The sequence below is a fragment of the Athene noctua genome, chromosome 2 (assembly GCF_965140245.1).
Source record: "Athene noctua chromosome 2, bAthNoc1.hap1.1, whole genome shotgun sequence".
Taxonomy (NCBI): domain Eukaryota; kingdom Metazoa; phylum Chordata; class Aves; order Strigiformes; family Strigidae; genus Athene; species Athene noctua.
The window spans coordinates 109,762,048-109,834,136 of record NC_134038.1 but is presented as its reverse complement, the minus strand read 5'-3'; positions in this window follow the sequence as shown (position 1 = coordinate 109,834,136).

Here is a 72,089-nt window from a genome sequence, read left to right as displayed (position 1 = left end):
TCTAGTGGTGGGTAAAACAATAAAGGGGGGGCTGGAAAAAAATGTAAATGCCAGTCAGAACTAGGACAGGGTGTATTTGCCTCTGCACCGGGGAAGAAGGTATTGGGGAGGGCCTTTCTCAACCCCCTTTGCTCTGGACCTGGAGAGACCCCATCTTACAGCCCCAAGTTGAGATTTGAAGTAATTCTAGGACAAAGCCAAGGCTCAGTTAATAATGTAGGACAATTCAGGGAGTGGGGGTAGGGGATAGCCTGCTGTTCCTTGTATTGATCAGGAATTAATGTCTAACCTTTAAAAATGCAGTGGAGAAGCTCAGTGTGATTGCGAAACTCTACTTTGTGCTGTGATCAGTTACCTCTGGGGACCTGTGCAGCTCAGGCTGCTGATCACACATGTATTTGGAAAAACCTGAATTTTCAATTTTTCACATGAATCTCATAAAGCGAAACGGACTCCTGCTGGGATTTATGAAAACTGGTTTACTCTCCACTGCACTCAATACATCTACTCCTTAGCTAGGTTGGGAGAGTGGTCCGACCAGAAAGGCACTGCAAGAATTATTCCATCCTCAGCAAGTTAATTGCTGCATCGTCAAGTAGCATAGTTATCCATCCTGTCCCTTCTGCTTTCTCTCTCTTTTTACCCCCTCTTCCTCTCTAAGAGCTGACGTGTGATGTCTTTTATTTTTTTTCTCCTCCTTGCCATCTGTTTCATGTTTGTAACTTGGGGAGGGTGGGTGTGTGGTAGTGGAGCTTGTGATGAAGTTTGCTGGTGGAGGCATTTCTTTCACTCTGTTAATTAGATTTGTGTTTTCGTTACTCCCAGTTCTAAGGGCCATGCAAATAAGACTAAATTATGCATTAGCTATATGCCCCAGTGTTTAAAACATTCCTATTATTGGGGGACACTGGCTCCATTCTGTATTCCTCCCTTTCATGGAATTCAATTATATTTAAACTATTAACAGGGAAAGTCTAAAAATTCTATTAAAATGTCAGTTTAATAAATCTTCCTAGGTTTAATCTTTCATTTCTGGACTGGGGAAAGGGGAGGATGAATTATGACAGTTTTAAGTTTTCCCAGAGCTGCCCCTGCGTGTTAAATTGTCTGTGACTCTCAAAGTGTTTCTGAACTTATCTCTATTTGTAAAACAATTTGAGGCAATAGGAGGGTGCCTGGGGTATTTACTGGAATCAGGCACTTCAGGTCTGGATCTGAAACATGTCACAGCTCGAGGAATTTGGACCCAGTCTTTTGGTTCAAACCATTACAGGTTCAACCTGAGCAGGCAAATGGCATGCTTCATGCCCAGTCTCCACTCCCCTCTTCAGGCTCTCAAAGATGGGGTTATCTGGCTTTAGACCTGTGGTTTGGACCCACACTAATTAAAACCAATTCGGTTGTTGTTGCTTTTCATTTCTCTCTTCCTCCATGTGCCACTTCAGGAATATCAAGAGACCTGCAGTCATCCCTGTTGGTATCCTGTTGTCCTAAGCACCATGTGAACATCTCATGTAAGTGATTCTCTCTTTTCCCCCTTGCTCTGTGCACTGTACTTCAACTCTTCAGTAAATGCCAAAATCGTGTCTTCCCTGTTTGCTTCAGCTAACTCCTGATTTGAGGCTGTTCCAGTGTCTAACACACAGGGAATTTTCTGCTATCTCCTCTCAGCATTCCTGTGCTTGAAATCAGGACTCACATATGACCATATAAAGAGATTGCAATGTTTTAGCCCAAATAAAGAAAATCCAGCTCTTGGTCCTGCATCCTTATGACTGTGACACAGAGGATGCAGGTGCGGTCGTTGTTTTGAGACCTGGGACACGAATGGAGCATCCAGTAGTGACTTGTGACAGGGCTGCTCCTATCAGGAGAAGGTTCAAGAGCTAAACATTTCTTTGTGTGGGGTTTTGTGGACACCGTCTTGGTGGGCAAAGAATATCCATATGGTGATTTGACCCAAGTGGGTCTATTTGTACCTAAAGTCCTCCTGGGCCTGTGTGGAGATAATGGTGAGGGCAGTGTTGTGGGTGATGTTCTTATGGAGAAATTGGTAGTCCTGCTCTGCCTGTCCCATAAAAATATGGAACTTTGCTAGTCTTTAGATGGTGATGGTTGCAGAGAGCTATGAGTGGCAGGTCTGACCTTGCTTGAAGAGGCTCAGCTGGGGTTTCTCTGGAGTTGCCTGTGAACAGCAATGGATTGTGATATGTGCTGGCTCTGCAGGTGTTGCTCATGTGTTAGGGGCAGATCCAGGTCTGGGAGCAAATCTAACAAATGTGGGTTCTTCAGAGGATGGACTCTGAGAAGAAAAATCCAGCTGCCCCGCTATGGTGTGGGCTGATGCCGGAGTTGATGCACATGTGGATCTATATTGAGATGGAAATGATTTTCATTAGTTCCTTGGCTTTGCTGGAGAATACCTGTGTGCTCTCAGCGAACTGCCTGCACATCAGGGAAATGTGGTTGGCACAGGCTCTGCCACAAGCAATGAAGTCTCTCTGGGAGGAGATACTTCTGTGTGGGAAATGCTGCGGTGAGTGTTGGTGACATGGCACTGAATGAGAAATGAGTCCCCCCAACAGCCCTGCTGATCAGTGACCAATGCGATGACCTATAGAGACCAGCATTTTGTAGGGTGCCCGGCTCCACCAGAGCCGGCACCATTCTTGCTCTTCTAGAATGGAAATGGTGCAGTCTGGCACAGCCTACCCAAAAAGTCAAACTCCTTTTCCTGCCTCCCTCTTGCAACGACATTTTCAACTCCTCCCAAATGTTTTGGCTCAGTAGAATTCAACTGCCCTATTCTGACCCTGGAAATGGAGAAAGCCAGTGACCAGCAAGAAGGGTCAAAAAGTTCTTAGTAGCTTCTGGGGAGAAAGAGGTGATAAATGATACTGTGCTAATGCCTTGATCAGCCGGGCTGCGGCGAGTAGCTAATGCCAGGCTGCAGGGAGAGCGTGTAGGGTGCAGTGCTTTGTTTGGGTGAATAAACCATGCATGTTCATGGAATATTAATTAATAATAAATGAACATGCATGAATTATTCATGCTCATAAAAGCAAATTTACCCTGAAGGCATAACACAAGATAGGTTTTAAGAAGGTTTTTTTATTTTTTTTTAACTAAAGGACAGATTTGTATAGGGCATAACTGATTGGTTGTAATTTGAATCCAAACGTAGTGTGACTGCCATGGCCACGATCGAGCCAGTGTATCTCAGCATACTGAACAGGCTCTCCTGCTTCCATTAATGCTATTTTAGTCATTCATTTGTCTTCCAGGATGCATATAGGGACCTACTTGCTCTGAATCCCATTTGACTCTAGCAGGCCAAAAATGGTCCCCTGGGTTAACACCACTGCTGTTGCAACAGGGATGGATTTGTCCCTGCACGTTCATTCTGCTGACAGATTTGTTCCACCAGCGTGTAGTGCAGATGTCTCATACATGATGCAGGATGTCAGGTAAGATTTGAAGCAATGAGCCGATGTAGGAAATGCTGCTTCTGTGTTTTAACTCTAGATTATGCTAAACAGGCCAGCAGAACCTTTTGCTGTGCCAGTGTCCCTTCTTCTGGTCAAGAAAATAAATCCCTGTAAGATGAATTGTTATAAAGTAATGCCTTTGTGTCTTGGTGATGTGCCATCATGCCACCAGAGGCTGAAAATTGTCCATAACTTAGGATGTATCTTGACTTAGCTTCCGGTTTGACTTTGCCAAGGAAAAATGGGTTGTTGCAAGAGCTACATCTAGGACAGGTGTCACTGTGGGAATGTCATGTTGTTCACTGTGCTCTGTAAATGCTGACCTTGCAGGGACCAGGGGTCTAATGTGTGGTAGCCATGCAAAGACATACGGGCAAGTATCTTGCCAAGTGCCCTGTTCTATCACTGGTCTACGAAGTGAAATGCAAAGGGTTTATTACTAATTTGAGGCTATTAAAGATTCTCAGGCTGCTGTCACCCACAGTTAGATGCTGAAACATGGCCTCCACTTATCCACCTCTCTGTATGAGTTTCATGTCAAGATACTCCTGGCCTCTCCTGGACAGACGTGGGAAAAATGTGTAAGCTGGATGTTCCTGCACTTGGCCAGAAGCTGTCTACTCATGGTGGGCAATTTGTAGCTCTCCCTGGGTGCTAAAACCTCTCCAAAATATCACCCCGTTCCTCCCAGGAAAGCTCTCGGGGTGGTGTATGTGTGTGACATTGTGACTGAAACACCTATTCACCCTCCCCAGCCTCCTTGCATATTCCCAGTCTTCTCCCATTTTTCACATCTGGTCAAAAATTCCAAGGTGGGCTTTGTGTCCCTTCTCCACCCCTGCTCCATGAAGACACTGCAGTTCAGCCAAAGTGTTGTCTCTGGTCAGGGAAATGTGGCTTGTAAGAATAGCCACTGTGTGTCATCTACTGCTGCAGTGACCAGCTTGAGAAAGGGCTGTCCACATCTCTGGAAAGTTGATCAGGACCTGAGAAAGTGGAGGATGGTTTGGACACTTGCCAAGTGCTGCTGGAGGGGTCTTGTGAGCTGGCATGGTGATGGATGCACGGCAAAGGATGTAGAGCAGCATGAGAGAAACATGGTGCTCATCAGCCTTGAAGCCATCATTTAATGGGAAAACATCAGGGAACGTTAGAAATAGAGGTGAGATCCCCAGACACAACTCAGGTCCTCTATGAATCTGGCCTCAAACCATTAAAATGAACTTAAGCTCCTTTTTATTTGCTTTCCTTTTTATTCACCCCCCACCCCCCCGAAGCTTGTGTTGACTTCCTCGGCTAATAAAGAGTGGGACCATAAACTCTGCTGCCTTTCCCCAGCAAGGCCATTCCCTTTAGTAAGCTGCTTCCTCCTGTCTTCATCTTCCCATTATTACATTTTTAGTTTCTGCTTTTCCAGCAATCCTTCACTGCTGAGCTGCTGCTGTTTGATCCCTTCTTTTTCTGATTCCATAACAAACATGTTTTAAAGCCTTTGCTGCTGGTCTGCAGACAGTTTTTCCAGAAAAAGTGCTTCATGTATTACAGCTTAAAACATGAGTGGATTTATTAGGATTTAATGTATTGGAAGCTAAGCCTTTGGTCTCTTCTTTCATATGGCCATGGAGGCAGACAGATGGAAGCAATTTGAGTAATTTATATGTTAAGAAGTAATAATCTTTGCAACCATTTTATCCATCCAAATGCTTTTAACTTTGATCTTTCTGTTTTCTAGCAACTCCTTGTGTATTTTTCAGACTTCTTCACCTTTCAGAGGTAACCCCTGATGACTCCTTTGAGCACTTCCCTCAGCTAAAGAGAAGTAACATCTGATTGCCACTACACCATCCAAATATCTCCACAATTAGCTGCAATAGCTTTTGGTGTTTGGGAGTAGGGAACCAAAGGGAAAATGCTCTCTAGACCTTGAAAGCTGCTTTGTCCTTGCATAATGGTAATCTGAAGCCCTAGGTCTTACTGTGTTTAGAAGTCAGTAGATTTACTAATTAACGTTCTTCACTCAATTAAAAAGCCCTTGATCTGAGCCCGTCAATAGATTTTCAGTATCTATAGAAATCTTCCCCTTGTGTTGAAAGATTTAGCGATTTCCTTCTTTTCCTTCAGTCCAAGGCTCAGTAGGGATGAGACACCTTTTGGCAAAATGAGCTTGATTGCTCTGCTGGGCTGTGTCAAGGTGGTAGGAGCCCAGTCGGGAGCCTGTCCTCGGCTGCAGCTGGGAACTGGGTTTAATTGCAGTAATTTACTGGGCTTGGTAATTATTGGATTAAGGGTCAGTGTTCTAGCACTGAGGCGTGGCATTGACAGAAGATAGGGTCTTGTCAGAAGAAACTGTCAGGGCTGGTGCAAAAGTGGCAAAGGCATCTGTGATACCTCTTTTTGAAAGGTCCCACAGCTTAGGGAACAAGGCAGCGACAGGCTGGCATTTACTTTATTTAGGCTATATCCAAGGAGGGTAAGAAGAGGAATATTTTTATTTCACCTTGTAACAGGGTAGAGACAGTCAGTGCTACGTTGTAACTCTTTCACCTCTTGCTATAAATACCTGCTTGTGAGAAGGATCTTCTCAGCCCACTTGGTTTGCATTTTAATTATTTTCTCTGTCTAGCACTTTTCATCTGTTGAGTTGTCTATTGTTGTTGGTTTTTTTTCAATGGTAAATTCAAGCTGAGCATCACCATGAACTGGACATCCCTGTTTATTTAGAAAAATGCATATTAAAGTTTTCTCCATAAAGTGAAAAACTGGAGGAAGACAGTTTTTCCTTAGACCATTAGCACAGCATGATGCACTGATGTCTTGAATCGGCCCAAGTCCAGTTCTTTACAGTATTAGGGGCTATTTCAGTGACTTTCTTCACAGGTTTAGGCACACATATCCTCCAGTTAAAAGTCTTTGTTCTCTTGCAGGATTCACTATCTTGCTGAAGTCGTGAGCCTTAATAAAGTCTCTCATCATGCTCCTTTTTTAGAAACACTGTCATCATCAGTTGTCTCATTAGACCACCTTCCTTTCTTCTTTGCAGCACAGAAACCCCTTATTAGTCTTGTGTGTGCAGTGTGTCTAAGGTTTGGATGCATTGGGTGGTGGCAGTAGTAAGGTATGGGTGATTGGTAGGTGTCATGAAGATGTCAGTTCCTAAAGCCTGTCCGTACTTGGCAGTGCTGTGACAGAGCTCACTGGATAACCTGCCATGTACTTGCAACTGTCTCAGCTTGGGGTAGGCAGGAGCTTGAGGTGAAGGGCCAGACAGGGTCAGGGAATGAGCCTCTATGGCTTGAAGGGAAGGCAAAGCTCATGATCTGTCATCTCTCAGCTCTCGCATTGAAAGTGAAGGGGTAGGCGAGGTGCAAGTGGCACAAGTCTCTGCAACATGCTCCCCCTTCTGCTCTCCTCTTCACAGCCGAGCTCTAAAGCCAGAGAAGTCATCAGCCCTGGGAGGCTACTTGGGTTTCACATCCAAAAATGCAGTTCAGTTATGATTTGCTTTTGCTTGCCATGTGGTTGTCTGCTTTTCCTAAACCCTCAAGTCTCTCGGTTGGAGCGGATGGGACTTGTCTCATCAAATTGGCATCCGCAGTGTAGATGCTGACTTCAGCAGTAGTCACCCAGGGCTCCCAAAGGGTCTGTGGAGATCGAGCCAAGGCAGTTGAAGGAGTCCAGGGCATGATTCATCTCTTCTTAAACTAGACATCTAAAATAGGTCTGGAAAGTTGTGCTCAGGAAGTGCCGCTTTCTCTTGACGGGCTGTGAAAAGAGCTGACGGTGATTAACTTAATGTCCCTGTGTGAATGTCTGCATCTAGTCGGACGAATCATACCCAGATGGCTTTTGGATGTGTTTGTATGCAGAGCTCGGCACAGGGGGGCCATATCCTCAGTTGCTGTAGATGTTACTGTAATATAAATGCCACTAGGACAACTGAGGACACTTACTGTATGTCCCTCGTTGTTCCAGCTTCACAGACATATGTCTTACCATCTACCATGGTTTGATATGTATTTGTTAATGTAATAAGAATGGGGGTGGGCGTGGGTGGGTGAGCAAGTGTACAGTGTCCAGTATGAATAGGTTGAAATAGGCTGATATCATTGGACAGCATTTCTGCATCCTGATTGATTGAGGTGCTCTGTTTCCACATTAACTTGCAATAAAGTGCTCTCTGATGCCGATACACATTCATCATGTGCAATTGTGGAGACTGTTTATAACTTAATTTGCTCCAAGGTAATGATGATTATATCTAAATATTTATGGAGAGGTCAGTGCAAGTAAATTTCTCAGTAATTTTGTTTTGCTTTTCTTTTCTTTCTCTTTTCTTCAGCCAGCCAAATTATCTCAATGCTCCCTACAGACCTTCTGCTAATTCCTTTGTTTGCAGTGACAGTTAGTGGAGAAAGAAGGCTGATTAACTGCAGGCTGCCTCTGCGCCAAGCCAGCCAACAGTCTAACCAGAGGTGCACGCCACGTCTCTGCCTTTTATTTTAATTCTGACCTGCAGGAATGTCATAGGCCAGAGCTGTCTATTAGAATATATCTAAATTGTGCATGTGTTTTTGTGAGTTAGCAACACAAGCTTCCCACTAATGCTGTTAAAATTGATACTCTCTGCAGATGTGAGAGCGGGTGGCATCAGTGTAGCACTGGTCATTTCCTTCATCTGATGATGATTTGTTCAGCACAGACTGTGGCTGATCATTTTTAGGGGGTGCTCAGTCAGAAAATCAAGTTATTTTTGGTGCCTTGGGGTCCTTGTTAAATTTGGCATGTAGGCATATTTCTCGATTTCTTCTGTTTGCTCTTTCTCTGTGCTCTTTATCTCATGCGACACACTCCACTGGGGGGGATACCATCTCTTCTAACAGGATTTAGCCCAGTGGAGCTGTGGTCTGTAGACGCTTCACATGTTGGCTTCTGCCAATATTTAGGACTGGCTGGAGCTGGAATTTTTCACTCAGGAATTTTCTGAGGCAGAGTGGAAAATGGACCATTTTGTTATCTCTGAAGGAATAGGAATTTCATGATATTGATACGAAACAGCTGAGAGGATGTTTCATTTTGATGTCTGATGAAAAATATTTGTGGATCTCTGCAATGCTTGGCTCTCCCTGCTCCATAGGCAGAACTCCAGTACATCATCTACTCTCTTCCTTCTTCTCCTCCATTAGCTATGTTATTGTACTTATGTGACCCTGAGTGCTGTGCTCTGTGCTGGAATTGTTGCCTTTTGCATGCATTAGGCGGGTACCGAACAAGCAATGTATCCCTCAGGGGACTTGGGCAATAGGATGCCTTGTTCCTGGATGGGTGATGAACTTCAGAGGGAGACAGATGCTTATATCCTCAATTCCACATAGGTGGCAGTGGGTAAGATGGGTCTGTAGGATCTGATTGTAGCTGGCTGTCTCTTGCTCTCTTGGACATTAGCATCAACAGAGGACAATCCACCTCTGCTTAAGAAGTGCAACTGCAAGACATGAACCAACCATTTGTGAATAGCACAGGTTTTTTTCAGCTTTGGGGGCTAGAAGAAGTTGAGACATGTGACAGCTTTGGACCTAAATGGTGTGCAGAAAGATGTCTGGTGACTGCAATCTTTCCTTGAGTTTGGCCTCCACCAGTACTCTTATTACTGCTTTCTATCTCAATTGTCCATGTTGCCTTTAGAACTTACCCTACCTTAAATGCTGATTAACTTCCATCACTGACACTAACTCTTCAAAGTTTCTGCTTTTCCCTTTCCCAGTTATATTTTGCCTGGAGGAGCAGTAGAAGCCCAGTAGCTGTATCTTCCTGTGTGAGGTCACTGCCTCTTGTCCTCACCCTGTGCTATGCCATGGCAGAAGATGCCAAAACTCTCTCTGATTAAACCACTGATAGGTGGTTGCTCCATGTATCTATGTATCAGTGATTTGGTGGTGAGGAGAATGTATTTTTAGATGTTCCTCAAAACATTTGTGTATCCAGCTGTGGCCCTCAGCTGCCTGGATCCAGCTGGAAAAGGGACCAGTGCTGTCTTGCAGTTCAGTCTTTATGGCGTGGAGAAAGGCAATAGTATAAATCCACTGTCAGCCTGAATCTGATACTGGAAGAGAGAAAAGATATTGAAGTATATTGAACCACAGAGGGAAAAATTATAAGTACAATCTGCTCCATTAAAAATTTCATAGGCCATTACTTTTACAGTACAATTAACTTTGTGATTTCGATGCTATTGGAAGCCCAGCACAGTGGATAATCAGAGGCAGAAATGCCCGTGCAGGTACATTTGCAGAAAATCTTTAGATTTTAGATGCTTTTCACATGTTCCTGAGCGCACTTGTAAGTCAATGACTGTTGATCCCTTCCCTTCAGCTTCACATTTCTCTTTTTCTTGTGTTTCCTTCCACAACTTCAGCAAGCCCCAGCCCCTGCGCCTTGATGTCTTTGTTCATTGTGCAGCTGCTTTGGGAGGGAGGCACAATTTTGTCAGCAGTGGGGAGCGGGATGGTAGTGGGCGAGGGGCTGCTGGAGGGAGGCAGGGGAGGCTTTTGTCAGGAGGGAGTGTTTGCTACCTTTGATGCCAATCAGTTTGGAAGAGTTAATGCTGACATGGAAAGCAGCGAGAGAGTTTTTCATATGAATTCTGATGAAAAGAAAGGGATCCCAAGAGCCACATAAGCACGTTTCTGTGGCTGAATGCTTCATATGAAATCTGTGATTTCTTTTTAATGCAAACTGATAGCCATTTTTTTACTGCAAGACTTGGGAAAAACTGCCCATTTCTTTGATAAGGGGCCTGATTCTGGTCTAGCTTGCACCAGATGTGCAGGAGTTGGCATCAGGGAATAGGCTCTGCCTGACACCAGAACTACAGTGGGGCATTTCTTCAGCAGAGAAATGTTTTGGGTTTAGTTTTTGCATGACCCAATGCATTTCATTGTGAGGACTCTCAGCCATGACACTTGCATCAAAGCAATAAGAAGGATTTTACCACCTAGTGTTTGAAACCGTTGAGCACCCTGGTTCGGTGCTCATGTCCAAAGGCTTAGGTCTGCCAAACCTTAATAGAAATTTGCAGTGGGCAGGAATGTAACCTTGTTTAACGAAAGCTGCAGACAAATAGGAAGGCATACCCTGATTTTTCACCTGTGCTCTGTGTGTGCTAGCAGCTGAGTGGATGCTTTTGGCTCATGTAGCCACTCAGTATGGGAGGTGAACTCTGTGAGTGGAAATGTACACATGGTGGGAGCATGAGTCAAGTGTGCATTTATGTGTGTGCCAATGGCCAGCCATTTCACTGATTAATTTGTCAGTTAGCCCTGTGAAAGTCATTGGGAGCTTTCTTCCCCCATCCCAAAGCATGGAGTTTAGTGTCGTGCAACTGCACAACACTAATGAGAAAAAAAAAAAAAATAGTTCTTACTCCTTCTGGTTGAAAAATATAAATTTCCTTAAGAACCCCAATCCTGACATTTCAGAGAACTAGAGCTGAACACAAAAAAATGTGTATTGTTTCTAAACAGATTAAAAAAAAAAAAAAAGAAAAAATTCTTCTGCTTTTCAAACCAATCTCATGATTTCCAAACCTGGCTCATGGTTTTTCTCATGCTTCATGGTGACAGTGCCAAGCCTCTGTTGTCAGACTGCTAAAAAAGCTCATTCGGATTCATCCAAATACCGAAAAAATGATCAAAATCGGACAGGTCTCCAAAGTTTGGACAGAGGTTATGTCTTCTGTTATGATTCTGTGCCTTAGAAGAAGAAATAGATGCAGGAGGCTGAGTTATAACACCAAGAAGACCTCCCACTGTCTCACTTCTGTGGCCGTCTAGAGAGCTTTGTTATCTTCCCTCTCTCCTAAATTGTCTCCTCCCAACCTACTGCTTACAAAAAAATTTCTTAATTCAACATAATTCATTTTTCAGTGTGAAGCTGCATTGCAAAGTACAGACTGCCATGCTGTTACTCGTTCTGCATAACAGCCCTATCCTGAGTTTTTCTGGTACGACCCATCACTGCTGGAGTTTCTGTTCCCTGGACACTTCCACACAATTCCAAAAATGAAGTTCCTCTCCTTTCACCCAGGAAGGGAGACCTTCAGCAACCAGTTCCATTTCTAGCTCTCTTGTGTGAAAGATGCCTTAGGTAAATTTTGGACTCTCTTGTGGAAACGTGCTGGACTCCCCAGAATATAAAAGATGCATTTTCTTTCTAGGCTATTTCAACATCTCAGCTCACAAATCCTTGTCTGTTTGGGTATCCTTTGCTGTGTGGAATCAGACAACCAACCAGGGCTCCCAGAAACAGCCTGGACAGAGCCTGGGGTGAAAGCAGGACTCCACATCCCATACTGGAAGGGAGCCAGTAACCCTGCTAAGTTGTCAGCACTCAAGGAAGTGTTGGAAGAAGGAAAATTCAGTGTACCTCCTTCCCAGGTCAGTGGTTTATTGCATTGCAGTCAGGGTATGATTGGGAAATCTAGGCATGTGCACCTGGTAGGTGGGATGGGGATAAACTCCTGCAGTCTCCTGCAGCTTGAGATCCTGACTTGCACAGAATACTCATTGTGGGGGTGTATTCCCCTACATACAGACACTGTTGTGCTCCCTGCATGCTGTTTAGAGAGGATTCTGGTAACCAGGGGTTTAGGATAAATCAGGTTTTTTGTTGTTGTTGCTATCACCATGGGCAACCTGGTACTGCTGAACTGCCGCCAGGGTCTCCAGCCCAGCACATGCATATTCTGCTGCCTTCTCCAGCTCTGCTAGAAATCATCTCGCTAGCCTGTCAGGCCAGATGTTTAGCAACCAGCTTTTCCTAGTAGAAATTAGTTCCCATCAGGTAGCAGGTGGCATTTTCTCTCCTCGCTGTACAGTCAAAGGCTTTGGGGACCGAATATCCTCAGCCTCTCCCACCTGAAGCTATTACCAATGAGCAGCAGTATGGAACTGGCACCAGCAAAGCCTATTACTTGGAAGAAGAGAGGAAATGAGGGTAAGAAAAATAAGTGTCTCTAATGGACCCAGACCAACAGTAGAACATCCATGTAATTGTAATTTGCAGAGATTTTGACTGTTATAAATACAGTCTCAAACAATGAAGGGTATCTATTTTCTGTTGAAGGCACCCAAGTGTGTTTCTTTAATGTTAGCAAGAGCTATGCACACCTGGAGAGAGGGATGGAAGGGCAAATGTGTCAGACAGGCAATGCAGCTTTGCTTGCCCAGCTGCTGTTGCAGAGATGGCATGGGCAGGGGGGCTACATTTTGTGAAGGGGTTTGGTTGCGGCTGCAGTGAGCAGCGGTGCACACATGTGAGATCTCAAGGTGTGACTCCCCAGTGATGTGCACCTGACATCTGCTCTACCTGTGCCAAGTGTGGGGCTGCCGAATCGAAAGCTGCCCACTCCCCCTGCTAGGGCTGGCTTGCCACGCAGGAGTGTCACCAAGCAGTGACTAAAGCTGCCGCGTTCAGCAGATTTAGTGGGTGGCATGAGGGAGAAGAAAAGATGCTTTGAAGACTCCCCAGGGAGCAGGCTTAGTGGCTGAGGTCTCTGGGGGATGCTAGATCCTATATACCTATTTATCCATAGGCATCTTTGTGTATGGGGATTTACAGTTTTCCCTGGAGATTAGCAACTTTTGCTGGTTTCCTCAGCATATAATATTGGCTTGACAACTGTAGCTAACTTCTGGTTCCACTTACTTTTCTTATTAGCTGAGAGTGTTGTGTATGAAGAGGAGCAGATTACGTTTATGCCTGCAGATCTGAGGGAGGACAAAGGCAAACCAGAAACGGCCCCAGTTTCCACTTGGAGCTGGAGGATTTTGGGGGAAAACTCTGTGTGAATAACCCCCAGTTGGAGAGTGCTGTGGGGGTGTACATATGCACGTGAAACATGTATATGTACATTTATGCATACAGTTGCTGTGTTTGCATGGTGAGAGTGTGGACACAAGTACGTTATTTCATCTGCCTGCAGGCACCCAGCATGTCAGCCTGTTAGCTCACTTATCAGTTATATCTTTTGGGGGCTAAATACTTCTCATATTGGGTCAGTCTGTGCAGAAGTGGGCACTGTCAGAGGGTTTTGGGATAGACCAAAAGGTTCAGATACTGTGGTAGCAGAGGCTGTGGTGTCTGGAGGGACAAGCCTGGAGCCTTATCCCTTGTGTACCTAAAGGTCAGGCCCCTTGCAGGAGGTTGGACTCTCCAGGCACTGCTCCAGCTTTATGCCAGATATCTCATCCCTTTCCTGCAGGATCAGGACTCTGTGTGATCCTTGGCTCCGCTGCAGAGAGTACCTGCAGGTCAGTGGGTGACCTCTGAGGCTGCTGGCAGCGTATGCTCCTGGGCACACTGGGAACACTGGTATATCTTGTGAGGCAGAACAAGGAGACACCTTGGCCCTCACTTGAACTTCAAGGGATCTGGTTTACAGGAAGATGCAGAGCCAGATCTTCAAAAGGCATCAATCAGGATATTTCTGTTCTCTGACTGTGACCGCGTGGCTTGTGCCAGCTCTGGTCATAACTCTCCTTAAATCTCTTTTGGAGCCCTGAGACCAAATGTGGGTTCCCAGGGACCACTGACTGCAACCAACGTGCAGCATTTTGGCAGGGCAATGACAGGTAAATAATACAGAACAAGCAAAAAACCCATCCAAATCCTCACCTGGTGCCAGAAGCATCCTGACGTCAGCCGGGGCTGGCCCCGCGCCGGTGCCTGTCCTTGCAGGCTTTGCCTGCATGGGAGGAAAGCAGGCGGCTGCGGAGGGGGAGCGGCATTGGGAGGCAGAGCTGCTTCTCTCTCTCCTTCCTCCCCATCCTTCCCAGCCCCCTTCTTTACAGGGTTAATTTTATTTTTTCCTCCAGGGGTTTATGAACAGCTAGCCGAAATGCGCAGGCCAGCTGCCTGCCGGTGGCAGCAGGAAAACAGGCAGACAAAGCAGATGGACCCAGCAGGGGTGAAGGAGCACTGTCTTCAGCGGCCGTAGGCACTACTAAAGAGTAAACAGCTCTCAAAGGGAGCCGGGAGCTAACCCCAAACCCAGTCCTCTCCAAAGTACTCCATCACAGCACATTAACAAGAGCACCCGGACTGCTGGGGAGAGTAAACAATAAGAGGCCTTGCTGGCGGGAGAGTGGGAAAAGCAATGCCCCCTCCAGCTAATATTTATTGTAAAAGGGTGTAAAAAGTGGCTTGTGGCTCAGTGTATTGACAGCAAGCTGTGGTCCGTGTCACTGTTCGTCCCCTTTCGGGACAACTGCTCTTTCCCTTCCAGGGAGAGTGGCCGCCTGCGTCTGCACATGCATTTGAGAGACCTGTCGCAAGGAAGGAACAAAGGAAATCCAGAAGTCGGAGAGAAATCACCTCCCTCTCCTCCTGGACCAGCTGTGGTGCAATGGATGCACCCTTGCTGCCCAAACCCGGGCAGGGATGGGCATTTAGGGGCTCGACTCTCCTCCATCACCAGAGGCACTTGGCTGTGCCACCACCCAAGCGAGCTGCTCCTATGTGGGAGGGGGAATTGCGTTTGGGGGCCCAGGGCTATTGTTTGGGAGCAGGAGGGGGTGATTCTCCCCCCCGCTTGTGCCAGCGTGACTTCCTTGATTTTGCTGGAGCGGCTCCTGATTTATGCCTAAGAACTGGATCCTGCTTGCTGGGCGTTGCTCTTTCATGTGCAACACTGCAGTGAAGTTTGTTTACAAAGGTTTTGGCATGGCCACAAATTCCTTCTCCCCTTCCCCCCTTCCTCCTAATCAGCTGCAGTTTTCCCTCTCCTTTGGCTCCTGCTGCAAAACTGATTGACCTTTCTGAGCTGTGTCTGACACATGAACCATGCAAAATCCTTTCTACTGCCCCAGCCCCGTGCTTATTTGCTTGGGAACTCATCCGCCTGGACCAGCCCAAATGGGTGGCTTCCGGCAATTGAGTTTGCTGCCTTTTGTGAGCTGCTTTGCTTTTAATTTTGGGCATCCTTGACATTGGGTGAATGTGTGTTTTGTGGTTGAGTCTCCCCGGTGCTCTTTAAGAACAATGATGCCATCAGTAAAAATTTGCCTGTGACATGCTCTCAGTCCCAGGTTGCCTTTAAAATGGACCCATTTAAGCAAAACTGAACTTCAAGCCAGAATATGAAAACTGGCTCAGTGTTTCCCTCCATCCCAGCAGGGTATTTCCACATGGAAAGGACACAAAGGCAATTTATTTCTTCTTGGGACCAGACACTCAGCAGAACTCTTTGCATGAAAAGCTAGTCTTGTGGCATGCAAGGAGATAGGTCTCACCTGTGGTGGCTTTGTTTTAGCCAGGAGTAAGAGTTGCCTGTGCTTAGTGTGTTGGGCTGCTAAAGATCTCACAAGAGCCATGAATTTGCCCTAAAGACAGTTAAACTGTTTTTTGTTTCTGTATCTCTTGAGGGTAAAGAAGCATGGGGGAAGAGGTGGTGGGCTGGCTTAAATTATTTTTGCAGCCATTTCTATGGCCTCCTAGCAGTCTAGTGACATTGGAGCCAAAACACTCTTTTATCCCTTCTTGAGCACATGTTGGACCTTGTTCCTTTTACCATATTTTGGTGCTGGTTCAGCTTACTGTTGTTACTCGTCATATTGCAAGAGTGAGATTCAGAAGCAGCTTTCTGCTGGCACCAGGTGGAAATGGAGTTGTTTTCGAGGCAGGCCGGCAACTGCTAAAGGTTATGTTTTGCTGTCTGCCTCATGTTTTAAAAGCTGGAGTTTGAGGCAGGTGAAAATATACAGGTGTTTTCTTGCTCTTGTCTAAAGCAGTATGTTTCTTGCACTAACTAGACTAACTGTGTTATATACCTTGGTGAAGCCTGAGTGTTATCCACCTCAACCATCACATATCAGAGGAAATAATACAAACAGTAGCACACACAAGGTTGGAGCGCTGAGAAAAAAGTGCCAAGGTGACCGGGGTTGTGTCAAAGAGTGGATGCTTCTCTGGCTCTAGGAGTGAGACAAGAAGGTTCCATTTCCACCGAGAGACAAAAAAATTATCCAAAATAACTTCACAGTAACCGCGCAGGCTGAGCCTCCCACAGACTTGAAATGTAAAGCACAAGAGTCCCATGGGGCACCTAAACCTGTCTGGCACATATCTGGCAAGGGAAGCTCTCCTTGGCTGTGACATACACCAAATGACCTATACTGAAGGTCACAGATGGTGGCAGGAGGCTTTCACGGGACTTGAGGAGAGCACTGATGTAACTTAACATGGGATCTCCCTCCCTTTTTCAGGAAAAGGCATGTCTTCTAATCAAGTAAAAAGTAAAAGCGTTTTCTTCACTTAGCCCTCCTATGATCAAATTCCTCTGGTGCTGGTGGTGGGCTCCTGTTTTCCCTGGGCAATCTGTCAATTTGATTTTCTCCTTCAGGATTATTCACTGAAAGATACTACCACCTTCTTCCCCCCAACTTTTTGGCTGCCTCCGGGTGATAGGGGAATACCTGTGAAAGGAGCTCTGCTTTGCTTCAGTCCTGTGCACGCTCATTTTATTTCTTACGCTTTCTTCCTCTCTCATCATTCTTTTTTTTCTCCCCAAAACATCCTCCTCTCTGCCAAGAATTAGTGCTGCTGAGGCTGTGCCTGCAGCAGCTGAGCATGCCCCAGTGTCTGTCCCGGGCAGCTGCCTGTCCCTGCCTTTCTCCTGCCATGCTGATTCCTGCATTTTTGCATCATTTGCAGAATAAAATTATTGATAACAGCAACAGAGTCCAAACATGTAGACCCTGCTGGAGGGCAGTTGCAGAGCTATACACTAGGTGTAAGTGCAGAATAATTCGACATCTACAACTGATGGTGGTAGAGTCTTGACACAGTGTATAGGACCAGTCAGCAATGGGCAGCTTTTCTCAAAGGGTGATAAATATTCAGCAGCCCCCCATTTCCCGGGACACGGCAACAGTTCACTCTGGTGGCTGACAGTGAATGAGGTGGGCTACAAAAGCACCCTGATGCTTTCAGTACACTGTACCGGTTTTCACATGGTTCCACTCCGTCTCAGCCTGGGGTTTAGCCCCTACAATGCTGGTATCTCTCTTTCCCCATCACCCCTGTATTTTGGGATGTTGCATGGTTTTATCACAGACTCATGTGAAACGTGTTGCTCCTTCCCTGCAGGTGGGCAGAAGAGGAGAGGATTCATTTTGGGGACACCTCAAACTTGCTTTTCTTTTCCTCGCTACTTGATAACTTGGCTGGAAAATTCAAGTGGAACAAAGACCTCAGCCTGCTGCAGCTCTGATAGTAGTCCACAGTCCCCTGCTATAGCTGTGCTCTTGGGGAACAGATTCACCCCAACCCAAGGGCTGAAGGGTGCCTTCTGCATTGCTGACCCTGGGGCCTGGGGATGCTGATGCAGATCCCAGCAGAGGTAAAGAGCCACTGGGGCCTGTAGAAGTGAACTGGGGATTAGGCAGCTCTCCCCTCCTGGATGCTGCACAGTGCTGCTGCAGGGGGTTCAGCTGGGGTGTCCCCAGCCTGGCATAGTAAGATCCATCTGGGACAGTGGGGTCCCTTTGAGTGGCATCAGGGGGGCTTTAGATTTGGCCTTAGTCATTTAAGAATGCCTGTCCCTCTCTCCACAGCTCTTAATTCCATGACATTGCATCTTTTAGGGATCTTTAATATTTTGAATGCTCAGTTTCCTAAAGCAACTGAAGATGCTGCCTTCTCCCTGCCCTTCAGAGGGTCCGCCAGGAGGCACCAAAGACAGCCCTTGCTTTTGGGAATGAGTCTGCCCCCTTCCCTGGGATACAGCCAGTTCTGGCTGCCACAGTGGCCCCCAAATCTGGAAGGCAATTCTGGGATGGAAAACAGGGGCTGAGGAACACACTGTGTCCATGGTTGCTCAGGGGTGGTCTGTCAGCCCAGTACAGGTATGATGTCATTTTAAGGACAAGAGCTTTCTAGCCAGTGTCTAGGGATGTTGTGAAGTTTCCTTAATTAAAGACTGTGGAGGGCTTTGAGGTTTTTGGAAGAGGGATTCTGTCTGTGAGTCCCACATCCCAATGTAATTCCCAAAAGCTGTTTTCTAACAAATTGCCTGGATTTGAAATTCAGGTGAGTTGTCAGATGAAAAAATATTCTTCCCCACATTGCTCTGACCTCTGAAGTGGCTGGTTTATTTTTTAAAGACATTACTGCTCCCCTTGGGAATGGTGTCTTCCTCTGTTTTATGCTCTAAGGAGGTAACTCTTTTCATGTTTATCTTTGATTCAGCATTGTAAGGAGCAATCCCTTGCACTTATGCGCTTCATTGTATTCTGGCCATGAGAGATTCTCCCCTACTGTTTGTAGCTCTCTTTTCAGTGCAGCTAGTAAAATATTTGAACAGAAAAAAAAAAAGGACACTAAAGAGCCTCTAGCATTTAGAGGATAAAATGAGATGTAAGCAGAGGGATGGCTGTGGTTAATGCACAGGGATGGGAGGCCTTAGATGGACCATGGCCTCTCTTAGCTGCTCTTCTCCTGACTTTCTCTGTGACTGTCTAATTTATTCGACCTCCTCCTGCTACAGTTCTGGGGTCTTTAACACACCCCATGTTTTCCATCTGGAAAACCTATGCAAAAGCAAAGCCACAAGCAGAGTTGCAAGGTCTGGGAGGGAGAGATGATGCTGTTTATTAGTCCAAATCATGACAGATTAAGTCTTGGTGGAAATGCTCAGACAGTGCTGAGATGGTGGAGCATTTGAGGGGCTGTGCACAAGCAGCCTCCAAGGCCAAATGAGTCAGGAATTTACCCCACTCCAGTTTTTTTCACCCTTGCTGGCCAAATTAAGACTTGGGAAGCAGTTAGGCTACAGGCAGCAAGACATTTTGGAGCATCAGCTGTTGTCTTATGTCAGGATTCAATGTTTGCAATGTTGTTGCATGGCCACATAGCTGCTGCAGCCCCACTAGGCTGAGATCTTTTCCTCTGCTGACTGTCTGGGGCAAAGGCAGTTTTCAAGCGATCTCTCTGCCAGGTCTAATGCTGCAGAGAAGCTGTTTTGTACAAGGTGGTTGCAAGGCAATGCTCATCCACTGAAAAATAAATTAAATCTCAATGGGCTATAGCAGGCAAACTTGTGTCAGGGATCCTAAGGCTGGTTTCTGCCTTTGGAAACCTGCTGTGAATTCAAAACTGAGACAAATTGGCTTGAAGGGGCATCACAGGGTTAAATGTTTGAAAATGTAGAAACTCATGGTGATGGTGATCATGGGGTAGTTGAGGGGAGGCCTCCAGCAGGATCAGGTGCTGTCCAGGTAATTACCAAGTAAGTCTCCACATTTTGGAGGGTTTTCTTAAACTTCTGTGGCATAATGGCACATTTGAGGATGGAACACAAAGTGAGTATTTGACATAAATAAGCCAATGTTCCTCTATGGGAGAGGGGTAGAGTGAGCCTGTGAATTAATGATCAGCTTTTAATTTGTCCTTTCATTGGGATCAATGAAAATGTCAGAATGATTGAGGTTTATGTGCTCACGGGAAAGATGTGAGCCCAAGAGAAAGAGATCAGACCTATTTTTTAATATATTTTTTCACTGAAAAAGATGCTTCCCTTCATCTCTAATACCAGAAAAGGGATAAGAGAAAGCAAAAGGGCAGCCTGAAATTTACCCCTCTATGGGAGCTGGTCTGAAGGCGCTGAAACCTGACAGTGACTGCAATCACCTGGAGTCAAGTTATCCATCCTGTGCTGCCAGATTTGCTATAAGTGAATTTCTGACGAAGCCTAGACAATGCTCAGGTCCCAGCAGAGTCTTCAAGCCCACCATGCTCGGGATGGTGGCTGCCCTTGGCACAGGATTCAGCCTGGCTGGTGTTGGCAGATGCAGTTTTGCTGGCTGCAGACACATGCTGTTTGCTCTCCCCAGGGCTGGAAGGTTCAGGACTGGATGCATTTCAGGATGGCAGGAGGACAATGAGAGACTCATGTTTCTGAAGATCCTGGTTTGAATATGCTGGATGATGCTGACGGATGTGAAAAGCTGGCATTAATGTGTTGGAGGCAAAACCAGCCACTGTGGCCAGATTTGGATTCTGATTACTGGGAGTTTGGATGTTTGATCCCCACAGCCATATCTAGAACTGCAGGACAATGTTAACCTTGGCTCTCTACAGGGTGGCACCTTCCCCAGTGTAGGACCACAAGGTCTAAAGAAGTTTTAGGAGTAATGAAGCTTCCCGAGGGCTGTCTGCAAGAGCAATCAGTCTCCCAAACTTCACACTTGCAGACATACGTTCACAGAGGCCTTTCACACCTAAAATGGGCATTTACATCCTTGTTTCAGCCAAAGAAAAGGTATTTATTGGCAATACTCAGGCATAAGGAAGCTCCTGTTTTGGCTACTCACTTGGTGCCTGTAACATTTCTGACCAGTAAGTCAAGTATTCAAGTGGATGGTTAAGGGTTTAGCTGCCTACAGGAGGGATCTAGAGTGGCCTGAGGTTGTAGACTACTTTGTGCATCCCACCTGTCTCGATGGAGGCTCTCAAGCAGGCCCATGGCAGGGGAAACATGTCTGCAAACCAGCAGGCACACTTTGGCCTAATTAAATATTCATTGTGACAAAATGCCACAAACACAAGGGAGTTTTCAGTGATTGCTTCACTCCAGATAACGAACTGATGCCTGATTGCTCCAGCAGGGCTCCCACGATGCATTTCCTTCCTGCCTCCACACTCACCTGCTCACCTTGGTAAGCCTCTTGTTCCTAGTAATGAGAAAGGAAAGGGTGAGCTGAGCTCTTTTATCTCATGGCTGTTTTGTCTCAGTGCATCAATCCCTGCAAATGCTTCTTTTTTGTCATATGGGAGCCTGATCATCACATCCCACACTCTGCTCTGTGGACTCTGGCATTGAGTTGAGGTCTTCTCCAGTTGGGTCAACTGCCAGACTGGACATATCGCCCCTCTCTTGCTTCTGCACATTGGCTCAGGCTGGGTTTTCCTTGCAGAAAATTTGTCATTCCCAGCACTCCAGGACATGAGCAATGCAACCGTGCTGCTGCCAGCAAACACAGCCCTCAACAGGAGCTTTTATGATTATATCAGCTCTGCTACTGCCACTTCTTTTCCAGCTCCGTGGCTGCCATCTCAGGAACTGATCTCATCATTTCCTGATTTTGAGCTCAAAATATGGGGGCATGGGGAACGTGCGTGTATAGAACTGGTTGTTGTAAGACCTGAGCAGCCTGGTGAGCACATCCTGCGTGAAACCTCCCATGAGCCTGTCCCTGCATGCCCAAATCAATGCCTTGTGTCAGGGACTGCTGAGCTTTCCTGGTGGTCTCAGCAGACACAGGGTTTAGACAAAATAGTTGTCAATGCTCACATGTACTTGGAAATAAAAGCAGAAGGACTGAGAGTCAGGCTCTTGGCTTCCAGCCACACTTTTTCTCTTTTGGGATGAATATGCATTTCTTGTGGAAGACAGCAAACTGGATGGCTGATCTATCCTCCAGTCCAGCTTAATACCCATCCTGTACCTTGACCGGTCCATTCTGATTCAGGGCAGATGCTAAAAACCCTGATGTTATGGAATAACTTATTCAGAGATAAACTTTTCTACAAAATCCTTGTTTTGCTTTCTTCTCCTTCCCTCATCCTTCCAAGCAAGGGGTTTTATATCCCTGCTGAACTGCTAGGGTTTTTTTAACTCCTTGCTTTTATTGCTCTTGCTGTTCTTATTATTGAAATGTCCAACCTTGCCTTGGACATGTGGCTTGTAGAGATGTACCAGTGCAGTGAACTGCATAGATAAATTGTATTTTGTGTCGAATCCAGGGCCTCAGAAATCCTTCAGTGGGCTGAGTTTTAGTGGCTTTAGTTTCCCAGCTGATTATTTAGCCATCTTCACCAAAAAGTTGTCTCAGTGAAATGAGAGCTCGCCCACATTTAGGATAAACTCATGGTTTAGTTTTGTGGTTGTTTTTTTTTTTTAGGTTTGGAAAATGTCGGGTTGTCTTTGGTGGAGGATGTGTGTGTGTGTTTTATTTTGTGTGTGTGGCATCCCTGCATATGTCTTGGATTGGTTCAGAAGCTGAAATAGCAAGATAAGCTTTTCTTTATTCAAAAATGGAAATGAAATGATCAAACAGCTCAGACAAGAGCTATGTGTAATGCTGTATTTTTTACTGATTATTTAGTAGATATCAATAACAGTAATTATTATTACTATGACTCTCTATGCTGTTGCTTTCCTCATCATTCCTGAGTCTTTCTATATTTGCAAAATATTTTGATAGCCCATTCCTGTTTGTTTTCTAGTCATTGAGGATGTTTTAAATTCTGTTGCAATCTGCCTAGAGGCTGTGATAAGCCAAAGACAGTGGTTTGTGCAGTGCAGTGGCAGACCACAAATCCAGATCTGTGCACACAGGCGGTACTGAGGATGCTACAGCAGCAAGGCACTGAGCTTGCTCTTACCCTGCCTCAGTGAACATGTGCATTTGGCTCATGCTCCAGGGAGCATCCTTATGTCCATTAGGTGAATATCTCTGGTCACAGGGGTGCTCTGATTTTTGGGCTAGGGACACTAGGACTCACAAATACAACACAGTATGGCTGTCAGGCTTTAGCAGGGGGAACTTGGCACCTAAGGGGTAGTCACTGACAACAGAGGGCAGCTTCAGAGGAAATCCTGCAGGAAAGAAAGTGTGGATAAGTAAAGGAGGGGATCTGCATAAATCCATGTCCTTTTGTAAATCTTAAACATTAGAAGATGTGGAAATGCAGGGAATAATTTTAGGGAACTGGTTTCGTTACAACTACACAGCTATGTGAGTTAAGAAACAGAGAAAAAAAAAAAGCCAAATCAAAAGTTTTCAGGCTCTGTATTTTTGGATGGTGCTTTGCTGAGCTTTTTAGTGGATTTTTTTTCCCCCCTGAATTTGGCACAGTTAGCACGACAGAAGCTAAGATGATACATATGTTTTATAACAGTAGTGCACATTGTGAGTTTAAAATCAGTTTATCAATGTCTCTTCTTTCTCTCTTTTCTCATTCTCTGTATTTCTGTTCTTCTTCATGAAGTTCTGCAGCCTTAGTTGAAGAACTGGATGTCATTTTGTTGAGGGAACAGCAATGACATTTTTTTGGGGTGGGACTGACATTCTTGCATTTCTGGTGTCCAGGAGAAAATGACAGCCAGACAGGTTTTTCTTCTGCACATCATTTCTCAAATCCTGGCCATGACCATAAAAGCATTCATTTAGAAGACAGTTGCCTTTCAGAGAGGAATTACCACAGCTAAGTCTAATTATGAGGAGCAGAATGCCTAGCACATCTCATGGCACATTTGGCTGTAATGGAGACTCTCTGAAGAACAATAGCTTCAGCTCCCCTAGAGGTGTTGGCCACTGCAGATGTGTTGACTGGGTGTATCATAAGGAAGACTACCTATGTGCATTCAAATCTTGTAATAACCCATAGCTAGAAGGTTCACAGTATCCTATATTTCTACATTGGACAAGACCCATGCAGCCTACAACTGGGTATATCAGGGGAAGTTCTAACACTGCAGATGTGGGAAGGCTGTCCCACATGTAGGTCTTACTTTAGCTTCTTAAAAGTGAACATTGTCCCAATGAATCCAATGTCTGTGCATGAGGCATGAACCTGGGCGTGGAGCACTCTGGCTTGGCTTGTGGGCAGGCTCTGGGATAGGATTAAAAGGATACAGCACTGGTTCAGGTTGTTGGCTGTTGCTCACTTGGTGTTGTTCTACTGACTTTCACGAAGCTAAGCTGAATTACATCTACTGAAACCAAATCCGTCTATTTTTTATCCCTTGCTTCTTATGTTCAGGCTTGATATATTATGTCTGGAAGCAAACAGTTAGAATAAGATGCATTTGTTAGATTGTGTCTTTTCATTATCCAGACAGAAGGAAGAGGCAGTTGACAAAGTTTCAGCAGACGGTGCATAGTTGTTGTTTATGTTAAACAAAACGAGAATGTGCAGCATTCGGGTGTATAAACAGCATGACAGCAATAAGCATAAAACATAAGATTGGAAGCAGATTTCACTTTCAGGCCTTGGGGAGCAGATGGATCTGAGATCATTGTGCATTTGTGTACAACTCCAAGACCTATAGAAACTCATTTATTCCCCATGTCGTGTGTTTTACAGGAGTCAAATGTAGCACGGCTGCAAATGGATGCAGCTCCATTGAGCATAATGGGCTGGACCCAAGCACCTAGATCTGTCTCTTAAACTGCTCCAGCAACACTAAAAGGATGGAGATCTGCTTTAGTCTTGCAATCAGAGATTGCCTTGTCATCTTAATGTTCAGGTGGCATAAAAATGAGGCAGTCCCTATTTGCATCTTCTCTGTGCACAGGCTGGAGGGAGCTGAATGCGAGAGTAGTCACAGCTGGTGGAGGTTACTCTTGCTGAACTTGCATAGAAGATGGTTTCCTCCCCATATATATGATGTATAGGTAAATAGGAAGGCTTAAACTTTTCTCTTGATTGCTCTTTTCTTACCTCCTCAACCCAAAAAGTCCCATCCCAGATTTTACACCAGGGTGGGCACAGCTGGAAGTGGAGATGTGGCTCAATCAGTGGAGTTGCATCTGTTTGTACCTGTGTGGTTCAGGTCTGATGCTGTAGGGGCGGGGAGAAATAGGGGAGAAATCAAGCCCACCCTCTATACAACGATGGAGACAAAGCCATCATTTCTCACTTTCAGTGGGCCAAGTGGATCAGTTCAAAGGCTGCAATGATTTGGTACTTGCAGAGGCAGGACCACACGGGTTGCCTATTATTTATGGCCCCGATTCCCCGGCAGATCTGTGTCATTGAAGTGAAGGACATAATGAGGGATTTCAGTCCCAAGCAGAGACTATCCAAGCAGGTGGGAAAGTGATGGGCCAGCATCCAGCCTTCAGAGCACAGACCAAAGCGAAGCTGTTTTAAATAGCAACAATGGCACTAATCCCCCGGCAGGATGGAGAGATGCAGATTGGTAAAGGGAAGAAAGGGCACAAAATAGTAACCACAGAATGTGTGTGCATGTGAGAATCTCTTTCAGGATGCATTAATGGGATGCAGTGAATAGGAAGAAGAGACCCTGGAGTGTGTTTAAAACTGATTCCTGGTATAATATGAACCACTGTAAATGAAGCGCTGTACAAAAGAAATAATAAAAATACATCACTGTAGTCAGTATTGCTGGCTGTGTCAGTGTTTAACTGCATCGGAACTCATCATTAACTAAGAGGCAGAATAATGAGAGCAAACAAGACAGCAACTGGGAGGAATAACATAAGGACCACGACGGGGCCCCAGTGAGGTTCCTCCCGCTGCTGCACCAAAAAGTGGGGGCCCAGGAGGGAGAGAAAACTCACCCGCCGTGCACAGCTCAGCAGACACCTCCAACGATGGCGTGGGTATGCGCTCACCTCCTCCGTCGCCAGCTCTCCTGCAACAATTCGTCTGGAACAGCCACTCGCCTCCGACTGAAGAGTTTTAATAAATGATCATCATGCGCAAGCCATGCATGTATGTGAGAGAGGATGGGGACGTGTATTTTTAAACGCAAAAACTCCCACCAGCCGCAGTTTGAACACGGGCTGTATGATCTTCAAGGGAAGGAGAAAAATATGCTGGTTTCCTCTAGAATTGTATCATTTTCTTCAAAGTGGGCAGCTGATCCAAGAAGAGTTATGGAAAATGTAGTCAACAGTGGTTAGTAATTTCAGGGTAGTGTTAATTTTAGGATGGCCTGTTAGAGGCCCTGTTCCAGGAGAGGTGCTTGGCACTTTATGGGGATCAAACCATCTCTAGATGCCTCAGGCTGGATTGCCCCTAGTCTGTCAGCTGAAAATCTAAGTCTATATGATGGGGTTTCCAATTGTAGATTGTGGATAATATGTGCAACCTGTAGGAGAAGAAGGGTGAAATCCTACCTCCACTAACATTAATGGCAGATGTGCCACTGGCTTCAGGGGGCTGAGGACTTCCCTGGACTGCCTGACTCTGCCCCTCAGCTGACTGTGGTCTCCAGATAGGATCTGAAGCTGTGCCAGGTTTGGAACAGCATACCTACTATCTCAGTGTAACTCAGGCCAGATTTACCTAATCTTTGTATCCTGGGTGTTTTAATACTTTTCAGTGTTGAATACCTTGCTTGATGTAAGCTTCAGTCATGCCGAAGAAAGCAGGTTTATTGAATTTGGCTTTATGTTAGCATTGACTGGACAGACTGTATCAATTCAGAACAGGCTATTACTATCCCTTTTACTAGTTATCCAGAGCTCAAATACCCTAAATAATGCACTCTGATGATGTCAGTGTCTCAGTGTCAATAAACTGTCATCAATATAAGATCTGTTGTCTCTTTCTTCTCTTCTTTTTTAGCATGGGAGAACATACACATGGTTGTATGACCTTTATGTTGAAGGACATGATCTGCTTGCACAGACATCAGTGAGGGTGCACTACAGCAGCCATGAGCTGGACTATTGGTCTGCAGGTCTGGGCTTTGGTCACCCAACAGCCTTCGCCATAAGGCGGCTGCCTTTGGCTCAGCAGTGTTACTACAAGGGCAACTTGAGCTGCATTTGGGGTTCTTGGTCTCCGACTCTTTCAGGCAGTTGGGAAAGTAGGAGGGGAGATGAAGAAATACATACTATAGCCTCTTGAGCCTCTCCAGTGAGCCCAGTAGGACGGAGGATGATGAGAGCAGGAGGAAGGTTATGGAAAAGAAAGGATGGAAGTACAGACTTTATGAAAACATGCGGTATAGTTTTAACCTAAATACCCACCTGCTGCCCTGGCCTCTCATGGCCTCTGGGGACTTATTACCACAGCTAGAGGGTGGTTGTGCGTGACAAAAGATTTTTAAAATGAGCTATGGAGAAAGCCTTCCCCCGGCCCTCAGCTTGACCTGCCATCCCCCAGCGCACATGGCTCATGATACCCTACATTTCTGCACGTCTCACCAGAATACCTGCATACCTCCAGCTGCAGACAGAGCCCCGGGCTGGTGAGGCAGGTTTTAAGACAGCTTCTCAAATCTACTTGGCTGCTGTGTGTTAGAGTGGCATTTCATCCCAGTGCTTGAGGGCTGTGTGGAGCTCCTGGATGACCAGCATTTCCAGCTCTAAGCCTTTCCAAGTCCAGCCAAATAAAAAGGAAGGGGCGAAATTGGTTCTGCCTCATTTCTGCCGAGGAGTACTTCATGACAAGTGCAAAAACAGAAGTTGCTTTGACTCCTGGACGGATAAACTTTGGAATCTAAAGGATGTTTGAGGACAAATTTTCAGAGGTTGGCATGTACATAACTGACTGTAAAATTACCTCATGGAGCCTGGCTGTGCATGTTAAATCCATATTTGCCTGTGCAAACAAGGTGCTTATGCATGCAGTTGGATGTTTTGCAGACACAGAGGTGAAGGCGAGTTCAAACCCTGGCTTTCTCCATCTTTATGACTGTGCTTAGTGGTACTGTCCCTTGGCCAGGAATGCTTCCCTGGAACCTATGTTTGCGAGAAAAACTCATGCTGTGGCCCCAGACGGAAAGGCTTCAAGCTCATAGCTTAGTTTCAGATAAGCCATTTTAATTGGGATGGTTCCCAAAGCAGAGAATAATCAGTTTTGAGTTTTAAATTACCCTGGAGGGAAGTCTCTTCAGTGCATAGTGGGAAGGTGCCTGCAGCACTAATTCTTACTCCCCACTTGATGCTGTAACTTCACCTCCTGATGTCAGCAGGTAAAAGCTCAGGGTGGCTCTTAGAAAATGCTCAAAATGACCCTCACTTTTTCTGCAGAGCAAATCTCAGGGCTGCTGTCTGCACTGTGAGGTTATGCTCAGACCCATGGGCAGCTACAAGCTGTGACAATACTCCCAACTCTTCCAACTTCAGTCCATATCACAAGCAGTAGGTGGCTTAAGTTCAACATCTCACAGTGCTTAGGGAGAGCTGAGCTTGGGTTTCCTTTCCCCAGCCTGTGTGGATGGGGTTTTGTGTCCATGATCTTCACCTGCCCCTACAGAGCAGAGCTTGGGTACAGAACTGCATGCAAACCGGTCTGGTGCTGGATAGACCTGGACTAAGAGGGTGGGCTCAGAGGTGGTGGAGATGGACCAGCTGTCCATGAAGAAAACTGAGTTATATCAGTGCCGAGTGCTGCAGAATATCATTCCTGTTTCAGCACTTGAAAACTGCCTGTGCTTTCTGTGTATGGGGAAAGCAAAAGCAGCTGGTTGCACCTTGGTGTCTAAAGGCAGAGAGAAACTGTGTTGCTCTTAGAGGGATAATAAAGGTCTAAATGTCCACAGGCTTTGAAAATAATTCTCTGAGTAAAGCATGCTCCTAATCCTGCCTCTCCTGTGACATTCCTACCTCCCTGAAGATCTTTGTCTCCTGCTTGGCTATCTGATGCAGCTCAGTGAGAAAACTCATGTTAGTTAATAATAGCGGCTTGGGGATAGAGATTACAACCAGGGCAACGTAAATAAGACATTTATTTTCAACAAATGGGATAGGGTGTCTGATCTGTCACATTTGCACTTGGCATCCATGGAAATTTAAGGCCTGGTATTTAGTGTCCAGAGCGTCCATAACAATGTGGATTCATCACAGCCCTAATTATAGCTCTTGGGCAGCTCACATGGGGTAGCATGAGGCTTATTTATAGGTAGTATTTATAAACAGACCCACAATCTTCTCAGGAAAAGGGCTCTTAAAGTGAGACACGTTATGGCGATTACTCTGAGAGCCATCACGGGGAACGTTGCTGCACGAATCCTTTCTCCGTCCCAGGCAGGGACTGTGCAGCTTTGCTCCCCTGCAGCAGGTGAGTGTCAGTGTCCTCATCCCGCCCCAAACCCTGTATGCAATTCCTGCAAACTTGTTCGCTGCACTTTCTGGTTTCTTGCAGGGGAAAGGGGATGTCTGAAAATAGTGATTTCCCGACAACACCGAGGGCATGTGACAAGCATGCAGTTGTATCTCAATAGGCCACTGCAGTGTTCAGCTGCAATCATGTGGCTTAATTACCTGACTGTATAAATGAGTTTCCCTTGACAGGATTCGATCCTTTTGGGCCCCTTGACTAATTACCTGCTATTGTGAGAGGCCCTGCTTGTTGGGAAAAGCAACTCTTGTCCCCCAGCAATATCAAAATAGAGAAATAAACACAAAAGTCTGGAGATCAGAGGGTGCTCATTTACTCACCATATTTAGTGCCACATAAAGGGCCATTAATTATGTTCCTCTTTCATGACAAAAGTAGCTTTTGCAAACAGTTTTGCTTGTTTGTTCTCTTTTTTCAACAAAGGTACCTGTACTTTTGTCTTCCTAATCACTCTGTAGCACACAACAGCCTTGCAAGGAGGAACTGAGGAGAGACCATGTCACCCAGGTCTGTACGGTTTGGGTTTCTTGGTGCCCTGCAAAACAGGGGACAGAGCTCCCTGTCCCTTGTAGATCCTGCAAATCAGAGATGCAAATTGCTACAAACATAGAAGAGCTGCCTGGCAACTTTCCTGTGCCTGCACGGAGGTAAGGGCTGGCTGGAGAGTGCAAGGCAGGTAGGTTTCAGGCCAAAGAAATGATGCAGTGCCTGAGCCCTGGAGGGAAAGTCTTTTAGTGACCTCTCCTAACTGCTCATGCTTGTACACATAAATTTCCATGCATATGGGTAGCAACGATGTACAAAAAGCATTTGAGAAAGTAACTTTGTTGCCCCAAGAAGAGAGTTGCCATCTCTTCAGAAGCAGCCACCAAGTCTGTGGTGGAGAACTTCCATTTGTTCTGCCAGGCTTTCCCCATTCATTTTGGGGTATGTGAACCTGGAAATGGAAGGTGACTGAGCATATGGCTTTTTGATCCTGCTGAGTGGTGGAGAGGGCATTGAGATGCCAGTGCTTTCCCTGCGTTGCACTTGGGTGCTGGGTGATTTACAGTCCCCTCCCAGAACAGAGCTACCTATAAACTTTAACAGGCCAGGATCAACCCCTCTTTTATTTTTAATTTTTGATTTTCTGAATGTGCAGAAAACAGCCCCAAATTGTCCTAAATTAGCCTCTGCTCTGACGTGCTGTCTCACACCTCTTTGGTGTCAAATTCTTTTTTAGGTAGTGCTAGAAATTACAAAGATGAAAAGAGGGGAGTTGTCTGACCTATGCCTTTTCTTAGAGCATCACACGACTGTGGCTCACAAGCTGGTATAAGCCAGCTCCATGGGCGTCAGTCACCCTGTACCAGCACATTTCTGCCCTGGGATGAGCAGAAGGTCTTCTCCTGCCCTTCTTGGGGAGAAGAGGCCTCTTTGGTATTTCCTAGTAGGGATGTTCTATTTATTACTGATAATCCCCTGAGAAAATGATCAGGAGCAACCTAAGGTCATTTTCTATTCTTACATTTTTTTTCTGTTTTAAGCTCCACATAGGGTAATGAAGCTGCTATAGGCTTAAGCAGCAAAGCTGACATACAGCTGAAATGTGGCCTTAGTAACATGCAGTGGTGCACTGGTCCAAGGTTTTTGTCCTGACTCACTTTGTGTAGCAAAAATCCAGGAGAAAGATGCATCTTCAGGGGTTCTCTTTGAAGGCACACAGTGGATCTATGCTTTATGTTGAAGAAAAATGCAGTTTCTTCTCCACTTCTGCTATGATTTGCTTTTAATGGGAATCTTCCAAAGAAATTACCACTCAGGAAACATCTGTCTTACACAAGCAAGTTTTTCCCAGAAACAAATATACCTCAGTGAGGCTTTTGAACGGTGAGCTTCTCAAGGTAAAAGTGATAGAAAATAAGAAAAGGACATGTGGATGCTGGCTCCTGCCAACTAAGAAATAATATGTGTAATAAGAAATAATAACTTGGCTTGGAAGTGCAAGGATTACATTCAAGACCCTGCTCTTGGTTGTGAGGTGTCATGAGCCCAGCTTCCTAACCTCTGCCTTTTTCAGTGGTTTGATGAAGAAGAGCAAGTCAGTCAGCATTTCTTTGGTCTGTCTGACTTTTAAACAACCACCTGCCCCATCATTCAAGGCAGACAATTCTTTCCCATGTTAAATGTTTATATTTCCATCAGCCTGCTTCCCCTGAGCAGGGGGCTTTCACTGTATCTGTTCATCAGTGAGTTGCACTTGACGAGACTCATATCTTGACCAACTTGCTGCAGCTCTACTTCCAAACTTGAATAACCCCACTCTGGGAGAGAGATTTATCCTCCACAGATACTGCTGCATATCTTGGCAAGATCAGTTTGCGAACAGCCTTGACCCATGGTGTCCAAATAAGCAATGCACACCTGGTCCAAACTATGGGACAGGACTGCCTTCCCCTGGTTCCTAATCTGCAGGTTCATTTCCAAGAGCTGCAGCAGTCTGCATGTCTGCAGGGTGAGAGGGTGTGCACCCGCAGTGAGGGCATGCACCTTGTTATTCCACATAATGGAGACCTTCCCTGTCCTTGACTTCTCACACTCCTGCAGCCAGGGTGAACAGTACCAGCATCTCTCTTAGAGTCTTTTTGACTGACTTCAAGGACTATTTCTGTGTATGTTTAATTTCTTGCTGCCCAAATTAATTTCCCCACTTACCATTTTTTCTACTGACTTTAACAAAGCTTTCCCAAGACTTCTAATCTTGATGACCTTTCTAAGAAGAAATACAAGTCAGTTTGTTTCCCCAGGCAGTTCCTCCTAATTTCTTACATCTCTGTTGATAACACATTCCCACCTTCCTCTAATTTCCTCTGGATATGATGACTCCTATCCTAGCTCTAGAGAGAGTAATAAATATCAGGAGGAAAACCAGCCTTTTTGGCTGCTTGCTGGGGAAGCAGTTTGTCCTGTTTAAGGAAATTTTGGAGACGGTCTGTTTGTTAGACACAAACCAGAGTGAATTACCACCTCTCATGAGCTGACAACTCATATGTCTACTGTTTTCCTTATGCTGATGCTTTCAAAGTCTGCATCAGTTACTAGCTTCCCCACTGGGGTTGCTTTTCACCTGACTGCTGAGATTCCTGTTGAGAACCATCATATGACTTTTTTTTTTTTTGTACTGTGATGTAATTGTGCTTTTTGCAGCCTAAGAAAGTAGGAGGCATTTGGAGAGGACCAACCAAGGCATCAGCTAAAGCTCAGGTCTTCAGACATATTCTCCTGTTGAAATCAGCCTTAAAGAGCCAGTGTAAATGACTTGTCAAGGGTCACCCATGACATCTGTGGCAGTGACAACTGAACTCTGGTCTTCCAAGTCCCACGGTAGTGCCTAAACAGAGGATTACTGGTAGTCTCTTCTGTAGGAACTGGAGAGAGCAGAGGTAGGGATTTCCAAGAACAAAACCTCACTTCTTCAAACCTCTTTAACGGCTGTGGATCTAAATCTTTCTTATGCAATGGGACCAATATAAGCAGGGCAAAAATAACAGTAACCTTCAACTCAGGTTGGTCTGCAATCAGAACAGCCTTTCCCTGGCCCCCCCTTTCTTTTCCACTTCCATACTGAGGACATTTAAAGAACAACAAACACTCAAGACTATTCACAGGGTCTGGATTTCTGGCATATATTGAGCTACTGCATAGGAGCAACATCTCTGTATTCAGATGACTCACTGACTCTGTCATAGCCCTGGTAAAACACCATTAAAAATAGTTATTTCTAATGACATATTCCAATGCAATGGAGATTCCTGTGTACACTAATTTGCTTTGAGGATTGCGTCATCCTGAAGGAAGTGTAGCCAGAGAGATTTAAAACAAAAGTGGTCTGTCTCCAGGCTGAGCTGTGGTACTTGGCAGCGATACTACTCTCCGCTGAGCCCAACATGCTGTTTTAACATACTGCTCCCCTCCCTGTAATGTCACGCTGCAAGGATGGCATTTCTTGTCTCTTGATCCGTAAAAGATACTGGATGAGCTATTCAAGCTACCAGTGTCCTTGAATGAGGTTATTAGTCCACGTGGGACCTTGTACTGTGAGCATTACCAGGATTTCAGGGGGGTTGTTCAGGAAGCAAAATATTGAAATAGAATCTCTCGTTATTGAATCAAAAGCCACTGAAAACTACTGAGAAACTGGTTATAGGACTGACATATTTATCCCTGTTACTGTCCCAGTATTATATTAGGCAGGGTCATAAGTTAAGAGGTGAACTGAGACGGTTGGATGTCCAGGAGCGGGGAAGGATTTCTTTGCCCACTTCCAGGATTCACACAGAGGAAACAATCCTAAGGCACACATTTTCAACCCTGAAAGCTGACATATGTCCTTCACTACCTGGAGGGAACACCCCTGGATATTGGCTTTTCAATGGGTAGAGCTGGTGAAAGGGCAGAAGATATGTTCTTGGTGTCTGTGGAAGAGCAGGTACCTGGAGAGTCAGCCCTAGTAATGCTCACAAAAAAATATGGATAAACAACACTGGTAAATTCCTACCCATTGTTGAAGGTCCTGAGAGACTTGTGCTGAAGGCTTGGAGCGCTGGTACTTCATCTGCTTCTTCTTCCACTGTAAGGCCCCAAAATGCCAAAGTTAGGAGCATCTAGCTCTTTCCTCCATCCGTTTATAACAGCACCTTGATGGATACTTGTCTCTTAGGTGAAGGCTGAACACATCAACTCTACTGTAGGAAATGTGAAGTGTGGCTGCATGCAGGTTGCAGCCAGATGAAGAGCTGATTTTCCTTTGCTGTTGGTGTGAGTGTCTGGAGGAGCAGGAAAAGAGATACCTTGGGCTAAATGACATAAAGATTTTTTTTCTTTTGAAAACATTGCCTGTCGAAGTTCAATAAGCATCTGAATGACACAGTCATATTGTTTAGTTTTAGGTAGTCCTGCAAGGAGTAGGGACTTGGACTCAATGATCCTTATGGATCCCTTCCAGCTAGAGATATTCTATGATTCCATGATTGTCTTAAAAAAAAAAAAAAAAAAAAAAGTCATTGAGGAAATCAAACAGCTGTCAAAAAAGAAAAAAAAAAGAAAAAAAAATGTATCTTGACTTTTATAATTTCACTTATTGACAAATCCACCAAAAAATTACAGATTTATGGTGAAACCTAATAGGACCTAGATAAAAAAGAAGAAACTTTACTTGATAAATGTTACCCTATTTTAGGACTGCCACATAGAAGGTACACATTATGGTACATTCCTGACATTAGTGGTGATTTGATGGGGATATGGGAGTGAATATGAATGGGTAAAATGCTCCTAGTATTTGTGTTACACAGCACTCTCCCTCTGCTTGTTTCCCTTGGAAGAAAGGTAACTCTGACAAACCTGGCCAGAAAACAAGGGACAATGTATCCCGTGCTCGGGCTCCTTGGTACATCCATGCTTGCTGTCTTACCATGGGTAAGATAAAAAGAGATTCCTAAGCAATCTCTGCTGAAATGTAAGGCTGTTGCAATTATATTATGTCTTTCCTCCCAACCCACAATGTAAGCATGGATGTATCGTGGCTTTCTGTCTTAACATGAGTAAGATTAATTAAATTGCATAAAAATTGCCTGATATTTAAATGTTGTGCGTGGATTATCTTCATAGTTCATTATCCATTCCTACAGAGATCAAAAAGCATGGCTCTGAGTCTGAGGAATATCTCAGTTAAAAAATGTAATCTTTTGTTGCGCTGATCTGCTAACTACCTGTAATCGGAGGTACATCTGCCCACTTCATCAGCTGGGGGCAGCTTCTGCCTCTGCAGCTCAGCCTTGTATGGGAGCTGCCTGATGGATTTATGCTCTGGTTCAAAGGACTTCAGTGGGATAACTGATCAATTAAAAGCAGGAGTCATTTAATCTGCTCTAGATATGCTTTCGATGGCAAAGTTTAGAGGTGTTTAAGTTTAAAGTTGGTGTTCGTGGGTTTCTTTTATGTTCACTGGAACAATCACTCCAGGATCCTTTTACATTTTCGCAGTGGAGAAAAACAGCCCTTTCTAGAGGGCGGTTCTTCTGACCTCTCTTAGATGCTTATTTTAGGATGAGATCACTTCCCGTCTCGCCGTCGGCTGTAAATGAGGCCAAGGGTGAATATGTCTCAGTTAGACTTTTGGATAGTTAAATTAGGGTAGATGGGCTGCACCCTGCAGTGCCTGTCCATGCGAATTGAGCCACAGGACGGCTCTGCTCCCAGCTGGTTAGGGAGCGGGCGCTCAGCTGGTGCCTGCCTTTTCAGTGGGTTTGTTTCCTGAGCTCGAGCTCTGGACATTTTCTTGTTCTTCAGTACATGAGCCACTGGACATCCAAAACTGAGGATGAGTTTGCAAGGCAGGTGAGAGACAGACAGAGGGGAGACCCTTCCTCACCAATTTATTTAGAAATGGAGCACATTGGGTATAACCTTGTTGGATGACAATAAAGTGTTCATGGGGGTATCTTTAGAGAGTCAGCCTTCAGAGCAGCTCCCACACCCCACAAGAGTCTGGTTGAGCTGGGAATACAGTCTGGGAGGCTTCAGTCTCTCTTCTGCTCTGTAATACACACTTCAAGCAAAAGGGATCATGCTCTTCACCTGCAAGAGTGAGAGGAGCCAAGGGGAAGGCAGGAGCTCAGCATGCTAACAAGCTGCATGCCTTTGTACTGAGGGAATAAAATCTCTTTGCACCTACTATTCCTTTCTGTGCCCATTTATAAGTGTTTCCACAATGCAAGTAGTGTTGTTCAGAGTTCTCTGCGTCTGACTTGTTTTTTAAATCTCTGTTATACTATTATCTGGAGCATATTAACCCCTAGGTGCTTAGGTTTTTAAATGTATAAGAGATGCCAGAGGGAGGGAGAGGGGAAAAAAAATCTAATCCTGTTTAAAAAAGAGCCAGAAGGTGAAATAGCAGAATAATCACTCTTTAACACAATTTGCTGTCACCTTCACCACAAGGTCCCTTTGCTCTGATACCCAGAATTAAGAGACAAACTCGTCTAAGTTGCTGCAATTCAAAAAACATGCACACACACACACAGAGAAATAAATCAGTGCCCAGCAGTTCCCTATGGTACAATTGTTGGAAGCACAAACCATTTTTAAACTGATACCAGAAATGAACTTTTATTTTCAATCATATTTACTGTAAATTAGAAATTACTCAGTAAAATGCAATCTGTTAGGCAAAATGCATCCTGTCACTTTCAATTAACCAGCTAAAAGGTTGTTAATGAATAAATATTGACTTTTAGAGGAAATGCTTCTTAACCAGCTGCAGATCCATGTGCATGATATTTGACAAATGATCAATACAGAGCTGGTACACTCCTGCTAACCTGGAGCTAACTGTTCAAAATGCCTAGGCACAGTGTTAAATGACAAGTTGCACGGTGGCCCAGCTGTGGGGTTAGAATAAAGACATGTTGAGATACTGCAAAGATGCCTTATGTTGATGTATCCAGCTCTACTGCCACTTCTAAAACTAAGTACCCAAGAGTGTAAAGAGTGTAAAGTTGGAGACAGAAATCAGCCGTTCAAGCACCTCTGCAACTTTCACTTGATTTTTCAAAGCCTTCAACTCTAAATAAGAGTTGAGACAGCTCAGTCCCTTTCCAAGTCAGACCTTTTATTAGATACCAAAAGTATGCATGTAGGTGCTGTGCAGATTGACTCTTTAAGCTTCCAAAAGTTTCACAGAATCAACTAGGTTGGAAAAGACCTTGAAGATCATCTAGTCCAACTGTTAATTTATCACTGACAGTTCCCAACTACACCATATCCCTCAGCGCTATGTTGACTCTACTCTTAAACATCTCCAGGGGTGGGGACTCCACCACCTCCCTGGGCAGCCCATTCCAACACCTAACAACCCCTTCTGGAAAGAAATGCTTCCTGACATCTAGCCTAAACCTTCCTTGGCGCAACTTGAGGCCATTACTTCTTGCCCTATCGCTTGTTACTTGGTTAAGGAGACTCATCCCCAGCTCTCTGCAGCCTCCTTTCAGGTAGCTGTAGAGGGCGATGAGGTCTCCCCTCAGCCTCCTCTTCTCCAGACTAAACACCCCCAGTTCCCTCAGCCGCTCCCCGTACGACCTGTGCTCCAGACCCTGCACCAGCTTCGTTGCCCTTCTCTGGACACGCTCGAGTCAATGTCCTTTTTGTAGTGAGGGGCCCAAAACTGAACACAGGAATCGAGGGGCGGCCTCACCAGTGCCGAGTACAGGGATCAGATCCCTTCCCTGTCCCTGCTGGCTACGCTATTGCTGACACAAGCCAGGATGCCATTGGCCTTCTTGGCCCCTGGGCACACTGCTGGCTCCTGTTCAGCCGGCTGTCAATCAGCACCCCCAGGTCCCTCTCTGACTCTCAGCTCTCCAGCCACTCCTCCCCAAGCCTGTAGCGCTGCTGGGGGTTGTTGTGGCCCAAGGGCAGCCCCCGGCATTTGGCCTTATGGAAACTCCCCCAGTTGGCCTCAGCCCATGGCTCCAGCCTGTCCAGGTCTCTCTGCAGAGCCTCCCTACCCTTGAGCAGATCAACACTCCCACCCAGCTTGGTGTCATCTGCAAACTGACTGAGGGTGCACTCGATCCCCTCGTCTAGATCATCAATAAAGATGTTAAGTTTGTTGGAAAACTGTGTCTGGAAAAATATCACGTGATGACACTCTGGGTCTGTACTGTCTGGTGTGCATGGTTACTCACACCGGGCTCTTTGCTAATCCAGAAAATGGAATCCTTGAGCTAAATGCTGTTGTGGGGCATTGAGTCTCAAAATCCAGAAGAACTAGTTGGATTGTAGCATCTGTGAGTAACGGAGAGTCAGGCAGACAGAAGGATCCCATGGTGAAAGAGCATGACTGGGTTCAAATCCTGGCCCCAGGCTGCACTTTCAAGGCTGGTCGTAGAGTTGCTCTAGTTCTCATTTCTATGTGAAAGAGATATATTAGTGGGATTGTTTAGCTGAGGGCTGTGGGTGGAAGGGTCCCTAGTAAGTCAGAAGCCCCTGAATTCTGAGTATAGAGTTAATTAATATTCCAGTATCTTCAGTCACGTCATTAGTAGTGGCTGATGTGACATGCCATGAGAAGCAGTCCACAGCATGGACTACAAAACACTGTTTTGTTTCACATGACTTCTTCTGTGGGGACTAAAGCTGTACCTGTCCCAGGACACTGTTGGACACATGGCTTGGAGAGAGGTGGGGAGTGGGGAAAGACTTTCGTGCCATGGGAGGCTACTGGAGCTTCTTAGGATGCACCCCATTACCCCATTATCTTTGTTTTTTAGTGCTTCAGCACTTCCAGTTCTTCCTACACTAAAAAAGTATCTTTCAACCCATTCGTTTATAAAAACAGAGTGTGTGAAACATGACAGCTGCCATTGGACATCAACTGGGAGTTTAAAGAGTTAAGTGTTTTTCCCCATGTTGGTATTTCAAGTACTTTTCTTGCTTGAATGGAAACAATTGTCTCTGGCTCCCTGGGCTGAAGATGATCAAAATTATGAAGTTCATAGATACTTTGCTGCTTTGGCATCTAAATGGAAATGAGTCCATCAGCTGGGAGTCCTCAGGAGACCATCAGCAAGATTACTGTTTGAACTAAGCCGGTTGCTGTAGAGGTTAAAAGGGGCCTTGTGGAGAGGTATTAGCACTGTCTTAGATGGGCAGGATTGTCTTTATTCTAAATATCCTGCTGATCACTCTGGTGTGGTGGGTTTGATTGGTTTTGTTATGTGAAGGCTCAAAATTTATTCCAATTGCCCTTGTGGAACCTGTGACCCTGCAGTAGCAGAGGGTTGTGGGATCTCGCCATTTCAGATGTATTTGCTATTTTTTTTCTGTCTGTCCTATTTACCTGGTTTACTTTTACCTTTGACCAGAACAGCATGGCCTGTTATGTGCAGGACAATTCGATAATTGGACCACCTTTGGGATCTGTCTGGCATCCAAGGGCATATTAGTGATGTACTGTGCCCAATCTAACAATCCCCATTTCTCAGCAGGACTATTTAGCACACTTGTGATGGTTCAGCTATGGCTTCTGGCTCTGAGGTGGCTCATTCAGTGCTCACTGGAGGATTTTTGATATATGTCCTCGTGCATGTTGAAGGCAGGACTTTAGAGACTTCTTGCCTGAAAAGGGCATTGAGATATAACTCTATGATTTTGATAGGTCAGGAATTCAGAGTATATTTGAGTACTGGGAGGTTCTTCATGAAAATTATAATAGAATTTTATTGTTCACTGAAAGGAGAGCACATTAGATTTGTACACAAAGTCAAGTGCAAGGGACCCTGCCTTCCATGTAAGTGTATCACTAGATTTTTCTCCAGCTCTAATACACAGCAAGAACTTGTGGGCGGTGGTGCTGTCTCTTTCTAGTTGCTTTAATTTCTGTGCCTCAGATGCACCTAAATTCCTCTCACTTTCTCATGCAGGTGATAAGTAATGCAGCACAAATTATGGGAATGGACATTGAGTGTATCAACAACAGTAAAAGCTAACAGCATTGCACAGGGACCAATAAAGCTGAGATAAGAACTGCTGGGCTTTTCTCTTCTTCATTGGCAGTTAAATGTGATTTCTATTATCTCACTGTTTGCTTTAATGTTATATGGAACCTGTCAAAACCCCATAGTCTGGCTGCTCACTGTTCCACTAGAAAGAAAAGACTCTGTAAATTACAGTACCTTTTGCTACTGAAAGGTGTGTAAAACTATTCCATCTAATTCATGGTCCCCTTTATCATAAGTGATAGTGGAAATGCAGAAGATTAGCAAGGTCAGATGAGTTTGGGATATCAGGCCAAATCTGTAAATCTTCTGAGCTTACTGTATTCTCACCATTATCCCTAGACCTGCTGCAACCTATACTCCTCTCTTATGCGTTCCTCTTCCAGTTCATCATCTCCCATAAAGTTCCCTGTTTTGGGACCCTGATGGCCAGAGCTACCAAAACTGTAATAATCCAGTGTATGCCAGAAAGGACATGATTTATGGGATAGTCTTGCGAACCTCTGCACTCAGACTATTTCCTCACGGCCCTGTGTAGACAATGATGGGAGACAGGTATCTTAAAGAACGATTGAGAAGGTCATTACCTTTACAAAGTGTTTTATTCATGTATAGTCTCATGCTAACATTAGTACACTGTTTCTCTTCAGGAGGTCTTTCCTGAACATCTGCATAAAACTGCCTTGCATGGTATATAGGACCTGAAGTACACCTCAAGGCACTCCAGGGTGGCAGAAACTTTAGGTGTCTTTGTTCTACCTGTGGGGAAAAGCTTTGTTATTAACCTTTGCACAGCAGTATCACTTACTAACCAGACTGGACTATAATTTTCCTGTCTCCACCGTTCTCAGCACAACTCAGCTTCTGCCTAGTCAGATTTTATACCCAGCAGCATTGACTTAGAGGATGGTTTTGATAACACAGTTGAGTCCTTGCTGGGAGCCTTAAATTCCCACTCTGGAGCTGTGCTAGTGGAAGCTGTAAAACAGCCAGAAGGAGACATGAGTTTATAATGTACATGTGATATAGGAAGGAGACTCAATCTCTTTGGTAAGGGGCCAGATTTTCAATATGATCAGATTTCTTCAGCTGGTCATTCGCAGAGTGATTGAAACATCGGGAGTATAATGAAAATATCCCAGGACACATTGCTTGTCCTGTGCCAAAATCCTCATCACCCTGGTGTTGTTACCAACAAGAGGTCGTAACATTACTTCTTAATATCTGTGTTGCAGAATAAATCAGGAACAATTGGGCCATGTTGTGTTAAATACTGCACAAAGAAGTCAAGTTGCATCTCCTGCCCCAGGGAATTTGTAAGTTGTGAGAGGCATGGCAAAGGTTGCTGGCCTGGAAGAGAAAACCTCCGTGGCAAACCATGACATTTTCCCATCTCTGGGTTCTCTCTTCAGTACCCTACATGAGCAGAACAACCTTCAGAAATTTTGGAGTAACTTTTATGGAAATAAAAGTTGCTTTATGAGAATTGGTGTGGGCAATGTGAAGGAGCCAGTAGGTCAGCTCTGGTTCTGGACCAAACCAGAAGAATCCCAGCAGATGAGATATATTAAAGATCATTGAAAGAAAAGACCAAAGGAATAAGGGATAAAGTACCCTGTGATTACTCCAAAATGGTGCACACCTTTTTCTAGCCTACTCCTGCCTTGAGTATTACTCTCCTACCACTGCAAGGTCACTTGAGCCAAGAGCTGATCCCTTAGGTCTTTGCATGAAGATCAGCAATGTCTCACAAACTCTGGTGGGGCCCAAATCTACATGCAGCTGGACTAATCAGGATGTAGTGACTCCTGCCAGCTGGGAAGGAGGCAACAACTTGCACCTTGGATCCAGCTCTGGCAGGTGAAGGGAAAAGTGGAGGCTATGTGTTGAGTCAGATCTTACTGGGACCAGGTTGAGGTCTGCTTAGTTAACACCTTTTTGTGGGGGGAAAGGACAGGCAGAGTGTCTGATTTCAGAGCTGAGAAAAAGGTAAGTTTTGAGCTGGCAAACACGTTGCAAGGAGGGAGAGGCAGAGCTTCACAGTTGCAGTCGCCTCTGCACCTGGTGGAGAACACAATGTGGAATAGCAGGATTGAGGATTAAAGGGAATCCATTCCCTGTGCTCACAGCAGGAAAGGATAGCAGTCTTGTCATCCTCTCAGGAGTTTCTTTTCAGACATGCTCTTAAATAAGAGAGGATAGTGATTAAATTCCTTCCCTGGGAGCTTGCCTTTCTGGGACAAATGAAAAAAGGAAAGGAAACATGTAAACAAATATTAAACAGACAGATCAGCCTCCCAGATTTAATCAGGCTCTGGGCTGTTGCTTGGCTTGCCTTTTGAAGGAGATATGTGTGCCTGTTTCTGTGCTTACTTCTGTTTGCGTTAGCCTTTCTGCAGCCTTCCTCCATCTTTATCTCTGTACCCATCACTGTTTCTTCTTGTGCCTGAGCTGTATGGTGAACTAAAAATTTTGAAGAGGGAGTGGGACTTTCGCTGTTAAGAGTTTATCTCCAAACAGATTTGGAGATGATGTTTGATTATGCAGAACAACTTTTGTGTCCATGCAGAGGTTACTGAGAGTTGGGTAGTGAGGTCAGAATTTGCTTCTGCAAAAGACACAATCAAGATAGCTGCCTAGAGGCATTTTAGCACTTGAAGCCAGCCTAGGGGTGCAGGCAACAGTGGGTCTTTTAGACTTTTCAGATGCCTCCTGCTACATTGAGCTACATCTCACAAGTATGTTCTGTTGCATTATGTCAGGAGCTGACATGACATGAGGTAATTGGATTTGATATGACATAATCCACCCATAACACAACATGTGATAGATAAAAGGACTTTCCCTGAGGCAAGCAGAAACCAGCTGGTACTGAACAACACCTGCAAAAAGGGAAGGTTTTTATTTACCTCCTTCTGCCTGGCTGGGGTGGCAAGTTGTTCAGCCTATGTACATCCCTAATTGAACACTCAAGATGATTGTTTTTTAAAAATACCACAGCAAGTTTTATTGAGTTTGAAACAAATGAAAATTTCTCTAAAATCAGCCACCCACACAAAAAAGAAAAAAAGAAAAACCAAGCTTAGGTGAACATCTACAATACTTGAGGTATGAGAAGTTTGCTTCAAGTTCTTCTGATCTAAAGTACCTTCTGCTCATTCTTGATATGTGCATATGTTTAACCTCCGTTTTGCTTCTAAGGGGAACACTGATGGGCTGATACCCATTTAGATCTGATCTTGACCAGAGCTTCTTGTGGTGCTCCTCACTCTTCTGTCAACACAGATGGCCACTACATGGTCAGAGTTTGCTGTATCAGAGGTGTAACTTGGAAATTTCACAACTGAACTCCACATTTGATTGTCTTTTCCTTGGGGACATCCCAGACTGTGATGTCCCCTGAGTGGAAAGGGAAAACCATGAACAGAAGATTGTTCACAGCTTAGGAAAGTGTTTTGGTACCTTCATTTCTGAATAAAGACATCCTGTGAAAAGAGCTGGAGGGATTGGAGGAAGACTTGCTTTAGATAAATTAAAAGGGATCTTATCCTAAAGAGACCTGTCCCCTGTCTGCTTTGATTCAGGTTACTGTCATTCAGCTGGTTTACAGGCTTCCCTTTCAACATTACTTTCTGGAATGCTGTCACCACTTCACTCACTACAAATATTTCAGAAAGGTTTTAAAAAAGGCAATCCCAACAAATACAGGGATGGGAAGGAGAGGGTGTCATTTTCAGTGTACATCTCCTAATTCCTCTGGGCTTTGATGTATAGATGGTGTCCTAAGGAGTTTAACATAGACTGTCTTGTGCATGTGGCACTCGTACTTTCTTGACCACAGCCTATTTTTTGAGGTGCAGCATGTGAAGGTTCATGTTAACATCACTTGGCTGTCAGAGATAAAATGCTCCTTTTTATCTCATTTCAACCCCAACCCTCCTCCCAGTATTTTTGTCCTAGGGAAGATCAAATAAAAATTGCAGATGATAAGACAATGGTGCTTACTGTTGTCCAAGGATCTGGTTCACTTGGGGAGAGTAGGACTTTTCCTCTATTGCCACTGCTAGTACCAGCACCCTTACAATCCTATGGGCTTTCCTGTCCTCTTCGCTGTCCCTGCAGTAACCAGACTGGGCTCTGCTGAACTTCTGGAGTTCTTTTGTAAGCAGAAGCAGCTCGACTACAAAAATGAGGCATGTGTCTTACTATGATGATCTCCAAATAGGAGGTGATTTTGTATTCCTGTCAAAGGCTCTGCTGCAGTTTCCTCTTGCTGGTGTTTCCAAGTGCTCCTGCCAAGTGTTGCCATCCCAGTGGATGCCCTAGTAGTGAGTAAAGGCAAACTGCATTTCAGTGCTGGCCTTGAACGTCCTTCAATCAGGGTTGAAAGAGATGCTGAATATTTGTTCTAAGCTGTTTCTTTTGTGATGCCTTTAGTATAAATCTCTGCACCCTTTCTTAAAAGCCAGCTCAGCCACATGAACTAGACTTTATTTTATGAGGCTCATTATTTTTATATTGATGTTCTTTTTCTGAAAATAGTGTGAAAGCTAAATGCATACAGCCCCCTAGACATTTTAACAAAATCATATTTCAGTTGCAGTATTGATTGTCTATCTATAAAGCAATATATGGCTAGGAGTTAATGTTAACAGTGCACTATGTTAACTGAAGTAATGTAGTGAAAAACAAAAATGAGAGTTGGGCTTGCTTTACTTTTTGCTGCAGTGTGACACCTCCAGCTGAGCTTTATTGCTTCTCCTGAGTGTTAGGTAATCACATAGATGACCTATAGCTGTTTCCCTTAATGGATGATAAGCAAAATCAGCCAAAGTTCACGGTTGCTAGTATGGGGGTGGCACATAAACAATCCTCCTTTCATTGTGTTTACACACATTTTTTTTTTTTTTTCTGTTCTTTGAGCAAGAAGCAGTTTGGTGCAGGTTCAATGTTAAAGTGATGCCTGCACTTGGTTGCCTCTACATACTCCTGCAGTCTTGAAACTGTTCTTGCTTTGCTGCAAAAGGGTGGAATATTTATAGGAACTGTATTTGTTCAATCATTTTCTCACAGGAAATGAGGCTTTAAGGCTAAAACCGGGCAAGTGTTTAGGCTGCAAAGCCTTTCTTTTATGGTTACTGCAGATATGCAAAATGAGTTGGAGGACCCTGATATACATTATTTCTATCTACAGTAGTGTGGATCAGCTCCTGTTTCCAGAAGTCTGCACCATCCCAGCAGATATAAATCTTCTAGGATACAGATTTTCTAGGTTGTTGTTGGGTTTTTTTTGTTTGTTTGTGTTTTTTTTTTATTTCCTGGAAATGGATGAGAATTTTGTTAGTGTATATTTACATATGAGAACACTGATAAGTAGAGAAATCTGGCCAAAATCCCATTGTTCCACCAAAGATGGGAGCAAACCTGAAAACTTCCTGGTGTAAAAAGACCGTGAGGGACTGCAACCAATGATCTAGTCTGTTCCTCAATCACTATGTCCCTTCAATTCAAACAAAAAAATTTCCACTTGTTTTTAAAATCCTTCAGTGATGATAATTTTAAAGATTACCCCTGCACTTGCTGAATAAGTAAGTGATCCTGGTGTCCAGAACAAAACCCCCTTAATTCTATCTGGCCTGTGATTCTTACCCACTGTGGTCATGGGAAAACATTTATCCTCTTTGTCTTTGCAGCTGCTCTGTATGTGCTTGAAATGATCATGAAACTACTTTTCCAGGTTTTTTTCTCTGGCCTTTGTTCTTGTTCTACACAAATCATGTTTTCTGGCTCTCTGGTAATGATATGTGTTTTGGTTTATTTACTTCTTTTTTTTTTTTAATTTAAATCTTCTCTTCTCTCTTTCCCATTAATCTAACTTCTGACATATAGTGGCCACAACGTGAAAAAGTTCTCCAGTAAAGCCTTTACCAGCAGCAAACAGAGCAGAAGGCTTTCTTCACACATATCAAATATGATGGTGCTCTTTGCATGCCTCAGCATGGTGTTTGCTGTTTTCAGCATAACCCTGTTGATTCACATCTATCTGCTGATCCATTCTAACCCTCAAGTCCTTCTCTGCAGGGCTGCCACCAGTCTGTTGTTCCTGGTTTGTAGTTGTGCAGTTGTTGTTCCTCTCTGATCTTGATATTTGTTAAGGACAAAAGCTCATTTGCATCCTATTTTTTCAGACCACTTCCATCATTTGCCAGGATGATTTTGAACTCTAGCCTTGTGTTTTCTGTCATGCTGGTAGCCCCTCCTTGTGTGGTGGTGTGTGTGAATATGTAAACATAAAGTTTACACTGTCATCCAAATTGTTAAGGAAAATATTGCATAGTGTGACATCCCAGTCAGAACCTTGAAGAATTTTTCTTGATATATACCTCCTTCTTGCAAGTGAGCTGCTGATTACTACTATACTAATACATATTTTTTGCATACTCTAATAGCAGTTTCACGTAGACCGTATTTCTGTACCTTGTTATGAAAAGATACAAGCTGCCGAAGTTGAGATATGATCTCTACTGCTTTTCTTCCATTCACCCTGCCAAAGTGGTTTAGAAATTATTTTATCTAAAAAAAAATCCAAACTTGAGCGTTGCTCTGTGTTCCTGGGTATCTCTCAGATATTTACAAAGTTTCATCTCTTGTGCTCGTATTTTTATAGAAATTGAAGTTAAATTGCTTTTCCACTCTTTCTCCCTCTTCTTTCTACATTAGATTTTTTGCAGTTCCCTTGTCATCGCCACCATCCTTCAGGAGATCCAGATGAGACCTGCCAAAGGCTCTGAGATCTTTTAGCCCACTTCTGAAATGCCATGGTTTCTTAGCCATTTTGTCTCTTCTTGGTCCTCCAGTGGTGAGCTGCTGGATGCTCTTCTCCTGCTGTGGAAATCCTCGGGAAATGCACAGAGCATTGTGGAGGTTTGAACTCAGCCAGACGCCAGACGCCACGTGTCTGGCCCTTCATCTCCCCCGGCCCACTCTGGTGAGACAGGGAGGGACAAAGGACCAGAATTCGTGGGTTGAATAACAAGAAAGAATTTACTAAATATAACAAGAGAACAACAGTTACAATACTGAGTTCAAAAAAAGAAAACGGGTAAAACTCAACCGTGGGTTATCGAACGGCCCCCCCTCCCCAGCAACAAACACCTCCCGAGGAGCAGAGGGAGGGAAGGACCTGCCCGCCTGGGCATGGCATCACACGGTGTGAAACACTCCAATGAAAATTAACTCCATCCTGGTCGAACCCAGGACAAGCAGATATTCAGAGGCTGTATCCCAGAGAAGTGAGTGGTCTCACCCAAGACTGGAGCACTTTTCAGCAGCCAAGAGACTTTGATCCGTTACATCTGTGGAGAGTTATCTCACAGTCATGACAAGGGGCAGGGAAGAGGAGTCGACCTCCTCTAGTCCCGTTGCTGAAAGGCTTCCTCTCTTCCTGTTTAATTCAGAGATCCCCCAAGCCAAGGAGAAGGCATTTGACTATCATGCAGTGCCCTTTTCTGGGAGGAAGAGCTTTGGCTTCCAGTCCCTCCTGCTCTAGGGACTGTTTTATCATTTAATGTGATATTTTATGCATTTTTTGATATGTAAAGTGGATAATTAAACCACATTAAATCTCTTCATAGACCCTCATTCCAGTTTAACATAGCATTAATTTGACTGAGCTTAATTTACTTTGTAAACTGAATTAGCGACACTTTAATTCTGAATGAGAGTGTGCATAAAGGAGCCTAATGTGGATTAAATAATCCAAATTAATTTAAAGTGTGAACAGAAAATGAAGTAATTTTCCTGAGTGTCCCAGTGTAGGCTCAATACATCAATCATCCTTTGCTGCGACTACTCATCCCTTGCAGGTGAGGATTCATCTTCATCAGTTCTCTCCCTCTTTGCTACATGGCTCTCTCATTTCTCTGTGTGGGTGATGACCAAATCCTTCTGGAGCACTGATGATGAGCTGGATTGGCAGCAAAGGAATAGGGGGGTTTTGATAACAGAAAAGGATGCAAGTGTGCAGAGCATGCAGGCAACACGGGCAGCTCTCGACCAAGAGTTAAATGAAGAAGAGAGCAAGAAACAGCCTCTCCTGACCATAAAAAGGGAAAGGAAAAAAGCTCTTGCTCTGCTTTTAACCACTCCTGATTTACACCGAAAAGAAGGGCTGGGCACATGACTCCTGAGTGTGAAGTATTCCTATAGGACACCATCCATTACTTGTGCTGTGTAGCACTAATAATCCCATTGAGCACTCTTTCACTTGTGCCTTGATGCTAATGCCTTGTACATCAGCTTTCTCATGCATCCCCCTTCACTGGGAGCTCTGGGGAGAAAACTAAAATCAACCACAGATTACTCAGACTTGCCAAGTGTGCTCTGCAGACTGGAGAGTACATCCTAACCTCAATGCATGTGCATAACTCCCATTCACATTAATGGGAGTTATGTGCTTACATCCACAGAAGGCTATTCCCCAATGCCTGACATCTTGTTTCATCATTTATGGTACTGAAATGACCTGCAAATTGTAGGGGTCAGGAGTGAACTTCGATACACCGAAGTGGTGTCATGGTTACATATAGATTGGAAATCCCCTTTCTCACACCATGATGGTGCCTGGCCCAGGGTATCTTTGTTCTCTCACTGCTAATAGGACTACTTCTAGATAGTTTTACAATGTTTTCACCATGGAATTGAAATAAGACAAAACTTAACCTCCCAAACGTTTTGACACCTCTATAGAATAGATTTATGCCAGCCCTACGTGAAAGCGAATTAGCCCTATGGCAACAATCAGCAATTATATGTGCCAGGGAAGAAGAGCAGTTGCTGTCAAGGGGATTAATTAGGAGTAATGGGATAAAATTGAGGGGGTGGGGGAGTTTAGTTTGAATATTAGGTCACACTTTAGACTGTTGCATTTCTCAGCCTGTGGAATGGAGTCTAACAGGGGAAATCTTGTTGCTTTGGGAATTCAGATGAGTACAGAGCTGGAAGCCTCTGAAGGGACTTTACCTGGCTCAGCAGTAATAGGGTAGGATAGGAAAAGGATGGGACCCTCCTCATGGAGCATCAAGGTGAGCCTTCCAGCTTCCCTATGTCCCCTCCTCTTTGATGAAGGGGACATGGGCTGTGGATAACAGAGCTGCCTCATAGAGCAGGTGTGAGTATATCTATGCTAGAGAAATGCAAATCAGTGACCAACATCTTTATTTTCTTCAGGAGTACTGAGGTCTTTTATCTTCATTGTCTCTGGAAGGGCGGGTGGTCGGAAACAGAGCAATCCTCACAGCCAAAAGAGTGAAAAAACAAGGTACAACTGAGGCGAAGACTGCTTTCTGAAAGCCTTGAAAGGCAGTATAATAGGAAGATTTCGTGGATCTTCTCTTACATTACTCCTACAGCCATGACTGCATGGCTCCACAACTGGGACTTACTTGCGCCTCAGAGTGCCTACATGTGATTTTCATATTGCCTTGGGTCTGGAGCGTCTTACTTGTCCCGTTGACCAGGGAGACACACATACAGGGTGGAGACTTGCATGTTGTCCTATAGAGTGTGTGTCCCACAAGGCACATGGCAGAGCCAGCCTGGGCCCAGCCTCGGGCAGAGTGATGGTGTAGATACACCCAGTGTGTCTCCTTAGAGGCATGCGTCCAATTGTAACTGTGCAGTGGTTCACTTTTTAAGGCAGATCCCATTATGCGTCCCTTCAACATCATCACCACAGCTCTAGACATAGCTCTGAACAATCTACTATTCTAACAGTGGACAAAATTGGTGAAAATAGGGTGGTTCCTTATAATTCTTTAACGCTGTTCCTTAAATATTTTTCAGTCTAATTTTTTGTGTGTTCTCCTGAGTTTATTTTTCTCCCTGACATACTAGATTGGATCACTAGGCTCGTGGGTGTGATCTTTTAAGCTTCAAAATGCCCATAAATTTTGGGGCTGCATTGTCATGGTGCTTTGCACTAGTCTGTGCTTTCCTGGCATGGACCATCCAGGTTGGCTTTTGCTGGGATTTATTAGTGCTCTAGTGATAGTAGTTGTCAAGAATGTGCATCTGCTCTGTTCAAAATCTTAAAGACTACAGGGATCATGATGATAATCAAACCTGGCCTGCTACTCTATTTGCAGGAAGTTGCTAGAGCAGGAAAACATCATCCTACACTATCAGTACCCTATAGATCTCTCCCTCTTCTACCAGCCTTCCCTCCCACCCACAGTGACATGTCCTCAAGGAGTGACAAGCCCGCTCAACACTATTCCTTCAGCTAGGTGAAGGTTTGCCCGAACCACAGTGATGCTGTGTCTTCAGAGTGACAGAGAATTTATTTATAGTTAATGGCATTTTTGACCTTCCTCATCTCCTTACTGCTCCTTTAAGTCTGCTTTAATCTCATTACATAAGGAAGTAAGAGCCTTAGAGGGAGAATCTGTACCCAAGCAGGCCAGCTCAGATAAAGCTCTAAGCACTGTAGGGAGAAAAAAACCCAGTATCTGGTTACTGGCTACATGGGAATTAACAGGAGTGAATATGTGACCTGGCAGCCAAGTGACAAAAAGACTTAGAAGGAGGCTGATTCCTCCGTCTGCTTCCCTTTTGGTTCAGTAAGACTTTTTCCAGTTCATCTGGGTAAATAAAAGTAATAGCAACAATCAGCCACCGACTCCTGGGCTTTTTCCCAAATGAGGTTTGAGAAGCAGATTCATCCTTGTCCTGGTGGAACGCCAGAGAGGATGTGACCTCTTGGTTTGGCTCATGGCAAAATTTGCAGCAAACCTAACATTTCCTTTGTGTTCACAGGCAGAATGGCAGATCTGCTTTGGCCAGGCTCCTTTCTACTCCCAACCTTCCCCAAAACAGGAGACCATCCATCCCCATGTAACGAGCAGAGGCAGCAGGGGTGCACTGGGGATGCAGGGAAGAGATGTTTTTGCTGTGCATAGTATAGACCTGAGTGCTCTGAAAAGAGTATGGGGTTATGTGCTCACGGGTAAATGGGAAATCCCCCTGTCACTGGGGTTGTGAGAGTTTCTACTTGGGTAAGAAGCTGGAGGCAGAAGTCCCACTATGTCCATTTGAGGTCTTCTTTCAGAGACAGAGAAGGATCCATAGCCTCAGAGCATTGGTCATATTCCAGGAGGGTTCAGTAAATATCCCTCTCCTGCATAACTCCCCAAAGAGATGTTTTTTTTTTCTCTATCCCTGCAGGCTTCCCTGGGGCACTATCGCCTCTGGTCTTAAATTTAGCCTCTCAGCAACACTCAGTAAGAGCAGAAGCATTTAATCTCCCATCCTGCATCCAGGCTGATGCTCCACTTTTTATTGTCTACATATATCTGTAATTATTAACTTACAGCAACATTTCATTGGCCAATAAATGTTAGTTATGGTATATTTGGTAGCTTTATGAAATGTAATTAGTGCTGGAATAGTATGAGATACTCAGGAGCTCCGGCACTGGTAGATGAACCTTTTATGAGCTGTGGGCATTTAATTCACTTTAACAGAAAAGACATAAACAAATAACAATATTGCATCCTTGGACTGGCCGTTTCATCTTGTTTGTCTGCCTGGCTGCTGTGTTTCTACGGTTTCCTTATATGACTTTCAGCTCCCACAGGCTTGTAGTAAATTGATCATTGTTAGTTCTGAGATTCAAATTTCCTTTTATACCATCCACAGACTATTTATTACTACTTACCGTATTTCACTGGAACCTAGGAACCTCTGCCAGTTTTAGAGGTCCTTACTCAAGACTCTAAAAAGTGCAGAACAGGTAAAATTGGAAAAATACTATTATCAAAGCTTTCAAAAGTTGCGTTTTGGTTTTGGATTTTTTTTGGTTTTGGTTATTTTGTTGTTGTTGTCGTGTGTTGTGGTTTTTTTTTTTGTTTTGTTTTGGTTTGTTGTTGTTGTTGTTTTTTGTTGTTTTGTTTTGTTTTGTTTTTTTTCCAGTTTGGCAATCAAAATAAAATACATACCATTTGGATTAAAACAAATTATGTTTTTCTTCAGGTTATCTGGTCAAAATAAATAACCCCAAATGCCATTTTATGTGAATCAAAACACTTCCTTCAACCTGTAGGAATGCATTTTGTTTGGTCATTTGTCCAGAAAGCAAAAGGCTCAAAGACCAGCAACTTTCCAAAGCACTGGATATTTCAGAAGACTTGCAGATGATGTTGAAGACCCAAATTCAGTTACTGCTTCAGGCTGAGAAAACCAGCATCTGCTCCTGCACCTCTCAGGAGAAAACTTTAGCCACTGAGAGAGAAACTATTCATGGGTGAGATGCACTTGGTATTTTTCTTTGGCTTCATTCCGCTTTATGCAATCAAACACTCACAGGAGCAGGGGTAAGTTTGGGTCTACCACCTTCTAAGACAGGTGTCCTGGATGCCTACAAGGAGGATCACCTACTCAAAGAAGACCAAGTCCAACAAGATAAGCTGAGAGATGCTCACCTAAACTGAAGAGAATGCAGGTCCAATTTACTCTGCCAGAGTCAGAGACCCAAATATGCAAATAAATCCAGGCTGATCGAAATGAATTTTTATCATATTTACTGGCTGCCGAAAGAGCTGTCCTGGAGCTCTGGTTATTATTTCTGCTTTATGGCAAGTTAATGTGAGGCAGGTGGGATTTAAAGGCCAGGCACACTGGAGAGGTGCATAACAGTTTTAAAGAGGTGCCCCTTTAAAACTTGCCTGATTTTCTGAGTTTTTATATAGCGCTTGTCATGGGCACTTTGCACATCTGAAAGCTAACAACATTGCAGGAATCTCTCCCTGCTTCTGTTACAAATGTCTCAGCACAGTCTTTTCTGACAGGTAAGATGGCTCTTGGCATCTGTGGGGTGTGAGTCACCATACCAGACCCCAGATACAGTAGACACTGTGGGGTCCTTCATCCCACTGAAATGCACTGATAAGGCCATGACCACCTGCAGGTGTGAAGTCTCTCACTAGGAGGTCCCAGTGGTGAACATCTTCTACGTGCATGGATGAATCATGCAATAGGAATCCTATTCTTCCAGGATAGGTTTAATTTCCAAAAAGACACTAAGCTTGGTCCTGAGTGTTGGTCTCTCCACTGAAATCTTATTCATAGAATCACAGAATCATTTAGGTTGGAAAAGACCTTTAAGATCATCAAGTCCAACCATAAACCTAACACTTCCAAGTCCACCACTAAACCATGTCCCTAAGTGCCACATCTACGTGTCTTTTAAATATCTCCAGGGATGGTGACTCAACCACTTTCCTGATCAGCCTGTTCCAATGCTTGACAACCCTTTCAGTGAAGAAATTTTTCCTAATAGCCAACCTAAACCTCCCCTGGTGCAATCTGAGGCCTTTTCTTCTTGTCTTGTTACTTGAGAAAAGAGAACAACACCCACCTCACTACAAACTCCTTTCAGGTAGTTGTAGAGAGTGATAAGATCTCTCCTGAGCCTCCTTTTCTTCAGGTTAAACAACTCCATTTCCCTCAGCCGCTCCTCATAAGACCTGTGCTCTAGACCCTTCACCAGTTTCATTGCTCTTCTTTGGACACATTCCAGCACCTCAATATTTGTATCAGCAATAGCGTGGCCAGCAGGGACAGGGAAGGGATCTTACCCCTGTACTCGGCACTGGTGAGGCCACCCCTCGATTCCTGTGTTCAGTTTTGGGCCCCTCACTACAAAAAGGACATTGAATGACTCGAGCGTGTCCAGAGAAGGGCAACGAAGCTGGTGCAGGGTCTGGAGCACAGGTCGTACAGGGAGCGGCTGAGGGAACTGGGGGTGTTTAGTCTGGAGAAGAGGAGGCTGAGGGGAGACCTCATCGCCCTCTACAGCTCCCTGAAAGGAGGTTGCAGAGAGCTGGGGATGAGTCTCTTTAACCAAGCAACAAGCAATAGGACAAGAGGGAATGGCGCCAGGGAAGGTTTAGACTGGATATTAGGAAGCATTTTTTTCCAGAAGGGGTTGTTAGGTGTTGGAATGGGCTGCCCAGGGAGGTGGTGGAGTCCCCATCCCTGGAGGTGTTTTAGAGTCAATTGACACAACACTGAGGGATATGGTGTAGTTGGGAACTGTCAGTGTTAGGTTAATGGTTGGACTGGATGATCTTCAAGATCTTTTCCAACCTAGATGATTCTGTGATTCTGCCTTTCTTCTTGATAAATCTTTGCCTATCACACACAGCAATCTCTGCAGCAACACCTTCTGTGTAGTCCGCCCCTCAATCTCAGGGGGGCTTATAACATTGTTAACTAAAATCCACAGATACGTGCTAATCTAGTGAGAAAGGGAAAACACGACGCTGTAATTTGACTTTGTTTAGCTGGGAACTAACACAGAGAGTGCTTGGACACAGTGCCATTAAAAAGCCTTTTGGAGCTGCCAGCACCTGGTATAGGGTTACTGGCCCGTTGTGGGACTGGTCTTGGTGCAGCCTGACAAAGCTGGAGGGTGGGGGAATTCGCTTGTTATCCTTTGGATTATACCTGATTTATGTTTTTGCTCACTGACTTCAGAAATCTTGCAGTGGCAAGCTGCATTGTCTTAACTTTGCATTTGTAGATTATCCACACTGCAGAGTTATAAATCCTTCTGAGCACAGTGTGCTTCCAAGGCCTAATTATATTGTCAGTGATAGGGTCTGGAGCGGGAGTGTATGTGCTACAATGCTCTGCTGGCCCCGAGTTCAGGAGGCATTCATAGAGGCATTTTATCAGTCAATTTCATGAGACATTAATTAATGAGATACTTCAATTAGATCATTTCTGTCACTAGGAAGGAATTATTCTTCATGGTCAAGATTACATCATCTTAATTAGTCCCTCTCCAAGTAATTTGCTTCTTTTCAAGCCCTGAAGAAGGGTACATTCATTATAGATAATTAATATTCAAGTTAATTGACTGTACCCTACAATTCATGAAGCCCCTTTGAAACAGATTTTCTAGTTAGGCATCGGGAAGGGCTGTTAATGTTGCACTGCGCAATCCTATGTAAGGCTTCTCAATCATCCGGGGGACCAAATTATAATTATCAGCCCCAGGCCTGCCTTAGCCACTCCAGTTATTATTCACAATAGAGTACCCATTCTGAACAACTACTGTATAGATACAGAAGTTGAGACCAGAAGGTTAGGCTAAATCTCTTGTATTTATGTATATACTATGCAGAGAATCTATTTTTTGTTAGCACACACATTCGTCAGAGCAAAATTACTTTGATTTGACTATTTCAGTTTTAAAAGGGAATTTTTATAACAAGTCAATCAGGAATAACAGATACTTTAAGCTCAGATGCTCTGTTTGTTTATTCTCTCTGAAGAAAGGTCATGCAATATTAATGTTGTGTCTTTTCATGTTGCAAATAATCCACAGAAACTACTGGATCCCACCCAGAGTAGTAAATTTAATGGAAATGTTCTCTATCACGTACAAACATTGTTATATAATTTTTTTTTCCTAGTATTTGTGCTCAAGTTTTTACATTTGACTTAAGTCAAAACTTGATTTTTCTCTGTTCTGTTTCAGACTTTAGCAGTGATTTGAAAATGCTGCTTGCCTAAAATCTCAGAAGCTGGAAACTCAAATGCGAGTCAGTATTTCCAAAAGCAGCTGTTAAAAAAAAAACCCAAAAACAAAAAAAACCCCACCACTTACAGGCTAGGAAACTTAGGAGCATCTACAAGTCTAGAATAAACAGCTACACTGTTTAACTCCCACTGAAGCCAGGGAATTGTTCTGGCTGTACTTGCATCAGGGCTAAATCTGCCTAATTGCAAGTGCAATATTGCTGCTCTTCATTTTTATGCAGATTACTGAACCCATTTGATCCAAGCAGAGCTTCTGAGGGAAGGAGATGCAGTCCATACGTTTGCAAGTCTTTGTTTTTAAAAACAAAACTTCCCCTTTGACTTGAACTTTAAATAGTAGAGCCAGGCAAGTAATATGGATAACATCACTGGATATGTGCTCGGATTTCGGCATTTTATAGCTCTTCCTGTCTTCATGCCACATATTAGTTTCCTCTGAATAGTCTTTCAGACAAATTAAATGGCAGGAATGTTAGCGGAAGCAGTGAGATATAAACAAACACTGAATATTCAGAGTGACTATTTTTATTCCCAGCAGAAACCTAATTTTAAGATCAGACTTTCTCCAGCTGAGAAGAAATATTAGTATGAGTACAACAGCGTTTGTGTGCTGTACTATTACAGGAACACTGCTAGAAGCTTGCCAGGAGCAGGATGCTGTTGAGTGAGTGAGTACACACAAAGTGAGACTTGGGGAAAATCTGTATGGGAGAGCATTTTTGACCGATATGGTCAGTCTGCTGCCTTCATGGCATGGACTGCACGGAGAAAGAAGTCTGCTAGCACACTATTCCCACCAGGGTATATTTGAATAGGTTAGAAGCAGGGATGAACCCACTCTAGGAGCTGGATATTTTAGTGTAGTAATAGTGATGTGGATCTGCTCTGATTGCATTGCCCTTCCTGCAGACCTCCCAACCTTCCCCAGCTGCCCTGTGAACTTCATTTTCAGGAGGTGAGCAGTAGCCCCACAGCAGCCATGCAAGACAGGAAATAGAGATGCTTGGGGGGTCGGTACCCTCTCCCCTGAAATAGCTGCCACCCCATATGCATTCCTTTTCCTCAGCAGTGATGGCTTTGCTGGCTCTCTGAGGTGCTGGACTAAACAAAGCTCTTTGCTGAGATGATACCTATGCTGAATATGCAACAGAAGAAATCCAGTGCAAAATCCCAAATAATGAATAATTTTGAAGATGACTGTATTCTGCATTTGGCCACATGGCAAGGAAAAGTTTTTAAAAAAAGAGAAGTGCATAAACTTCAGCTAGGAAGAAATACTTTGTTGAGAGTTATTCACTCAGGGTTGTTAAAAAAGTAGCTTGAATTAACATCCTGCCACTTGCTTAGTGTCTCTGCCTAATTCTGTTATCTGTGATTGATTATCCAAGAGCAGTTCTGGGGATCTTGCCCAATTTGTTTTTATTGCTAGTTAGGCCAATAAAAAGCAATCATCTAAAACTTCTTGTTGTTTGTCCCCCCTCCTTTCTCCATCTGCATCCCTTTTCTCTGGACAACTCACAACTCCTAACCTTGTCCCCTGCATCATTTCTGCATTTGACTTGCTGATATTTTTTTCCACTTTTTGTGCCTCACAGAAGACACCAGAACCCTTTTGCTGTTGGTTTTAGAATCCATTAGAGTTGACATTTTGTGGTCCAAATCAAATCTGTGTTCTGTCACCTGCTTATGAGAGTACAGGGTCTGCCTCTGCTGGCACAGAGCATGGTAAGTGCACAGAGACAGAGAAAAGGGCTGTGCTTCTTCAGCTGTAATTTTGAAAGGGTTCCTTTATTGATTTGGGGATGAAACAATGCTAAAAAAGCATTTCTGATTGTGTTATGAACTCGTCTGCCAGGCTGCCTGACGCCATGGCTGTGGACACTTTTGCTCTTTGAGCTCTGGAGCTGGCAGCGCTCTCTGCATAATAACTATCATAGGGTTAGTTTAGGAGGATCACTGCAATATTTTTGCATCTCTGGAGCCGCCAATTTGAGGATCTCGAATTGCTCTGCAAACAAAGGTGCAAAATCTACTGAAAAAGGTCAGTAGCATTGACACTATTTTGACACTGGCTAATTTTATGTCCAGAGAGACAGAAGGTCTACACTGTGGAGATGCTGAACACGTGCACTTTAAATTGAAGTCTGGAGGACCTGTGGGTATTTGATGTCTGCGGAAAGCAGGCATCCCATCGGAGATTTGTTTGAAGGTAAATAGAAGAATAAATGGGAAGCCTTGACTCCCAGTCCTCTTCTCTGATCACTGAATCACACTAAAGGGTAACTTGTTTAGTCATCCTATGTCTGTATAATACCAGCCTGAAGCTTGTAAAAATTATTTAGTATTTCAAAGACTTTGATTCTTATCCTGTGGAAAAATAGTCTTTAAAAACACTCCCAATATTTGTGCAGTTCTAATGTTTAAACTGGATTCTTTTGAGTGACAACTCGCTTGGGCACATTTAGATAGCTCACTGTTCCTGCATGAACATCTGAAGATGCTGGTGGAGATTTTTGCAATGTTACACCATTGTTCTCAGTAGCCTAGAAGTTTTTCCTTGCACTCAATTTTCTTATACCTTGGTTTCTGTCCCCAGACCTTTACTGATGTCTTCAGGCCCCGACTGACTCCAGATTAGGAAGAAAATGCCCTGAGACAGAAAGCAGTCATCACCACACCCTGCATACTGAATAATTAAAGTGAAAACCCATGTCCATTGACAGAGGTGAATAAAATTATGGAAAGAAGATAATAGAGTCCATTGGAGAAAAAAATCCATTTCGACACATATCTCTGATAGCTGGGGGAGCTGTCTTCAGTGAGAAAATAACAAATTGTGCATTTTAAGCTACATTTTTCCTTGCAGAGAGGTCTGTGGGCTGTGGAGAATCAAGTAGATGCTGGCTTTGAACAGCCTGGATCCAGGGTCCCACAGCCCTGCTAAGACGAACTGGAAATTTGAGAGATGTCTGGGATGGAAGTAGTTTCCTGACATGATGCTTTGCCAGACACAGGGAAAGAATCTGAAAAAAAGAATTTTCTGAAGTGATTGGTAGCCTCTGACAATGTGAGGCAAGTTATTTGCAGATTATGTTGTAACCTTGCCATCAGGCAACTTAAATGTACTTCTGCACGTCGTAATGGTTCAGTACAGTACACTCAGCATAGCAGTGTGGAGTGTTTTTCCCAGCTAAGCATTTATTTTTTAATAATCTCCACCTTTTCATGAGAAAACTTATTTCAATTAGCGTTGTGTTATATATTTAGACATTTGCCTATTGCTCTAGCTTCTGGTGTTTGCTTTGTAGGTAGGGACCATTGCTGGCACTCGGAGAAAAAAGTTTTTTCCTAGTCTCCAGTGAGGCTTAGAGAAGAGTGGTCCTGGCCCAAATCTGAATTCAGAGCAATGTGAGTCATTGCCATATGGTGCTTTGAGTCTGGCGGGATGCAAACAAAGGGGAAAAGGGAAGTGTTCCCTGGGCGCAGCCATGGAGGCTGAGGTGACAACCTGGTGGGACCTTTCCAATGAGCTCTGAAAATACTCATTGTCTGCATTTTGGAGAAATTATTTTCAAGCTTTTTTCCTCTCTTCTTTCTCTTTTTTGCCTCTTCTCTCTTTCATCCTGTCCTTTTATTTTTTTTTTTCAATTTCAGCCACTTGATCTTCAGATATTTTTGAAATGGCTAGGAAACAAAGATAAAACCAACATAAGGGAAATTGAAGTGTGAGGGAAAAACCACAGCAATTTATTCCAGACCTTGTTTAATGGAAAATAATTGGAAAATTTCAAAACACTCTGCAAACTGCAATCCCATTTTCTGTTTTTTTATGATGGACAAAAACCTTGAAGCTTTAGTTTCCTATGATAAAGTAAGCAATACTTACTTTTTTTAAAATATTTTTTTTCTCCCTGTTTAATAACTTGAAGGGCTTTTGCATCTGAAACAGATACAATATTCAGAGCTCTGCGTTCTTTCTAACTCTTCTTGTCCTGCTCCCCCAGCTTGGTTGACATTTACCTCCATGACCTTCAACCTCCCTGCGTGGGCCCAGAGCTAAAGCCATTGATTGAAGCTACTGGTGAAGTGGTGCTGACTCATGGAAGGAGACAACTTGTGTTCATGCCCTGTTCTCTGTCACAAGGAAGAGCTGGTGGGGCTGGTCAGGCAGGGTCTTTTTGATTTGGAAAGTAGATGACAGTAAGGGAAAAAATTAGAAGGGACAAAAATTAGGAATGGAAAGGAGGAAGCCAAGAGTGAAGTTACTCACATTTTCTCAAAATGCAAGACCTACCTTGACCCAATGAAATGATCAGATGGTATACCTGAAACAAACAAAAGGCAGTATTTTCCACCTAATAAAACTACGGAAGTTGTTGCCACTGGGTGCTGCAGAGACCAAATGTTTAAGTGTACTTAAAAAAGACTAAACAGTTATGAAGCATATTGTTACCAATGGCTGTTAGATATGATGGTTCAAACCCATCCAGTCAGAAAGTCCTGAGCTGCCAATGGACAGAAGCTGGAGGGATAAACCAGGTTACAATGTGTTTTGTACAACCTTTCTTCTCCTCCTTCCACCTCTGCTTTCAGTAATGGGATGGCTGTTTCACATGTTGGAATTTGGTGGGTTTTCTGTATGAACATACCATTCCCCAGTCCAGTTGCACTTGGATTCTGTTAATTAAAAACTGAGGACGAATTAGCTGAATCAGTAGGAAAATCTAAACTGTTGAGTAAAGACAAAGACTTCTCTCCCAGTTATCCACCCCATGAGTGCACCAAGTGCTGTGACAGGACAAGCAGTTTTATTCTTGACTTCTCTAAACTCTTGGGTAAAATTGTTTCTTTTCTGATTATCTGATTATTTTCTCCTCTCACCTGTGTTGTGTCTGAACTGTTTGGAGCAGAACCTCTTCAAAAACCTAGATGTCTTAAACTGTTAGTACAACGCCTAGTACCATGGAGCTTTAATCTTCTTGGGGTCCCTAGGTTCTTCTTTAATACAGTAAATAATTATTAATTTCTATAAACTACAGCATCTTCATTAGGTCTTCGTAAATATCTTCTGGTAAAACAGTGCTTGTAAAAAACCTCATCTTTGGTCTTATGCTTAGTGAGTGATGTGCAAAGTTCTTTCTCTGATGCTATTTCCCTACTTTCTCCTTTGAATAAAGTGGAAAATATCTGAAGGATGTATGAGGGCTGCTTCCTGTAGGGTTTTGTTGTTTTGCAAGTGGTGGAGTATTTTTGAAGAGATCTAACTTGAGAATCCCAGGAGTGCATTGATTAAACAGAACTAAATATATCAATATCCATGTCAAAGTAGAGATGTTGTTTTGCTACTGGAGGGAGGCCACAGGCAGAAGGAGAAGTGCAAGCTTTCCACACAGAAAAGAGCAATAATGGCATTTGATCATTCAGGTAAAAGAATTTAAAAATTGCCCCTTATGAAGTTATTTTCTTAAGTATAAATAATCTCCAAGTGCTATTGTGCGCAACTGTCTTCACATATGGTTATTATACAGCAGCACCAAGTTAGGTTTGGTTGTACATTGCCATGTGGAAGCCATTTGAATGATCACGATGTGATGTTTTTGGGGTTGGTGGGGGGATGATCTTCTGTAAATGTGAACAATGAGGTACTAACCCAGATTTTCTGTTCTGATAAGCATGTGACTAGCACAATATGAAGTTTAAAAAAGAATTGCCTGGGAGAGAATTTGGATTCAAATAATGTTTTTTAGAAGGAGCTGCCTGCTGGCAGTGTGTCTCAGTCCGCTGCGCGTTGACAAGCCCAAAAGCAGAGTTAAGAGGCCTTCTGAAGTTGACTGAAGTCAGTGTCAACAAAGCTGGGATTTCTTCCAACCAAAAGCTGTGCAACCAGTGTGAAACGTTTGTCAGGCTGTAGAGAGGAACAACTAGAGGAGCTACCAAAATATTTAACTGAGACTCTCAGAGAGCCATTGGGTTTCTACTAAAAGACACTGCGGTGGCATTCGATACCAAGTAGTGTTTTATCCAGAGACTTCCTTCAGTTTCCACTTTAGAAAGACATCATTGGGAGATATCCAGACAGTTGCAAGGTAATGTTTGGGGCACAGGGGAGTTGTGTTGTGCTATCAGGAAGGTGGACATTAGTTCCAGCTGTATTTAAGATGTTGATGTAAGCCCTGCAATTTGCAAGCGCCCCCAACAAGCTTCTGCTTAGCCCCAGTGTGCTAAATTCCATGCACACCTCAGTTTCTGCCCTGAAAGTATTCCCCAAGAGCAAATAAACCCCCTACAGGGGGAGAATCAGCCTACTTACATGCTCTCCACTGACTGCTTAGGGAAGCATCAGTGACTGAAGACCTCAATTAGGCTCCAGTTCAGTGGTGGCTCTGACCTGACAATAGCCTGTGCAAGAAAGGTCTTCAAAGGTACATGGAAGATGTGGAAGGAATGAGCAGCTGGGGATAGTTTAATGCCTGATGTGAGGGGCTAAACCTGCTCCCACCAGGACCTGATGTTGATAAAGCGTCTCAGTCTTCACGTTGTTGGGTGCTGTCTCACACTGATGCCTGAAGGAGTGCAATTCTTTCATTGAATGGCTGTTTTTTGGAAGTATCTGGTGCATGCTTATCAATTTAAGTCAGTAGGTTAAACACATTACATTCACTCTTTTGGTTTCTTTTTGATCTTTAACTTTTCTAATCTGCTTTGAATAATTTATATTTAGATTTCTGTGAGTTGCCCCAGCTGTGTTCCCAGTATTGTCACCTCTAGATCCCCAGCGATCTAGTGCCAGTCCTAGACCGTGGCTGGTGGCTGGCACTCCCTCCTGAGAGATGGGAGATGTGGGTCTGAATTCCTTGAGGCAGAGAAAGTCATTGAACCTGTGTCTCTCACTTCAGACTTCACATCACGAGTGATTGCCTAAAAGTAGGGCAACTCTGCACTTTCTATGGATGGCCAGCCCTTAATCCAGGAATGAAACATGCAATTTCTTGAGTATTTTTAATATCAAGTACAGACAGCCCTGAAAGCAGACACCTTCTCCATCTCTGCTGCAGGGGAGTATGCTAACCAGCAAGTGAATCTCACTTCTTTCTGTAAAGTAGAAGAAGTTGAGCAGATGAGATGGAAACTTTCCAAAGAGTTCGTGGTTTGGTTCTTAGGACAGTCTCTGGGGAGACAAAAAAATGTGTTCACATCTCTATAGGCAGACCATAACAAGAAACACTGGTCCTTACTGAGCTCTAGTAACTGGCACCTCTCTCCTGCCGAGGAAGAGTTGGGAAAGAGGAGTGACCTGTGTTTCAATAGGAGAGGTTGTGGGCATGGCATCAGGAAAGGCATCTTTCTGCAGCACAGTGTAAACCACTGAAAGATAAGAGATTTGATGTTCATACCTACCATAGAATAATAGGATGGTTTGGGTTGGAAAGGACCTTTAAAGGTCATCTAATCCAAACCCCTTGCAATGAGCAGGGACATCTTCAACTAGATCAGGTTGCTCAGAGCCCCATCCAACCTGGCCTTGAATGTCTCCAGGAATGGGGCATCTACTACCTCCCTGGTCAACCTGTTCCAGTGTTCCACCACCCTCATCATAAAAAAATTTCTTCCTTACATCTAGTCTAAATCAAACTTCTTTTGGTCTAAAACCATTATCCCTTGTCCTATCACAACAGGCCTTGGTAAATGTTTGTCCCTATCTTTCTCATAAGCCCCCTTTAAGTACTGGGAGGATGTTATAAGATCTTCCCGGAGCCTGCTCTTCTCCAGGCTGAGCAACCCCAACTCTCTCAGCCTTTCTTGATAGGAGAGATTTTCAATCCTTCTGATCATTTTTGTGGCCATTTTTGTGGCCATTTCTGTGACACCAGTCCCTGAGTACTCCACAGGGTGGTTGTTCTGGATCCTCTTCCCCCAGCTATTCTCTGGGTCTCAGGAGCCTTGGGTACCTCATTCATGTCTGGAATGTTTTGGTGGAAGCCGGATTTGGGATTACCAGTACTTTAGGGACTGTATCCCTTTTTAAAGGCAGCCCAAAGCTTATAGGAATTCAGACCTGATCTGTGACCTTCTTGATTCCTGCCATTTTAGTGATGCTAAATTGCTCTTTCTGCCACTCACAGACAGATGCTATCACACTCACATATCACAGACATCACATTTTTCCTAAATCCCTCCGAACTCATGTTAGAGCTCTTGGTGTCAACTACTTGCCCGATAAATAGATTCTTCTCTAACTCCTCTGGTATCCTAATGTTTAGGATGGCTCCCAAAATGAGACTATTGAACAAGAGTAACCAACTGTGACTTTACTCCTTCGTGGTGGAACATAGCAGTTCTGGTGAACACACAGGCCGCAGCACGTATGTGGCATGTCCGTGAGGTAGAGATTTGGCTAATGGCTTTGGAGCAGTAGAAATGCAGCTCCACTTGAAAACCAAGAGGAACTCAACACAAGCAAATTGGTGAGGACACAGGATAATTATCTTGCTGTTGAGAAAATGTCTGTGTTCTGTTTTGCTCACAGTTGCCTACAGTCTCAGCTTTATTTCTCATCTAAAGGGCAGCTGCTCAGTAAGGCATTGGTTGGGAACCAGTTTCTTGCTCTGTAAAGGAATCTTTGCGATGGCCTCAGTGGGTGTCTAATTGAGAATAAGAGAACACATGAATTTTAAAGAGGTAAAATTCCCTAGAACAAGGGACTTACGTGAAGCAATTTCTACTTGCTTTGCCAACTAACAAAAGGATGCATGGATCATTAAAGTGCATGCTTCCTCAGCATCTGAGATAGTGACCCACTGTGGCTTCAATGATGATTATCTACAGAGCTTAACCATGAAAACCAGGATAGTCAATGAAATCATGGTATCAAAGATCAGTAGGATTCAAGGCTGGAAGAGACAATTAGATTATTAGGTTCTGTTCTCATGGACACAGAAAGTAGAAAATATTGTCCAGTGATGCCTGAACTGAGCCCAAGGTCTTATGTTTGATTAGACCATCTGCTTTGATCACCCTTGTTTGCAGACTGTTTTAACCAGAAGTCCCATCTTGCTTGAGAACTACAGGATTGAAGTGGCAGCTGTTGAGCCTATAAATAGACCAGTATGCTATCAAATATTATTTTGTGATCATATCAATTGAGACCTTTGCCCTTTGGCATAGGAAGAAAAAGAAAGGCAGTGTTTACATTGAGTGGAGGTAGCAATAAATGCTGGATTCTCATGGGCTAATTTATAGGACCCCGTGGAGTGCTGAGGAGTGGAGTGAACGTTTTGACCTGGCAGGGTTGAAGCCAGTTCTGTTCAAGAAGCTACAATGAAAATATTTTTGAAGGATTGTCCTTGCTATTGTTTGGTGTTAAATGAAAGAAAAAAGGAAAAGAGACAGAGTAAAACCAAGAATAAAAAAAAAAAAGATCAGAGAAAAACATTGGCATGGAGCTCACCAGTTTTTGGGGGAGGAGTGCAGGGGGGAAATAATCCCTTTCCTCAAAGATTTTGGGGAGGAAAAAACCCCTGCTGTGCTTACTAAAATTCCCTTCCAGTTCCCATTGTTAGTGTTAATTGGTGATAGCCCCCTTCACACAGAAGTACTGTGGAGGTAAAATGAAAGGAAATATGTAAGGGGGTGTGTGTGAGTAAGAGGCTGCTGTATCATGTGAATGAGGAGTGCAACAATGGACCAGAATAAGCTAATATATATAAATGAAAATATCAGCTTGATCCTTTGCTGGACTTTTTGATGCTTTGAAAGTTCACGTTAATTCCAGCTGCGTGGGTCCCTTTATTAATTAAATGGTCAAGGCAAGCTCCATGTGCAGTACCAGCTCCGCTAACAAACGATGAAAGCACCGTGTTGACATCCTTATTCTAAGCTCCACAGTCACCTTCAGGGCCCGCATTCAGGGTGAATTACTTTGGCTTCAGTGAACTTAAAGAGTCCCAGGCTTCTCTCAATAGATTTTAAATCCTTCAGTGCTGTTCACCTAAGAAATGAGAAGGTCTCTTGCTGACACCCTTCTTGATGTTCCTGATAGTAAAAAACCTTTAGAGCCAAGTAGGTAGATCTAATTATTTCAAAGGGTTCCCAGCTGCACTGCTTCTTAGCTTTCCCTTTCATCATCTATTTAATTAGAAAAGGGTTTTGTTTTATTTATTTTTACATGGTATGTGGTGGAATTTTATTTTAAACTCCTATAGCTCATGGTTTGTCTGTGTGATGGAGACTGCAGCACATGTTCCTCTTGTGCTTGGGTAGAGTTTGAGACCAGGTGTTGACGCTTCTTTTGTGAACAGCTTTGGCCATATAAGAGGATTTGCTTTGTGGCTGACCTGAGCATCTGCATGGAGCAGCTTTGTCTTCTCTGTGCACAGGTAGGACCTAAATATGAAAGCTGAAGGTTCTTGAAATTACACTCTCAGTCCAAAAGCCACTTCTGATGAATATGCAAACTTTGCTCTTTATCACTTCAGTGCATAGTGTTTCTGGATGGCTCTGCAGAAACCCGCTGAATGCAGACCTCAGAGGTTTGCTGAGGAGGAAGAGGGGGATAGCTGTATGCTTAAGGAACAAAGATGTCCCAGGGCCTTGTGACTCTATTCCATGTAGGCAATGGTGTAAGGATTGTCCTCCCTCATTCTTCCACTCCTTTCTCTGCCTGGTTGGGCCTGATAACTTTTTCTCATGATCTTTTCTGCAGCCTTGAAGTTCTTTAGGAACCAATTCTCTCTACATGTAAAGTGGTGCAATGTTGAGGTGTTGCTGTCCTTTGGAAACAACAAAGGCTTTAGCTGACTTCACTGAGAAACATTAAAAGTCAAGGTCTAAACTAATCTAAGCTTGTGACTCTCTGTGTTGAAGGAGGGACTTGTAACAGCTCCTCCTGACCCTCGTCTCAATTTTGAATCCTTCTGGAAGCCTTTTGCAACAATACCTAATTGAACACTAAATTAAGACTGAAAATAAGGGCAATAGAAATTACATAAACCTTAATGCATGAGGAGAAAACACACTTCCGGCTCTGGTGGGAGCTATAAGGATGGTTTCCTTGGGGACAAACTCTCATGTAGCTGAGTCCTTCTGCCCTGGCAGCTCTCGGGCTGGCAGATCCAGCGCTGACCTGCTGCAACACCTCCTCAGCAGCAGCATCCAAGTTTGGGTGCTGTGTGTTGGGCTTTTCCTACACATTATGACAAGTTTTGATCCTTAAGGCTCAGAAAAGAAAGCTTGAGCTGATTTAGGGGTGGATATAGTTATTCTATAATGATTAGACATTACATGAGCTTTCCCTGGTTTAATTCACTGCTATTTTACTCTATCCTATCACGGCTCATCATCTGACGTTTGAATCAGTAATCTAATAACATGCTTCAACGGCTGAGTCAATTCCTGCTCCTGTATTTTTTTCTTTTCTCTTATATTAATAGCAATAGGGAAGATGAAGGCACTGGATAAACAGTTGGGCACGGTGGCTGTCCAAAGTGGTAATGGCTTTTTCCCAAGCCAGCACATGCTGCTTGCTACATGGTTTAATATGCCAGGTGTCCAGAGGGTAGAGCCAGCTCTTAAGCTACTTGTCATCCCTGGGTGGCGTCATTAGAGCATCATATGTTTCAGAAAGAGAGAGCCCAGTGAGAGTCATGCATTGCAGAGCAGAAGCTGAAATGCTGATGTCCTGCCCTTCTGTCACTGGGAAAATGTCGTAGCGAATGGTTGAGTAGGTTTGGATGAGTAGGAGCATCTCTCCCATGCTCTGCACCCTGGTTGTCCAGAACACCAGTCCCACTTCTCCCCCCACAGCAGAGCACAGGACAGACTGCCCCAGGAAAAGAACTTTGCTTTAATTTTCAGGACAAGGTTTGTGTTGCCTCCCTCTTCTTTCTCCCTCTTTGTGCATGAGCATATGCACACACTCACATGCACATGGCTCTTTCTTGGGTGTGTTTCGCTTTGCAGACTGGTTATTTACCTTTTCCTACATACTGGGGAATGCTTTACAGCACCTCTCCATGTTTTAGAACATGGATGCAAGCTGCAACACTCATGTCTTGACTGTTTGATACCTTTCTTTGAGTCCCTGCATGGCTGGAGGACATGGGGAACTTTGCAAGAGCTCTCAGTGGGGTGGAAAATGTGGTCCTGGGATGCCCACAGTCTCCCATGGCACAGCGTTGTCCCAGGGCTGATGATGTAGGGTTTGTCCATGCCAGTGTGGGTGCCCCAGTGGCATCTCCTGCCTCACTCAGCAGTGAGACATGTCCCTCAGAGTCAAAGCAGCACAATCAGAAAAGTAATTGGCACTAATTAGGGCTCCTGTGTTTCTCACTGGCAGCCACATGGCCTTCACAAACACATAAAACTCTTCCTGGGTTTTGTAAATGTCAAAAGATGTTTAATGCAAGCCTGCAATGAACCCCCATGGTGAAAGCGGTCTTTGGGAAATTAATAAGGGATCTGTGTTGGCCAAATGTTATCAGGGGTCAGGAAAAAAGACACTCCCCGGGACTGTATTTTGCATTCAGACTTTTGAGAGGATCTGTGCTTATTTCCCTCTGAAGGGATCTGATTCTCCAAATGACAAGGCCCACCTTCATGGGGGCTTGTAACGACACTGCAACGGGCAAATCTTTAATACAGTTGCCTGCACCTACATTGGAAGTTTGACAGCATGTAGTTGAGTGGAAGAGCTCAGTGCAGTCCCAACTGAGTGACCGTTACTTCATCCTTTCCCGCCTCTGTGCCTCAGTTTCTCCATATTGAAAATGATGGGGCTTCTCAAGAACTACAGCAGAAAAATGCTGGATGAGAATCAAGTGTTAACACAGGCAAGGCCACTGCCCTTGGCTCTGGAGACTTTCTTTCACACGCCTTTTCTTTTTTGTGAAGAAAGAGGGCTTTGTGCATGCTTGAAAACAACCAGCTGAGAAACACAAGTGCTTGGAAGAGGCAATACATGTGCGTATTTCCATGGGTGCATGCACAGCCCTGCCTGAGCCTGGATGGTGCACATGCAGAAGTACTTGTACAGCGGAAAGAAGAGCAGCTCAGGGGATGGAGGGGACCTTCGCTGTGCAGAGCTGCAAGTGTGTGGCTGCATCCTGCTCCTTCAGCCAGCATGTTTGGTGGGGGGGAAACATCACAGCGTGCCGAGTAACAGCATGTTTTTGCTTATTCTCAGGGAAAACAGCTGAAATGAGATTTAGTTATAAATGTGCTCTGTGTTCTTTAGGAGGAAAAAGCATGCGGAAGGAAATATTTTTAATGAGGAACATATAAAATTAGATGATTCCAAAATGTGCGTATGTTATCTAATAGCTTTATGATGAAATGTACTAACATCATGGCTCTTTCCAGTGTTTGCAGAATTAAAGTAGGCGTCACCATGTTTTGTGTTTTTAATATTTCCGCTGTTTCTGGAGTGCAAGATGGCCTCATCCTGGCTCAGGTCCCTTTGTGGCACTGCACACCAACCTGAACAGCTAAAGGGCAGATGAAACCAGGAGGGTAAATGCTGACAAAACCCCTGGTTGATTCTTGTCTTGGCCAGCTCAGTTTTCCTGAGGGTCTGGGGTTTATACAATGCATGTGAGTGGGATGGCACTTCAGGTGACACATTTGCAGAGGTGACAGTCGTTACATCCTAGTTGGAGTCACCGACCACAGCAGAGCCACCCCAGTTACTCTTTGGGGTTTCAGCCTCTGGTGCCACAGGGTGAGGAGAGGAGCCAGTGTGTGTGCACTGCACTGACACAAAGCGCTCCTGTGTATGCAGCACGTGTTTGCTTTCCCCATTACAGCTTATTCCACCTCCCTGAAGGGACAGAGTACAGTTTTTCACTTTGTCACAAATAATAATTATCTCAGCAATAGCCTGTGATGGGAGCTCACCCTGAGGAGGCTGCTCTGGCTGTTCTGGCTGCTGGAGGCACAGCAAGATGCTCCAAATAATGCTCTGTGCTATTTTTGCTGTGCACTTCTTGAATGGAGGGAATCTGCCTATAGAAAGGGGGAAGAAACTTGTGTATTTACCCATCAGAAAATCTTTGGGTATATCTGCTTGGAGTGGTACAGATGCTTGTAGCCTTCCCTTTGCCTTCTGGCCTTGCTCTCTGCACCTGCCCAGGTGGAGCAGTCTTCCAGTTTAAGCATTTTTCTGCTCTCGGGGAGAACAACAGCTTCTGGATATGTATTAGCCTCACACTCTGGCACTGACGGTTTGCGTTCTGTCCCAATGAGTCCCTTACCATTAAAATGACTATTCTTCATTCCCCATGTACAATAAACCAGGAGACTGTATTTCATTTGGTTCCAGCCCCAGGCATCTCAAGCAGGTATGAATCTTTTAAGCGTAAGTTCATCTTTAACTTGTCCCAAACGTGCAATGAATTACTTACGTGGTTTGTTAAATGTCTGTAAAACAATCCTGAAATTGAAAATGATGATGTGGCCCCAGCAGCTCTCTAACATTTATAGAGGGAGGTTTGCTTGGACTGTAGGTTAGACAGAACTACCTTTCAAACAAGGTTTCCAGAGGGCTTAGCAAAACGCTAATAATTACGGTTTGTGCCATCCCAACAAGATGTGACTGGTGGGAATACAACAGACCAACCATTGGGGTGGGATCATTTATGGGAGAAAATGCTCAGACAGAAGATTAAGGAATTAGAAAAATTGCAATTTACTGGTTTTGTAATGTTTAATGACCACAAGAGGTCAGGGCTTCTGTTTTTCCATCTCCTGTGAGAGAAAAGCCCTGTCAGAGTGTAGCATCTTTAAAGGTACAGTTTCCTGATCTGCTTTACAATTGAAGATTGTAATACTAGCTGAAAGATTGTACTACTACCTGCACATTTTCACCATCCCAGGCCATGTTTTCTTGCCTCCTCCTTTGCCCTGGCATCGGTAATTGCACTGTCATGCGAAGGGTCAGCCCTACTTTCTGGTCTGGCTGAAAATATACAGGTGAACCATGTGGTTGCAGTTGGTAGAGTGAAAGAAACGGATGGCTGGTCAAGGAGGCGAGGAGATCATGGGTGGTGTTGATTTCTGTAGCAAGGCAGCCCTTAATGGGCTCATGCTGCCTATGAAACCATCCTCTTGGGCCCACAACATTCTCTGGCCCTTTGATAGACCTTACTGTGTTCAAATAATGACCAAAACTAGTCAGGGGATGCATGGACAATCTGAATAGCAGTGATCTAAGCAGCCTGGCACATGCTGGATGGCCGGGCCCAAAGAGTTGTGGTGAACAGAGTTAAATCCAGTTGGCAGCCGGTCACAAGTGGTGTCCCCGAGGGCTCGGTTTTGGGGTCACTCCTGTTTAACATCTTTATTGATGATCTAGACGAGGGGATCGAGTGCACCCTCAGTCAGTTTGCAGATGACAGCAAGTTGGGTGGGAGTGTTGATCTGCTCGAGGGTAGGGAGGCTCTGCAGAGAGACCTGGACAGGCTGGAGCCATGGGCTGAGGCCAACTGGAGGAGTTTCCATAAGGCCAAATGCCGGGGGCTGCCCTTGGGCCACAACAACCCCCAGCAGCGCTACAGGCTTGGGGAGGAGTGGCTGGAGAGCTGCCAGTCAGAGAGGGACCTGGGGGGGTTGACTGACAGCCGGCTGAACAGGAGCCAGCAGTGTGCCCAGGGGGCCAAGAAGGCCAATGGCATCCTGGCTTGTGTCAGCAATAGCGTGGCCAGCAGGGACAGGGAAGGGATCTTACCCCTGTACTCGGCAATGGGGAGGCCACACCTCGATTCCTGTGTTCAGTTTTGGGCCCCTCACTACAAAAAGGACATTGAATGACTCGAGCGTGTCCAGAGAAGGGCAACAAAGCTGGTGAAGGGTCTGGAGCACAGGTGGTACGGGGAGCAGCTGAGGGAACTGGGGGTGTTTAGTCTGGAGAAGAGGAGGCTGAGGGGAGACCTCATCGCCCTCTACAGCTACCTGAAAGGAGGCTGCAGAGAGCTGGGGATGAGCCTCTTTAACCAAGTAACAAGTGATAGGACAAGAGGGAATGGCCTCAAGTTGTGCCAGGGAAGGTTTAGACTGGATATTAGGAAGCATTTTTTTCCAGAAGGGGTTGTTAGGCGTTGGAATGGGCTGCCCAGGGAGGTGGTGGAGTCCCCATCCCTGGAGGTGTTTAAGAGTCAGGTTGACACAGCACTGAGGGATATGGTGTAGTTGGGAACTGTCAGTGATAAATTAACAGTTGGACTAGATGATCTTCAAGGTCTTTTCCAACCTAGACAAATCTGTGATTCTGTGACTTTGATGGGAACCAAAGGACAGGATGGCAAATCCAAACAGATTGATCCTCAGGGGCAACTAAGGACACGTTTGGCTCATCAAATATGCAGAAAGGAATGCAAATTCCTCCCAGGAATGGATCACGCTTCATCTTGGAGGTGTGCAGGTCATTTGCTCCTCTATTCCTACTGGAATATGGTTCTATCGTCTCTCTCCTAAGAGCTGTAAACACTGTCTTCTGATTTCTAGACTAGTTAATGTATTGAATGTTTTTATCTATGGAGAAAGGTGGTAGATATAGCTGTTTACAGAAGTCTTTGTGCTGGTCTCTTGG